Below are 60,948 nucleotides of genomic sequence, written 5' to 3'. Positions count from 1 at the left end.
ATAGTGAGTGGAAGAGCTCCCCTGGTGGCTCAGGCGGTAATGAATTTGCCTGCAGTGCAGGAGATGACAGTTCGATCCCTGAGTCAGGAAGATCCCTTGCAGAAGGGAATGGCTACCCACTCCAGTATTCTTGCCTTAAGAGTTCCATGGACTGAGGAGCTTGGCAGGCTACAGTTCATGGGTTGCAACGAGTTGGCCACAACTGAGCAACACACACACAGTGAGTGGAAAAAATGTGGTTGCAAAGAGCTGGACACAGTTGAGTAACACACACACACACACACACACACACACATACATACACACACACACGAATGTTCCCCTAAGCAGACACCTTCAGCCCTGATGGGTTGCAAAATGTTGAACACACACAGAAAGTAGAAAGAATGTGGTTGCAAAGAGTTGGACATGATTGAGCAACACACACAGACACACACACATATGGGCCTGGACACTTTCAGACACACACACATGTTCCCCTGAGGAGGACAGACAGACAGACAGAAACACTCATGTGCGCATGCCTGGACAACTGATTTTGTCTCACTTGTTGAAGTCCACAGTTGTGTTCAATGAGGAGGTGGTGTGACTGACCGCCTAGCTCTGAGCTGTTATCTTCTCTTTATATGCAAGTTGGGCTCCCATTAAGAAAGAGAGCAGATAGAATACTCCATACTAATTGAGAATTCCAGTTACCATATTTAATTAATTCGCTGTTCTTTTTTAATTCAAATAAAAGGCTTACTTTTCAGATTTAATGAGAAAAATTAGCATTGTTATGCCTGTCCCTCCCAAGGAAACCCCACAAGGAAGTGGACACTTTCTGCTGAGGATATGCCATGAGAATTAAGCACAGACAAAACTTGGATTTTAGTGAGTCTTTACTGTAACTCCAACTCTTTAATAGTAAACAAAGATGTAAGTATAAGACATCAAAACATGTTATGTATCAGTAGTTCTGAGTCATAGTGGTCACACTGGTGGAGCTGAGGTCACTCACATTTTAAGGAAATATAATCTACCCTGTTTCAGTGGAATTCATGCTCTGGCAGTTGAAAGGCAGACATGAGGCTTATTTTGTGCAGAGTGTATTCACTTAGCTGAAAGCAGCTTTCTTCTCTTACCTTTACTTGGCATTTTTAAAAACTGTTCACTTTCTTTTTATGTTAAAAGTGCTATGTGAACTGAAGGGGTTCTTTCATTGCCGAAATAAATTTACTATGTATGTCACACATTTGGGGGTCAACGTTGCTGGTTAAATTCCCTCAGAATTAGCAATTCATAGAAAATTAGTTGTTGAGATGCTAGCACACCTGCATACCAGAAGGACCATTTAGAGCTCACAGTATAGGGCTCTGTGGTATAAAGTGCCTATGAGCAGCTTCTTGTCATACACGGAGGCCACAGAACTTCCCTGGAGAACAGATCCATTGTTGGCATAAACTGTAGTCACTGTAGGCTTCTCAGATAAAATATTCTGGATGCGGAGAACCTATTCAGGAGATATGAAGGATTAATATAAACCACCATCCACCCATATCACTCAGTCATCAATAATCTTGCACAAAGACACAGTGATTAAGAGGACATGCTGTTGCAAATAGCAGTTAGCAATTTTTTTTAATGTTTAAATTACTTTGTTAAAACCTCAAAGAAAGTACTTTCTTAAGCCATCTAGTGACTGCATGCCAACCCCAGATTGAGTGTTATTACAGTAATTGAGCATTAATAGAAAAACTTCCACACTAATGTGCCTACTTTAGCATGAACAAAAGTCGTGTCATGCAGTGAGCTGACAATAAGTCAGGTATTTAAAAAATTGCCAGTATACCACACGAGGAGGGCACATCTTTAGAAAAAAGATCTTTTGACTAGCTTCTGCCATCATTTAATACATCAAAAGATTACCTTTCTAAAAGTATTTGAACAATGTGAAATTCTGCCAATTATTGGCTTAAAGCAATTACGAAGCCAACCGCCACGTATTTATTGTATTATTGGTTTAAAAGGACTAAACGGACCATCCCTGGGACAGTTTATTGTATTATTAGTTCAAAAGGGTTTGAATAATTAAGGTTTAAAAAATAAAACTTATAAAAACCTCTGACGAGGGAGGATTCTTCGGGTCATACACGAAGAGCTTCTGGCCGTTGGGGTGACAGCCTACCAAGACGTCCCCCGAGGAAGGGTCAATAGATAAATTATCCACCAGGGTATCCAACTTGAGTACCTTCCAAACGAAAAAACGTCAGCATCTAAATGTCATGAGAAACCTCGATTAGATAATTTAGGGCTAACCTTTCTTGCCCCTATGCATGTGGGTAAATTATACCCATCTCCTGCTTCCACCCTTTAACACCAATATTGCATAAAATAAATTTAATACACTGGTTTAGAGTCATTTTCATTCTTCCTAGAATTAAGAAAGTTAGGGCAATAATCAATCTCTCTAAAAAATGAACTCCTTTCCCCCTTTAGAAGATGCACAATGATCGGTTAGCTCAAGAAACTCAAATAAGAAATTCTTCATCAATCTAAAATATGTGTTGTCAAGCAGGAAGAAAATAATAATGGTGTGGAACCCAATTTCCACCTTTATCTATTATTGAAAGAACTGACAACTTGCATAAATCTTCATTTCGGAATTCATCTATTAGTCTTTTCAACTGTGAAAATTTCTTACTGGAATTCATCGGGTGCCATCAGTACCTCATGGAGTGGGCTCTAACTCTGATGCAAATAGCCCTCCCAACATACTGCTGCATGAAATCAGTCAGTTCTTGTGACTTTGGGAAACAAGAGACTTGGTCAATTACAGACAGGTAGAAGTGAAAAAAACAGAATAGCAACACTGGCTATTCTGTTTTAAGAGAGGTATTTTTATAATATAGTATGACTATGTAATTTCAAGATTAATGTCAACTTTAGATATAGAAAGAAATATTTTACCTTCAACTGAGTTAAATTCATATTAGGGTGCTTTTCCAAAACATGAATTTCATGAGCCAATATATCAGCAACATAGATGTACCTTTGCAGGAAGGACACACTGGTTAGAGCTCCAAGCCAAGATAAAACTTCATTAACACAGTGGGAATAATAAGTCTTAATAACCTGCCAAGAAGTTAATCAATGATGGGCCCTCAAGGAAAGCCTGATAAAGGTTAATTTTTATCTAAAAGTAAGCTTTCAAAATCAATTCAGTGCTGCTACAACAGTCATGGAATTGTTAAATTATTTTTCAAAAGATTGGTAAGGAAAAATAATATAGGGTAGCATTTAAAATATCAAGTTTGTGGGGTGGAAGGTGGGAAGAAGGTTCAAGAGGGAGAAAACGTGTATACCTACGGCTGATTGATGTTGATGTATGGCAGAAACCAACACAACATTGTAAAGCAATTATCCTCCAATTAAAAATAAATAAATTTTAAAAATGTATAAAGTCTGTGATATTTGCCACTGAAGGGCAATAAAACAAATAAAAAAAAAAAGCTTTTATATTCCACCATATAATTTGATATTTCAAGGCATCATATACATGTAGAAATATTTGGTATAAAACAGAAGACATATTTATTAACATATTGAGAAATTCAAGCATTAGAGATACATATCTATGAGGGTGAGTTAATGGACTGCTTTACCATAATCTTCCTCGATGAATTGACTGTTCCATGGCAACTGTTCTACTGAGCAATTATAATGGGTAAAACCATGAACTCAGTATTGTGACAGATATAAACATGAAGACAACAGCTGTTTTTCCTGAAAAGTTTACAGTGTGTTGTGGTGATCAGATGGCCTGTACACATTAAACAAATAATACAGCATGGTGGTACCATAAGACATATTTTGCATCTAGGGACTGAAGAAATATCTAACTCCTGAAAAAACAGAAGGGCTTACAAAGAAAGGGGCATCTGCAGTGGACATGGACCGAACGACTGGATTTGAGGCTATGAGGACAAAGCATCTTTTAGGCAAAAGAAAACACGTGCGCAAAGACACAGGGGCAAGAATGAAAGAGGCAGGTTTGCAAAACACCGAGCTCCTGTGTAAGGCATAGTAAAGTATGAAAACAGTAGAAAGGAGAGGTTGGAGCTAGCCTGTTAAAGTCTAGCCCTTTAGCCTGCCTTGATCTGATAAGCAATTGGGGTCCGCTGAATTTCTGGAGTGTGATGGTCTGTTCTGTGCAGCAATCACTAAGCATGTGGTTTGTGCCTGGCTGGGCTCAGTGTGAGGAGTCAAAGGTGAAGCGGACAGAGGTCCCTCTTCCGGAGGTCTGGGAAGAGCAGTGGGACACAGAAGGACAAAATTGGCAATGGTACAAAAAAAAAAAATGGAAGTGGACTGAGAACAAATAGGAAGAAAGTGAGAGTGAGAGCCCGAGCCAAGCAGTGCCAGTGGAAAGGAAGAGGGGCTGAGGAGCCACACACAGAACCCCTGTGCCCTGCTCAACGGCTGGGTAGGAATGGTCAGAGGAGAGGTAGAGCTGCACCCCCTATTGTTATTATTATTTTCAGCGTGAGTGACTGGAAAGTTTGATTCTCATAATTGAAAGATGAGAGTCGGGGAGAAAAACAGACTTGGTGGGAGAGGTAGGATTGGGTCAGTTACAGACAATTTAAAAGACTCTACATCCATTTTCTGTAATCAACAATAAAGAAGAAATTGTCATGAAAATAAAGACATGTAGTTGTCAAGGATGGCAGATTTATTTCATGTTATATGTGTAGTAGTTTAAATTGTTCAATGCGCTAACCTAGTAAAAGGGGAAAATATCCTTTCTATAAACTAGAGCTGGACATATAAAAATGAAAGAATTTGGGGGGGTGGATTTGGCACTATAAAAGTGAACATTTAAAAGGATCACTCTTTGAGTGAGTAGTTCTATTTTGAGGAGTTTGTTCTACAGAAACACTTGTACAAATGTGCAGAGGGAAGGGGCTCATAGCTCCAGATTTAGCCAATACCCAGTAGGCATTTGAACCTCAGTCTATATGACTCCAAAATCTGAAGATTTAACCATTATGCTGTCATTCTCCCTTGGGGGGAGGTTCTTCCTTAAAAATATATGGGTAAGTTTCAGTGGTAAAAGAAAAATAAAAAATGTATTTTGTACAGAAAAGAAAATCGTATATATCCATAGAGAATTGGCTAGTTTACAGTCATCCTTATAATGGAATAAAACAATAAAAGCCAATAAAACAATAATATATTTATTTAAAAGAAAAACATCTACCTTATATTTAAATATGTATATATAAATATGAACCCATTTTATAAAAATTTACATTTATAAAATTAAATTCTATGATGATATAGTTGCTGTCATTGTTAGCTTCTAAGTCCTATTTGACTCTTTTTTGCCACCCCATGGACTATAGCCCACCAGGCCCCTCTGTCCATGGGATTTCCCTGGCAAGAATATTGGAGTGGGTTGCCATTTCCTTCTCCAAAGGATCTTCCCAACCCCAGGATCAAACCCATGTCTCTTGCTTGGGAGGCATATTCTTTACCACTGAGCCAATGGGGAAGCCCATAATGATATAGACCAAATTTAAATACTGTATATAAATATATATTTATATATTATATATAAATATATAGTACATATGTTTATATAAAACATTATATATATATATATATTTAATAATAAATTATAAGCTCTCCTTTGTGCTCAGTCATGTCCAGCTCTTTGCAACCCCAGACTATAGCCTGCCAGGCTCCTCTGTCCATGAAATTTTTCAGGCAAGAATACTGGAGTGGTTTGCCATTTCCTACTCCAGAGGATCTTCCTGACCCAGAGATCAAGCCTGCATCTCTTGTGTCTCCTGCATTGACAGGTGGGTTCTTTACCACTGTGCCACCTGGGAAGCCCAGTAACCTTGGAAGGCCAATAATATATTACATATATGTATTATAATATTATAGTATTATAGTAATAGTTATCACATATATTTATCATAGACCAAAAATAACAGGTAAGCTATTTCTGCCTTAAAAAAAAAAAAGAGCAAAGTAAAGAATTTCACCCAGCACCACGGCTAAAGAGAAATGAAAATACTTCTATAAGAGCTCATACTTTTTATCAGGTGAAATATTGATCCCATTTGCTGAATCGAATCCTTCTGCTACCACTTTAACTTCATTTGGACTGTAGTAAACAACATTTGTCCAGTGTAAGTTCAAGTATGTTTCCAAATACTTTAAGAAAGGATCAGAGAAATAGTGGTCATTGGTAGCATAGAAATGTTCTGGTCCAACAGCTATGATATCATTCACACTGGAAGAGAAAAATAACATGTGAGAGAAAATGAAAAGCCAGTTGGTCTCCATATTAAAGATTAAGTATCCAGAAGGTTTACACAATATGTGCCTTAAACTTTTGGTAAGAGGTTCCCTAGGAAAAGCTCAGCTAAGATCACATGGGTATAGTCATATGTAACCTACTATAATATCATTTGCAGGAGAACAATTTTGTATGGTACCAAGTAATCTGAAGACAGATCATTTAGCAATTATGGCAGGATTATTATCAAAGAATAAAGAACTTTGTGCCAACAGAGTGTGTTTTTTTTTTGACAGCAAGAAATGTAAGGTTTAAGAACACTGTGGAAGGGCACAGCTATCCACAGTACAAGCTTGATGGAGCCTCACGGGCTGGTGAGCTGGCTGGGCTGTCAATAGCATTTACCTAGCTTCCATTTTCTCAGCTGCTGGATTTTCTTGAGTTCCTTTGCTTAGTTATTAGTCAAACTAAGGTTGACTGTTCAATTTCTACCTGACTCGCAAAGCCGACCTGCCGAGAATGAACAGGCACTCAATAAACACTTCCAGATAGACGGATGATGAAATTGCCATAGTGCGGTGCTTCAGGTGAGAGATTTATATGCTGAAAACAATTACATTTTTAAAACCAGTTAGGTAAGGGTGTTATTAAATTTAAATTCCAATTACCCTATGCAAAAATTTCTGAAAAAGCGGCTTTCCCCTTTGTTAAAGAAAAAACAGAGCTACAGGGAAGGTGGGTCCCCTCTTTCTGAAAGAGCTCCCTAAAGCAAAGGCTGCCTGGAGGGCACTTAAGCTCCTATTTCTTAGGAAGTGAATTTTTGGAAGAACTGTTGGCAGCGACACACTTAAGTTCTAGACAGAGAAGTAGACATTAAAAATATTCATCAACCAGCTGTGTTCTTGAAGTAGTGATGCACTTCCAATTCTGTAGGGCCAGGAGCCCATGGCTACCTTGTGAAAACATTTCATGTTAGTTCCATACTAAGCATACAAACTCCATATAAAGCAGGCTACTCTTCCTTGGCAGGACAGGTATTATTATTATTTGTGTGATGAGTCATCTGAAATGGAAGGTGACAGAAGGAACAATGGTGAGGTTTGTCTTCTACTCTCCAGACGGCTCTGAAAAGCAAATCCCCTGTGGGCCAGCATTTCCTCATTTCTCAAGCGAGTCTGCATAGAACACTGACGTCAACTTTCCCTGCTCTGCAAGGAAACTACTGCTGTTTAGTCGCTCAGTCACGGCTGGCTCTTGCGACCTCATGGGCTGTAGCCTGCCAGGCTCTGTCCGTGGGATTTCCCAGGTGAGAATAGTGGAGTGGGTTGGCATTCCCTTCAGAGGATCTTCCTGACACAGGGATGGAACCAGCGTCTCCTGCATCTCAGGCAAATTCTTTGCCGCTGAGCCACCAGGGAAGCCCATTCTTCAAATTAAGGGACAATTAATCTCTACAGTATAGACTAAAACAGAAAACTCTGAAACCATACAATTCCTGCGTCTTTTATTTAGTAGATTATATGAATATAAATTCAGTTAGTGGTTGTCATGGTAGAAATTCTGAGCAAGTTTTTCTGGGACCTAAAAAAGTCTCATGAACCTGTTATATTTCCCAGTTTGAAAGGATGTGCATTTGCTCTTTCTTGGGGGTTAAAAATCTGTGTACAATTTAATCACTTCAATACTGACTTGAGTTTGGATAATGTAATTTTGCCATGGCTAAAATACTGGTTTCATTCAAAATTTTACATTCATGTAAATATTAATGAAAAGTAAAGTTGCAAGGAAACTATACATACACATATACATATAAATATATGTATTTGTTTATGTGTGTGTGTGTATGTATGTATGTATGTATTTCAACTCTTACAAAAGATGAAAGGACCATGATATGGAATATCTGAAAAAGGCAGCAATAAATCTGAGAATGAACAAAAGGACTAATTACCTTGGAAGAAGCTCATGTTTGATTGTTTTTAGATGCAAAAGAGAATTTTCTTCCTCTTCAAATTTAAAAATTTCTACTGTATTCTTGAATTCTGGGTGGTTTACAACAAAGAGATAAACGGTGTCATCTAAAAAATGAGAGAACAGAGTTCATTTACAAGATATAACCACAGGACCTCTGGGTAGACACTGACATTTAAATACCACAGGCAAGGAAAGGCTGAATGTATAAGCTGTTAGAGGACCTAACAGATCATTCTTCTTCCCTATCTTTCCCATCACTGTCTGTCTAGTCTTATTTCTGATCATTGGTCTCCTGACCTTTAAGAAAGAGTGTTTCTCACTCCATATACAGAATCCATGGATAATCTGTTTATAGTTTAACTTAGAAATATAGCTCTTTTTCAATGCAATGAAAATAGATATATGAAAAGGTTATGAAATCTAAACATTCTTTCAGGTATAATTAATAACTATTAGAAATTTCAAAATGTAGTATAACTTACTGCCAGCTGAAGAGGGAATGTTGGACTTATTTGTATGAAGGATATAGAAACAATTCATGAGTTAATTGTTCTCTTATACAGATATGATCCAAATCTATTTTCCAGTTATTTGCAAACCATTGTTTTTGTTTTTTTTTTTAATGTTGGTAGCTCATCAGTTCTTACCACTGTCTATGAAAGTGCTGATACCATGTGGATTAAATGAAGCCAAATTAAATCCACGGCTGACTCTTAATTCCAGTGCCCTTGGGTTTTCTTCATTTAGATCCATCATTAGTATTCCTCCAGGCTTATCTGGTGCAAAACTGTGGAGGCCTGGACATTTTAGACCCTTTTGAAAACAGAGCAAAAGTTAAATATAAAGGCTTAAGTATTTTTATGGACTAAAGTAGCAACTATACTGTTTGGCTTTCAGCCTTCCACCCCCCAATTATTATTTTCTTATTGTTTCATCTCTGCTTTCTTTGTGTTTCTAGCTTTATGCCAGCACCTTTAGCCAAAGTATCACTTATTTATAGTTGCTGCTGCTGCTGCTGCTAAGTCGCTTCAGTCGTGTCCGACTCTGTGCGACCCCATAGACGGCAGCCCACCAGGCTCCCCCATCCCTGGGAGTCTCCAGGCAAGAACACTGGAGTGGGTTTCCATTTCCTTCTCCAATGAGTGAAAGTGAAGTCACTCAGTTGTGTCTGACTCTAGCCACCCCATGGACTGATATTTCTGAGTTGAGACAGAGATGAGGGGTTTAGTCTCCTCAGAGGGTAACCAGAAGGTTGGTGGACATGAGATAACTCAGAGTTGAGGGAGGGAATAAACTGCTCTCTGACACATATCCATCCTCTCCCCGTTGGAACTTTGTCAGTGCATGGCAGGTACTCAGGCTGTCCTTTCCCCACTGATTCTAAATGTTGCTTTTATCATGTACTAGATCCTTGTTTACATATTGGTCTATTTGGGGACTTGTGCCCTATTTCTGTGCTAATATGCAACTTTTTAATTACTACAGCTTTATTCATTACATATATATTAGTATATACTATATATGTATTTATACATACTATATATTTATCCCACACCACATTGCTTTACCTTTACAAAACAATCTTAAATATATCTGCTCATTTATTTTTATGTATAAATTTCAGAAATCAAGTTGCTATTCAAATGAAATCTTATTAATAGTAGCTGTAGTAGTAGTATTACTGCTACTACATTTCGATTTGGTTTTTCCTAGCGCATGGGAAAGTCATTGAGTTTTATATGTTCGTTTTGAATCCAACCATTTCACTGAACTTCCTATTAGGTCTAAGAGTCTGTCAGTTTAATCTCCTGGACTGTTTAGAAAAACAAGTAATCACGCTTGAAGTTAATGGCAGTTTTGTCCTTCTTCCTACATCGTATTTCTTTTTCTTGTTTTCTTGGGTTATTAAAAACATTAGTAGATTACTGATGGTTACAGCATTTTAGGGCAGTTTCTTCCTTTTCTAAACGTTAATGGGAAGGCAGTGAATGTTTCACCACTAAGAATGATGTTTGCTGTAGGTTTCTGGGAAGTTTCCTTCTACTTCTAGTTTTTTTTTTTTTTGAGGGTTTAATCAGGAATGAGAATTGAATTTTATTTAATGCTTGTTCAGCACTCACTGAAATAATTGAGGTCTTTTCTCTTTTAAAATTTTAAAGTCATACTTTATGCAAATTTAAAAGAATATCTTTCCAAGTTTCAACACTTTGCGACCCCATGGACTGCAGCCTACCGTGCTCCTCCATCCATGGGATTTTCCAGGCAAGAGTACTGGAGTGGGGTGCCATTTCCTTCTCCAGAGGATCCTCCCAACCCATGTATCAAACCTGGGTCTTCTGCATTGTTGGCAGATGTTTTACCATCTGAGCCACCAGCGAAGTCCAAAAACCTACCCCCAAACCTTACTTTATGCTTAAATTGTATTTAATACACATTTTCTCCAATTAAAAAATATCTATCAAATAATACAACTTCAAGATCCAGCAAACAGAATAAACTGGATTATGCCATTGTTTCACGGCACTGACAGTTCAGTGGTTAATAATCTCTCTTCTTTATCAACGTACCATAAACAATAGAGTGTCGATGCGCAGGAAGCTCTGCCAGGGATGTAATAACTCTTCATGTGCGCTTAGTTGCCCAGTCATGTCCAAGTCTTTGTGACCCTATAGACTGTAGCCTGCCAGTCTCTTCTGTCCACGGGGATTCTCCAGGCAAGAATACTGGAGTGGGTTGCCACACCCTCTTCCAGAGGATCTTCCCAACCCAGGGAAGGAACCCAGGTCTCCCGCATTGCAGGCGGATTCTTTACCCTCTGAGCCACCAGGGAAGCCCAGTAATACTGGAAAGAGTAGCCTAACCCTTCTTCAGGGGATCTTTTCAACCCAGGAATTTAGCCAAGGTCTCCTGCATTGCAGGTAGATTCTACCAGTTGAGCTACCAGGGAAGCCCCAGTAACACTCCATAATTATCTTAATTTAAGATATCATTTAAACCTGTTTTTATCTCTTTTTAAAATTTTATTTCCACTTGTGATAAAATATACATAACATAAAATTTACCATTATCACTATTTTTAAGTGTACAGTTCAGCAGTTTCAAGTACATTTACACTGTCATTTAAATCTCTATTCTATTCTATGTCATCCAAGTCCTCATTAAATGTGGTGTTAGTTTTGAGGTTGCCCCTAATTGTTGAATGGGATGGGTTAATGGGCTACAGTGCTTGGAAGAATAAACAAATGCCATGATGTAGGAGTTATTCATTTAGAAAGGAGCAACATACTAGGAAATATTAGAGACAATGCTGAGTAAATTTTTAAAATCAGTAAAATGAAAGTAAATCATTTTAAATCAGTAAAAAGTCATATAACCAAGGAAGGATAAAAGAAAATCATGCAGAAGAAATTCTGTTGACTTGACTACAAGATCATTGTGACTATATTAGATTTCTCAACTAAAAATGGCTGTCGATTTACGTATTTGAAGACCTTGCTTCTCCTAATTCAGATTTATTTTTATGGGTATAAAATCTTGAAATAGATGACTTCTGGATTACCCAAGAACAGCTTCTTTGGGGAAAAAAAAGGGGGGGGGGGACAAGCAACTGCTTTCTCCTTTACTCTAGATATTTGTGTCTTTGGTTATGTACAATGCTGACGAGGAATTTCAGCGCTTTTCCCTAAGACTGTAAGCCACATGTGCAAGCACATGCTTCTACACAAACCCAGAGTCCTCCCAGAAACATCATTTTACTCATTGTGAGTGGTAATTAACTACAATTTTTCTTTTAAAGTTGTAGTTTGAAAATTTAATATAAATATCCAAGCTTCTGCCAAAACTTACAGTATTTCTTTTCTTCCTCCATGGTAAACAAGCAGCTGCTCACAGGCTTTCACATAAGAACCATCAAGAACCCGAAGAGTGCTCTAACCCTCATTCTCATCTAAGCTGCGTTCTCTCACCTTTCTCATAAGTCTGACAGCTATTTTGTTAGTGTCGCTACTGTCTTCTAAGCATCTCCAAGTTTTTCACATCTTTCCCTGAGTCTCAGAGTCTGAAAATAATGGCTGCTGAGAGGGAACAGAATACCTACAGGCTGCCTTCAAAGTTGGATACGTTTTTCTTTATTTAAAAGATATTTATTTATTTGGATGCACTGGATCTTAGTTGCAGCCTGCAAACTCTTAGTTGTGGTACGAAGATCTAGTTCCCGGGATCAAAGCCGGGCCCCCTGCATTGGGAGCAAGGAGTCTTAGCCACTAGACCACCAGGGAAGTCCCAAAGTTGGATTCTTCTTTCTCAAGAAAAATGGAACCCATGAAGATGCTGAGGTCCATCACGTTGGCCCATTCTAGGGAGGAGAGAGAGGCAGAACTTCCTCTTTGGCCCACACATACGGTTTTCCAATTAGAATGCATATTGGTATAACCTAGCATCACTCTGGCCAATCCATTTGAAAGTCTTTAAAATACATGCCTGAAAAGATTGTTACTTTTCAGGTTATAAAAATTAAGGCAAAAGTGAAGGGTAAACTCAGTCAATGACTTTCCAGTGATGATATAGACCTTTCAGCAGTGAAAAGAAAGAAAAAGCACTGGCTTTTTCTTTGGGAGTTAATATATTGTTCAAAAATAAATAACAGCAAGAATGCTAGCTTTAAATTGAATGTTGAATGGAAAGAAAGGTATATGCTGCATTTAAAATAGCATAATGTATTATCAATGTCCACAGTCATGCTCCAGATATCATTTTTAATAACAAACACAGATTGCACTGGAATATTTTAGTGCAAGGCAGTGGGGACATAAAGAGTAATAAGTCAAGGGGCAAAGACGTTTTCATCCCTATATTTAGAGAAGCGGGAGGTAAATTTCCAAGATCCTGTTTGACCTGTCTTTTGTTTTCAGAATATAATTTTGAAAGTGAGGAACTTTAAAAACAAGTGACTGCTTTGCAGGCCTCATCAAACTTTCTTGTATTTCTTCCACTGAGACGGAGAAGGAAGATACTCACCACACTAAAGAAAGCCAGACCGTTGGGAAGTATGTCAATATCTTCAGCGCCGGCTTCTGTTAAGTTCAAGAAATAGATAGATGTCATGTTCAAATTCTGTGATTTGTTAGGTAGAGCTTTGTTTACTTTATCAGTGTCTATCTTTCAGCACGGTTCTGATTTTTTCTTCCAAGGAACCACTCGCTTTAATAAACGTCAGTCCAAATCTTTTCCTGCAGTGAACTTCTGACTTCAAATGTTAGATATTTTATGTTTATTCAAATCAAAGTCAAGTAATCACTACATTTCTAGCTATGAGACCAAAAAAGTTGACATCTGCCTACTCTTATGATAAACAGCCAGATGTCTATACAAAAGTAATTGCCATCAGGGGACTATTACTTTCAGAATGAAGGACTCATCATCATTTAACCATGCAAATATCTTGTCCCTTTCTCGGCTCATTCAGTCTGAAGCAAGCACAGACATTTCTCTCATTACCAGAGATAAAACACCTGGGATTATATAGTCCCTCTTTAAAAAACAATGTCTGTTCGATCTCATAAGCAAAGAGCTTTCTGTTTAATCTTTAAATTTAGGTTTTAGATTAAAAAAAAAAAACTGGCAAAAGAAAATTAATGAAAAATACCATGCACCTAAAGCCAGTTGAAGCTTCAACGCAGTCTCTGAGACAGACTACAATTACTATTGATTGTTTATTGATTGTCTGCAGTACACTCCACACAGCACAGCAAATAATTAGACATAAGACCTTCCCAGTGGTCTCACTGTGTAAATTCCATGGACAGATAATAGACCCAAACACAGAAAAGAAGAAAAATGGCTTAGATTAAGGCAAATCATGACGCATTCTTTGAGTCCACAAAATTCAGTCTTCCCCTTTAAGCCCTCTCCAGAGTATGTCTCCAAGACTATTTCTAGGTTGTCAAAAACAAACAGCACCTATCCAGCTATTTGGGTTTTGCTTCCTGAGTTTGCATTTAGCTGCACTGCCTCTAGTGTTGCTTGTTCCATCACAGTGGAGAAAAGCAAAAAAAAAGAAAAAGTCAAGAACTTCACTTCATAAAGATGACCCATATGCTTATTGTCTCAGAAAGTGGAGAGCTATGTCTAAGCACAGTGTGCTGGAGGAGTTCTTAACCTTGGGTCTGTGGAGCCACAAATGGGTTTTAAAGACTCTATGAGCCCTCTGAAATTCTGCAATGCAAAATGTCCTGTACATGTACAGCTATCTTCTGTGAAAAAGGTTCTATGCTTTCAGCAGATTCAAAACTGGGTCTGTGATAACCACCAAAAGTTCCATGGTGCTTCTCAACTGGTAAAGAGCAAAGACCAAGGAACCCTTTACCACATATACACACAAAAACACAAACATAGGAACACACATGTGCACACAGAATTCTAGCCCAAGTGCTGCTTTCTAGATCCATTTCGTAGGAGCTCAATTAATTAAAATTTGTTGTTCTTGAAAAATTATTTAAGACAATTTCAATGTGTACATGCCTACACACATAGCAAAGAAAAGATATGTACAAAAAAAACTAACCATGTTTTTTTGGGTGGTGGGATTTTGGGTTGAGTGATTTTCCTTTTACTCTTTAAACTTTTCTTTGTTTTAAAAATTTCTACAAAACATATTCTTTCAATAATCAAGAAGAGAGCAGCGTTTTTAAAAGATATGTTCACTTCGACCCATTGCAACTTCTGTTTCATCCTGTTGCCTAATTTCAAGGGGGAAAAGTCATATCTGTAGCTTCTTTAGAATATTTTCCAGATCTACTCCCCCATCTTCCCTTCTGTAGCCAATACAACAGTAGGCCTTTATCATCTCATAACACCCTTTCAGTATGATTATTGTAAAAGTAGTCAAAGCTGGAGATGTTTTTCCTCCTCTGATTCAATAACAGAAACAGTAGTAGCATTGGTAGTAACAGTTATAACTATCAACATATATTGTGTTCACCAAGTACCAGGCTCCTTATAAGTACTTTACACATGTTAATTCATATAATTTTCCTAACTCTAAGAAGTGATAATATTATCTCTTATTTTAGAGTAGAGAATATTGAGCCTTTGAAAGGTTAAGATCACAAACTGGGAAGCTGGGATTCAAGACTTTTGTTCTCACTTAAAAGTACATAGAAACAAATACAACCTAACATTTAATGAAATTTCTCTGTCAGAACCATTCCTTGATTCCTTTTTGAGAACACTTGACTTTGTAAATCCAGCTGTGGTCGATTCTATACATTGGCTTTTTCCTTAAAATGTTTTCTTCCATGCCTTTCACCAAGATCTTTATCAATTCATATGTTGTACTTTTCTTTCAAACCTCTTTCAAACCATCTTTCTCTAGAAAGTCTTGTAACTTAGCACATCTGATTTTGATCCCTTCTTATTTTTTTAGCAATTCTCTGTGTCAGAGATGGCTAACCCCTCCCCAGGATCCATACTTCCCTTATTCCTGTTCAGCTACTGGTACATGGCAACATGTGTGTGCTTCCTCGTTCGAATTGGACCCTATGTGACCCCAGGGATTGTAGCCTGCCAGGCTCCTCTGTCCGTGGGATTTCCCAGGCAAGGATACTGGAGTAGGTTACCATTCCCTTCTCCAGGGGATCTTCCTGACCAAGGAATCAAACCCAATTCTCCTGCATTACAGGCAGATATTTTACCGATTGAGCCATCAGAGAAGTCTCTCTTGCTGATAAAGGTGGCTGTTTGTCTGAGTTCAGGTTAATGAGACATTAAAGTACAAGGTGTATGCAATACTGGGTAAAATAGAGTAAAAATGTCTAGGTAAATTTTCTTTCTACCCCTTCTTGCTGGGAAATGGCAACAACTGGAGTTCTAGTCTTGGACCAAGATGATACGTTGAAGATAGCTGTGTTGCTTCATCAGCCTTTGTCTCAGAATGACCACATGAAATACAGTCATCTAATAACTCTAGGCCATTTGCTTGTCTTTGGACTGTCACATAAAAGAAAATCAATTTCTTTCTTCTGTAAGTTACTTACTGTAACTTTATAATAGCTGATCAGCCCTTCATACCCAACAGAGTATCCAAAATGTAATGTAGCCTATTATTTTCCACTTTTTTGGTTTATTAATCAGATATATGTGTTAATGACTCTGGGAGAAGATACTATATTGAAAAAAAATTGCTAAAGTAATTTAACCTCTCTGAGCCTTAGATCCTTATCTGTTATAGAAAGAAAAACAAAAAATATATCCGTATCTCACACAGTGAGATTTTCTGCTTCCCTTTTCATAGGTAAATTGCAAAGTACTTGATGATAAGAGCTACAAACTTTAATGCTTAAAAAACAAAAAAATCTCTCAAGCAGCAGTTATAAAAACCTTGACTACCAAGTGTATAAAATGATTTATTAACTCGAGAAATAATCCATTCAAAATTTTTAGTACAGGACTCTGAATGCCAGCATTTTCAAAGACATTTTAAAATGTTTTAAACTTCAAATAGAATTCAATAGCTCTTTAAGCATATTTTTTATTATTTAGATATAGATATTATGCCAAATCTTAGTTTCTGTTAGATACACTAGAAAGGAATAAAGAAACAAAAAATGGAATAAGTAGTGACCTTACTTTCTGACCTCCCTGAAGGCACATATCCTGTATGATGTGTGGTGGTGATTGCTGTCATGTCTGACTCTTTTGTGACCTTATCGGCTGTAGCCCACCAAGCTCCTCTGTCCGTGGATTTCCCAGGCAAGAATACTGGAGTGGGTTGCCATTTCCTTCTCCAGCGGCAGTGGTTATTTATTTATTAAAACAGACATGAGATGATACGATATGTATAAAGCACCTAAGAGCTTATTTCCAGTCATGATGAATGTAGCCTTGATGTGTGTAAGTGTGTGTTGTGTGCGTATCTTGATGTGGATGGGGAGGGGTGGGGCAGGGGATATGGTCGTACCTCCTGGAGGTAGTAGCTGGCCTCAAGTGCGTGGCTGCTACTGTTCCCAAAGTGGAAACTAAAAAACAGAACCCCTGTATTCCTGCTGCCTACCATGAGAAGTTGCTTTTGCCCATATGGGAAAGTATACCCTACTAATCCTTTGTAGTCAAAGACCAATGAATAAGCAACTATTGTTAAAAACATATCACCACAAGCTATTATTAACCATTATGCATCCCTGACATAGCACTCAACAAATGTTCACATAGTGTATGCTAACCAGAGAGCAAAAGTAAAGAAGAAAGGGAAAAAAAAGAAAAATACAATTCTAATTAGATCTAAAAATGTATCCCAAATGTGCTTCTAATCATTCAACGTCTTCGCTCCACTGCCTTTTGAAGTGCCTCAGAGACATTAAATGCTTCACAAGAGGGGCCACAGGTGACATATTTCCTCATTCTTCCCAACTGCAGACAGCAGCTCGCACACATCACGACATAAAGGTCACAAACACAGTCGGACGCCTGTTCAGAATACAAATGTTGTTGGACTTGTTTTTCTCCGAGGAGCTCTCTGTCCCAGTGAGCTGCAGCAGCAATGCACTTGGCAGTCTGTCCTGTAGTGTCATCTGCCCTGAGACTTGAATCCACAGAAGGTGGGCTTCACAGATGCAAGGCTATTTAATAATTTTACAATTATTAACTCGGTAGCAAAAGTAACCTCCAGGATCGCTAACTCAACCTCCCAACCTGAACAGGTCTCTCTCAGCTGCCATCTGGCTTCTGCTGAGTGACCAGTTCCAAAGAGCTCTTCCTGCTTGCAGCCAGAAAGAAGGATGCATTTGCTGAGTTTCTCAGGACTTCAGACAACCTGAATTTTAGGACAGTCTGCATTATCCAGCATAGGCCTTTTCAATCCAACAGTTGGGTATTTGACACCGAGTTTGTATCTTCCTGCTCAGTGTTTGGGCAAAAAACAAAAAGGGGAAACCCCAAGAGAAAGACGTCAAGGAGTCTAGTGAAGGGAGACAGGACTAGGAAAAAATACAGAAGTAGCAATGGGAAAAGGAGACAAGAGCACAGAGGAAACAGATGTATAGAGAAGGAGAGGGAGCAGAACCAGAAAGAAACTCTCAAGTAGAAAAGGCTGCTCTGAGAACTAACAGGTTCCATGAATTGGCTTCCTGGTGGTTCAGCAGTAAAGAATCTGTCTGCAATGCAAGAGACAAGAGTTCGATCCCTGGGTCGGGGAGATTCCCAGAGGAAAACATGGCAACCCACTCCAGTATTCTTGCCTGGAGAATCCCACGGACAGAGAAGCCAGGTGAGAGCCTGAGGTCCATTGGGTCTCAAAGAGTTGGACACGACTAAAATGATTGAGCATGGCATGGCATGAAATTGAGGCCTTCTTTGTATGATCCAGAAAAGTTCCACTACTTTGACAGAAGTGCATTATGAATCCTGTCTGGAGTGAATGTGGTTGTAAATATGAGGTCCTGAGTTTATTCGTGTTCCAACTCGAGGGCAATTTAGCAAACACTTATCAACACTTTAAATATATGTGCTAACTGAACAATAATCTCACTATTGAAAACTATCCTTCATGTAAAAAAGATGCAAGAGCTATATACATGATGATGTTCACTGATGTGCTTGTAGTTGCAAAAAACCGCAACCATTCCAATGTGCATTAAGGAACTGGTTAAATCATAATGGTACATGCAAATATTAAAAAGAATGAGGTAGGTCTATTACAAGTGCTAATGTGGAAATCTCTTCATGTTCAGAATGAAGCAAGTTGCAGAATACAATTTTATACTAAGAGGTCATTTGTGAAAAAAGAGATATAAATGTATATGCATATATTTGTTTGGATTTGCACTGGAAATACCAGAAAGGATAAAATAGAAACTCTGTGTCTGAGGTTATTTTTGTGGGAGATGGAAATTTTTTAAAAATTTAATCATTTACTTTTTATTGAAGTATAGTTGGTTTACAGTGTTGTGTTAGTTTTATGTATATAGCATAGTGATTCAGTTGTATGTGCATATATATATTCTTTTCCATTACAGGTTATTACAAAATGCTGAGTATAGTTCCCTGTGCTACACAATACACAACCTTGTTGTTGTCGTTCAGTCGCTAAGTTGTATCTGATTCTCTGCACCCCCATGGATTGCAGCACACCAGGGTTCCCTGTGTTTCACTTATTGCTTATCTATTTTATATATGGTAGTGTGTATATATTAATCCCAAACTCCTAATTTATCCCAACCTCCCCTTTTCCCTTTGATAACCAAAAGTTTGTTTTCTATGTCTGGGGATCTATTTCTTTTTTAAAAAATAAAAAATTTATTTATTCATTCTTTCTTTACTTTTGGTTGTGCTAGGTCTTCACTGCTGTGCACAAGCCTTTTATAGTTGTGGTGAGCGGGGCGGACTCCTGTGGTGCCCAGGCTTCTCATTGTGGTGGCTTCTTTTGTTATGGCGCGTGGACTCTAGGCACGCAGGCTTCAGTAGCTGTAGCTCAGGAGCTTTAGAACGTGGTCTCAGTACTTGTGGCACACCAGCTTAGCTGCTCTGTGGCATGTGGAATCTTTCTGGACCAGAGATCGAACCCGTATACACTGCATTGACAGGTGGCTTATTATCCACTGTACCACCATGGAAGTCCCTGTCTCTGGATCTGTTTCTGTTTTACACATAAGTTTATTTGTGTAATTTTTTAGATTCCACATATAAGTGGTATCATATGATATTTGTCTTTGTCTGGCTTACTTCACTTAGTATGATAATCTCTCTTCCACCCATGTTGCTGCAAATGGCATTTTTCATTCTTTTTTATAGCTGAGTAATATTTGTGGGAAGTGGAGATTTTGTTAGGAGATTTTTATTTTCTATAACTTCTCTTCCTTCTGGCTTACTTTCACCAACTCACTCCTGGGCTAATGTTACATAGAATTCAGTTGCCACACATGACAAAGAATGCAGACCTGACAAAAATGGTTCAGCAAAGTCACGAAACAAGCAAGAAATCTAACAACACACATAGGGTTGAACAAATCATTAATAAATCACAGTGAGAGTAAGAGAGAAGAAATACAGGGTACATGAGATCAAAAGAGATGAAAAGGTTTTGCTGATCTAATGTGATTTTTCCTCTGATAAACAGTAATTATGTGCCAAAATACTCTTAGTGAATTTTTTAGTGTTAGTGGCCAAACAATGTGAGCTGTGTAACAAGCATTTTCTCAGACTCACCGATTCCTTTAATCAGGTGGCAATTAGGAAGGTCTACAGATTCCACTTCTCTGGAGGCTTTAAGTCGATTCCTGTTTAAAAAAGAAAAAAATCTATCTGTTTATGTATCCTTGATTTGTAGCAGAAAGGGTTTAAAGAGGCTTACAGCAATACAAAAAAAAAAAAAAAAAACACAGCACAAATCTAAAACGGATAAAGGAGAAGATGGAAAACAAGGGTAGGAACATAAAATAGCACCAGAACCAAAGTTAAAATAAAAATGCATATCACAGAGTTCTCTATGTGAACATGGGCCATAAATTGGGCCACTGTGCTCTTCCCTCAGGATGTGACCATTTCATGTGGCAGATTTTCACATGGAAGTACTGTCTCTCATACCATTTACATAAACTGATTTTCTAACTATACCCAGAAAAAGAACTATGCATTTCAGCTTCTATGATTATGTTCATGTCATTTCCCTTTTAAAATTTAAATGTGTCTAACTGAAGTCTATTTATAAAATAAAACCTTCCTTATGAAAAAAAAAAAAAATGAAGCCAATAATCCAGCAAATACAGCTCGCAATGCACGTTCCTATGCAAATATAAACATGACACCAAGTCCCACTTCTCATAGCTCTTTTGTTGTGGGAAGAGCCTCAGATGTAGAACCAGAAGACCCAGGGGAGCTGAAAACTGCTCAGACCCTCTGCAGAATGACACAGTGACTGAAAGCAGGCCGAGAGAAAATGGCACTGTTCAGAGCCTGGCTCACAGGGGATGCCACGTAAATACTTATTAAGAGGTTGAGGAGCACCAACTACTCTAGCAAAACTACTTGCTGTTGTCATTTTGTAAAAACAGAAGTGAAGAACTAACGAGAAAATGTTGAACTTCGATAAAGCATCTTCACTCTAGCTTCCCGCCCTGGAGCAGCAGCCCGCCAAGCAAGGTGGACAAGCACATCTGGGCTCTGCTGCTTGAAGGCTTCCCCTCTTCTCACCGCCTCACCTTCTTTGTGTTCTCTACGTACACAAATAGCGACAATCGTGCTGACGGAGCAGTCTGCATTTTTCAAAGTGGTTCACGCATACTGCACTTCTAAGAGCCAGAATGACCGTGTGTCACCTGTCTCTCTTCCATTCATATCCTTGCCTCTTCGGACTTCTAGACGCTGAATATGGGGAAGGCTACTGTTTTCTCGGCAAAATGGAAGAAACCTCAGCCTGGATAACTCAAAATTACCAAAACGGAGTGGCAACTATGTATCTTGGCAGTTCACAAATACGTGTATATATATAATATGAAAGTTTCTAATTAAAATGTTAATCACTATGTATTTGGAATCATATAACTAAAATAGTAGTAAATTTCTTAAAACAACATAGCGATAAAGCAATGAAATAAAAAGAAATGAATAAAATAAATATATAAAATATATGGACATAATAGAAAATTAAAAATAAAATAACCAACAAAAATTTTAAATTAAGCAGTTAAAAAAAAAAAAAGATCTCAAATCTATGAGCCCCAGGAGTGACTTAAAGGGAAAACAAGTATTTTTTAAAATTAATTTTTATTGCAAAACAAGTATATTTAGCCTAACATAAGCAGTAGCAGTTAATACTGGTGATGAGGATGCTGCTGCTGATACTCATGGGTGATAAAAGGTAATCAGTAATAAGAAGGGCTAACATGTATCGAAAGTGCTAGTAGTGAAAGAGGTAGATCATGTTTCTGTCATAGCGATAAGCCTGCATAACCTCTGGCAGGTCAGTTTAGGTCTATAGGCCTTATGTGGGGTCTCAGTTCCACAACCAGGGATCGGACCCACATTCCCTGCATTGCAAGGCAAATTCTTAATCACTGGACCGCCGGGGAAGTCCCAACATCAGGGTTCTTAATTTCATGGAGTCCATGGGTAAACTTCAGGGGTCTATGAACTCAGATGGGGGGAAAAACACATCTTTAGTTAAACCTCCGACTGAAAGTGAGCGTTTCTTCTGATGATGAGTATAGGCAACAACCACTGAGCTTTCTACTGGTAGTACCTGTGACTGTCACTAACAGAAACTGCAGACGTTGTATCATAACATTTCAGTTGGAGATATCTCAAAATACCATTTATACTCATCTCAGCTTCACAGTACCTACTGTTAGGTACTCAACGACCTCTAGATATATTTAAGGCTTAATATATCCTACATTAGATTTTTCAAATAGTTTGACAGTAGAATTTAAGTAAGTTAGTATTAACTTAGTATTTAAGATGGCTTTGTAATCCTGTGTATTTTATTTTATGCATTTAGAAACATGATGCTGAGAAGAAGTCAAGGCTTCACCAGACTGCCAAAGGGATCTGCAGCACAAAAATCTAAGAACCTCTGCTCCAACATCATCATCACAGGTGACAGTTATTGAGCATTTACTATGTGTCTGACATTGTCCTAGCATTTTGCAAGAATTAACTCATTGATTTTTTTACAGCCCCTATATGGAGCATAAAATATGATTACCCCCATCCTACAGATTAGGACACTGAGGCACAGAAAGGTGAATAAAAAGCCAACCAGTCAGGTAAATAGTGGAAAATTCAGGCTATCTGGCTATAAGTCATGAACCCTTAACCAACAGTCATTAGCATGAAAGGACTCTCTATTTCTTTCACTCAGGAAAGGGCATTACCTTCCAAATGGAATGAGACGGGGGTGGTTAGTGATTATCTTGCTTCATTTTGTGGTAAGAGTAAAGATGCACCAGGTTGGTGTGTCAACAGGGGACACAGTCTTCTTACCAGGTTTGTTCCTTATCACGCTGCCTTTGAATTTACAAACCACTGGTGGGGCTTTATCTTTTAAGTGCAGACTTAAATTCAAACAGGGGCTTTATCTTTCACATACAGACTTGTAAAACCCCTTGGAATTTACTCCCTCATCCCCTGTAATGCTCTTACTTAACTCAGAGTTTGTGCTCAGGCTTGTAAAGCTGAGGAAAATTTGCTCCAATGGCAGACAAGAGAGGAGGCTGCAGGGAACCGGGGCAAACTGTATCTGGAATCAGAAGACCTGGCTTGGGGTACAGGTTTGGCACTGACTATTGAACTACCTAGTTAGCTTCTCCAAACTTCAGTTTTATCAGATATACTATAGGAAATATATAATATAAAGACAGATATGAAGACTGGGAGAAGGCAGGAAGGTCAAAGGCCTTTGTTTCCAAATGTCAGTAAATGTTTGTTTTAGTTTAATGCAAAGAACTGCTGACACTTTCAACACAAAGACTAGCACACAGGGCTTCCCTGGTGACTCAGTGGTAAAGAACCCGCCAGCCAATGCAGGAGACATGGGTTGGATCCCTGATCCAGGAAGTTCCCACATGTTGTGGGGCAAAGCTTGCACCACAACTACTGAGCCTGTGCTCGAAAGGCCAGGAACCGTAACAACTGAGCCCACGTCCTACAACTTATTGAAGCCCACACACCTAGAGCGCATGCTCTGCATTAAGAGAAGTAACCACAATGAAAAGCCTGTGCACCGCAACTAGAGAGTAGCCCCCACTCCCTGCAACTAGAGGAAAACCCGTGGAGCAATGAAGACCCAGCACAGCCATTTAAGACCAGCACACGGTAGTCACACAATAAATAAGGAGGATGATGGCTAAAAAACAGGCTGCCCCTTCAGAAGTGTTCATTGGATAGCTTCTTGGTGGACTTGTCATAAAAGATGTCAGGCAACAAGCCGAAAGTTCAGGTGCTTATTTCTGGATTTCCTGCTCAGGCACAGGTCTCTTATGCACTTAAGTCTTATGATTCATTCAAGGCTGTGTACTTTGGAATAGGGAGCACAGGCCTGGAGACATTTGTGTATTTCTGTTTTCCCCTTTATTGTTCAACTAGGGCGGAGAAGGCAATGGCAACCCACTCCAGTACTCTTGCCTGGAAAATCCCATGGATGGAGGAGCCTGGTAGGCTGCAGTCCATGGGGTCACTAAGAGTCAGACACGACTGAGCGACTTCACTTTGACTTTTCACTTTTATGCATTGGAGAAGGAAATGGCAACCCACTCCAGTGTTCTTGCCTGGAGCATCCCAGGGATGGGGGAGCCTGTTGGGCTGCCATCTATGGGGTTGCACAGAGTTGGACACGACTGAAGCGACTTAGCAGCAGCAGCAGGGAGGAGTGGAAAAGTTGGGTATGATATGCCATCCTCCCCTGGGAACATTAGCCAGTTACAGTTCAGAAGGAAATAGACAACTCTGATTCCATTTATCTATCCATGACACACTTATACTAAAATATTATTCATTGCTTATCTGAAATCCAAGTTGAAATTTAAGTGGGCACCTTGGGGGAGAGAAATAACCTTGAGTGCCAAAGTACCATCTCTGAAAATAGAATAATGAAATAGAAGGCACCGGATGAGAGCAAAAAAACAAACCGAAAATCTGTTTCTTGAAGAGCCTTTCTTTTTGTGGAGGTGGGAACATGCTGCTTTTCAAAATACTCTAAGGGACTGAAACGAGAAATGCTATGCATTTAAGCACTCCACCAAACTTCGTAAACAGTAGGTACTTGATTCTGCACTTATAGGGTTGCCAGATAAAATGTGAGATGCTCAGTTAAATTTGAATTTCAGATAGATAATGAATACTATTTTAGTATAATTACATCCCAAATATTGCATGGGGTATGTTTATACTAAAAAAAAGATTTGTTGTTTATCTGACATTCCAGTTTGACTAGGTGTCTTGCATTTTTCTTTGCTAGATCTGTCCATCCATCATTCCCCTTACCTTCTCACATCAGCCAATATGAGGCTTCAGTTGTCCAATGAGGTTACAACCCTGTGACGTCACTGCTAAATAAAGTTTATTATAGTCAAGCCTTTATAAAGAAGAGACACATTAAATTTTAAATGACCCATCAGGTACAGTCTGTAAAAATAAGATTTATCTACTTTTTCTTAGGTTTGCAACCATATTTATCATTCAGTTCAGTTCAGTTCAGTTCAGTTGCTCAGTCGTGTCCGACTCTTTGTGACCCCATGAATCGCAGCATGCCAGGCCTCCCTGTCCATCACCAACTCCCACAGTTCACTCAAACTCACATCCATTGAGTCGGTGATGCCATCCAGCCATCTCATCCTCTGTTGTCCCCTTCTCCTCCTGCCCCCAATCCCTCTCAGCATCAGAGTCTTTTCCAGTGAGTCAACTCTTCGCATGAGGTAGCCAAAGTACTGGAGTTTCAGCTTTAGCACCATTCCTTCCAAAGAACACCCAGGACCAATTCAAAGGGACTTAAATTTAAAGCCTTATGATTATTAAGAAGAAAAAATTATAAACTAAGAAAACTTCAATTAATAGAAACACTGGTGGTTTGAACTATAGGGATAACCTAATAAGCTTGTGAATTTTAATGGTCTTGTCTTTGAAACTGGGAGCTGGATAGATCATACAAAATCATCCAACTCAATAACCTTCTGCAGAACAGGACAGTCATTTATATAACATGAAAATTAAGCTCAGTGTGTCCATTTCTTACCAGTGAACGTTCCTCCTCCAACTCTGACCCTTCCTGTCGCACAGACACTGTTCTCCTGGTGTTTCTCTAGAGCAGATGAAGCTACAGCCAAGCCAGTTGAGCTGGAAACTATAGCATCACCTTTGACCTACCCCTCATCCCTGAGGCTTCCAGAGTTTGGGCCAGACACTGCAATACTTTAACTAGTTTCTCCAGGTCTTTTTACTCTCCATTCTGGTACTTGTCAACTCTAACTTCATATGAGAATTATCAGGAGAATTTTTAAAAATAAAAAGTACTCATGCCTGGGCCCCACTCAGAGCAACAGGATTGGAACTGCTGGGGGTGCAGTCCAGACAGCAGGCCTCCTGAAGATCCTAAGGCACAGCCAGGACTGAGAATCACTGCTCTACTCCAATCCAGCCTCCAGGTCGGCTCTACACAGTCCAGCTGATTATGCTTAGAAAGTTTAAACAGGTTCCTGTTTAAAAAATAAAGCACACACAGCAAACACCGACAGTTCCCTTTTGCCCATCAAAGCAGGCCCCAATTTCTCAGCATACCTTTAATAAGCATCTCCAGACCTATCCTTCACCTATCCCTACTGTTATCATCCCTTAACTTTAAGCTCCCCTCAGATCCAAACTTCCCCACATCAGCTCCTTTGTTCATGCTCCAGCCTCCATCTGGGACTGCCTCCTTCCTCCCCACTTGGGTTTCACCCATCCTTCCAGGACAATGTCAAATGTCTCTTCCTCCTGAGCTTCAACTTCAGGAGTTGTCATTTTTCCTCCTTAAGCCTATAGGGGTTGGTTTGTACCTGTCCTGAACATCCTGATCGTCCCTGTAGCTCAGATGGTAAAGAATCTGCTGCAATGCAGGACACCTGGCTTCGATCCCTGGGTCAGGAAGATCTTCTGGAGAAGGGAACGGCAGTCCACTCCAGTATTCTTGCCTGGAGAATCCCATGGATAGGGGAGCCTAGCGGGCTACAGTTCGTGGGGTTGCAAAGAGTCGCACACGAGCCTAACACTGCTACACTGAACATCCTAGTTTATCCGTCTGTCTTATTTCTCTCCTTCCCTTTAATAGGGTAAGAACGGTGCCTTGCTCTATTACAGGAGCCTAAGAGAGCACAGCATACAGAACAGATGCTCAGCATTTCTGGAATTCTTTCGCGTGAGGCTTATATAATTTGAATTGATAATTTGGAGACTGTGACATCTGCCTGCCGCGTTTTTTTTTAATAATAAGTAAAATGTGAGAAGGACTAGGCGTGTCCTGTTTGGCATTCTGGCTTCACGGTTCCTGGACGAGGAGATAAATAAGGAAGTGATGTAAGAACAGTAGCTGAATATTTCAAGTATTTTTGATCTACCGCGCCAAGATTAGAGAGCGGAAGAAGCTTCTCCAACGCGGCAGGGGAGGGATGGAGAACAACTTTGTTAGAGACAGAGGCTGGTTTGGGCACCAAAGAGAAGCAGGATCCGTGACCTGAAATAAATCTTTATAATTAAAGTTTCAGTGCATGAGTAATAGTGTTGTTTTCAAGTTAAAGCACGAGGTTTGCCCTTGAGTAAATTGCACGGCACTCGCACAGCTCGTCAACCTAGGTAGCAAAGAACTTTGTGAGCAGCAAAAGCTTGTAAACTCTCCAGGAAGTCTCGCGATCCAGCCCAAACTGTGTGGGGTTTTGCGAGCGGCTGGGGGTGGGGTGGTGGCGCTCGGCGGGCCAGGGAGCAGAGCCGGCAGAGAGCGTCCCCGGCCCCGGGCCCCAGCACGAGGGTCCCCGCGCCCCCGCAGCCCCGGCATCCCGACCCTGCGGACCAGGGAGGGCCCCCAGCCCCTACCTGAGCGCCAGGAGCCTCTCGCCCAGCAGCGCCAGCGCGATCCCCAGCAAGCTCAGCGCCAGCAGCCGCCCCATGGCTCGGGAGCCGCGCCGCCTCGCTCCGCCGGACCGGGGAGCGCTGTGGGCGGTGCCGCGGTACCGCCGGGCCACGCGGGCTGCGCTCCGCCCCGAGCCACCCTGCTGGCGAGAAGCCGGGGCTCCGCCCTCGACCCGGCCCCTGGCCTTTGACACCACAAACCGACCTCCTCAGACACCTTCCCTGGGACCAGGAGCCCACCCCGCCCCAGCCGCCCCAGGTTAGATGACACTTGGAATTCCTTCACTTCCTTTCACTGACAGCCCCGCAGGAATCTCAAGCAGCTCTCAAGCTTTGCTTAGTTCCCACTTCCCAGACATTCCTTCCGTCCTAGTCCTGGAACTTAGCTCCTAGAAACTTACGAGGGACAGTTTTAAAGAGTGTGTGTGTGTGGTGGCGGGGGGTGGGGGGTGGGTCGGGGGAGGAGGGTGGTATTTTTATTATTACTACAGGAAAAGATACTGGGTCATGTCTTGTAAATATATATTGGAATCACTATTTTTAATAACAGTATATAGATGGGAGGAGGGAAACATCAATTTTCTAAGTAATGCTTCATCCAGACTATGCTGTGCTCAGTCCGGTCACTCAGTCGTATTCGACTCTTTGCGAACACATGGACTGTATGTAGCCCGCCAGGCTCCTCTGTCCATGGAATTCTCCAGGCAAGAATACTGGAGTGGGTTGCCATGCCCTCCTCCAGGGGAATCTTCCAAACCAGGAATCAAAGCCAGGTCTCCAGAATTGTAGGCTGATTCTTTACCATCCAATCTACCAGGGAACAAGTGAGTATGGCTGAAATAAGCTTCTGATGGTTGCTGGTTAATTGTCACCCTACATTATGTAGGCAGAAATGGTCACAATTGCAAATTTTCAACAGACATAGGTCTTATTAACAACGAGTAAATAAAAGCAGATGCCAGTTTCTCACCTGTAATACACCCCAGGGGGAAAAAAAAAAAAAAAGATCCCGCATTTCCTGTAGGGCTTACCTAGTAGCTCAGCTGGTAAAGAATCCGCCTGCAATGCAGGAGAGCCTGGTTCGATTCCTGGGTCTGGAAGATCCGCTGCAGAAGGGACAGGTTACCCACTCCGGTATTCTTGGGCTTCCCTGGTGGCTCAGCAGGTAAAGAATCCACCTGCAATGACGGAGACCTGGGTTTGATCCCTGGAGAAGGGGACAGCTACCCACTGCAGTATTCTGGCCTGGTTGCAAAGAGCAACTTTCACTTTCACTTTTCAGTTTCTGTATGTGAGTGTTTCTGATTCCGTCTGAGAGATATTAAGTTGTGTTGCATGGTAGATAGAGAGTTACATAGTTGTCCTTTGAAAGCCCAGGAGGGTTACCTTTTGTGTGTGTGTCATGGACTTCTCTGGCCGTAGTGAAACTATAGCTACTTTCCTAGAAAAACGTTTATAAGTGCATACAATGAAAGTACTAGTTGCAAAGGAGGTCAATTACATTCAAAAGAAATCATCAAAGTGTTCTTTCAGAAGTTTGTGCTACAGTAGTATAGCAGTGTAATGTGTGCTGCATTGTTAACACATTAAATAGCAAGGTGTAGCACTGTTCTTTCAAGTAGTAATGAGCATAAATGTTGTTTCAAGAAATCTGTAGCACTATAATGAAATACTGATCATAACTCTTATTTCCATTAGTAACAAAGTCACAAGTATTGCTAATGCTTCTGGAACTTGTTTCCTACTTTCGTAATTGAAAGCAATCCTTAATTCCATTAGAAACCAAGATACTTTCCCCTCATTCAAGATCACAAACCCTCCGTAATTCTATATATGGACCATCTGGATTAAGAATTGTGCCGTAGTTACCCTATGACTGGGTGGGATCTCTTCTTTAGGGAGGTTTTTTTTTTTTTAATTGTCTGTTTGAACACAAATACCCTGATACTGTGCTTTTTTGTTTTTTTGTTTTTTTACTTTTTGGCTGTGCTGAGTCTTCCCTGCTGCACAGGCTTTTGTCTGGTTGTGCGAGAGGGGGCTCCTCTCCAGTTGCCATATGCAGGCTTCTCATTGTGATGGTTTCTCTTGTTGTGGAGTATGGGCTCTGGGGCATATGGCTTCAGTAGTTATGGCACATGGGCTTAATAGTTGTGGCTCATGGGCTTAGTTGCTCTGCAGCACGTGGGATCTTCCCAGATCAGAGATCCAACCTGTGTCTCCCTCATTGGCAGGTAGATTCTTTACCACTGAGCCACCAGTGAAGCCCTAGGGAGGTTTTTAATGACAGTCTTTGGAGAAGAGAAGAATCTCATATGTGACATCAGAGTTTAGAATGAAGACCTAAAGGAGAAGGCCTGGGCCTATGGCCAGGGCTTCTGTGTTAGTTTGGAGAGCATTATGCCAATGATTCTGGATAGTGACCAGTACATAAAAGTGTGCCTGTACATCTAATTGGACATATAATTGTTGTGTGCTGTTTCCCTTTGCTATGCCCTGGCATTTTTTAAACTCATGTTCTTAATATAAATAATTCAGCCTGGTTACGGCTGAACTTAAAAGGTCAAGGGTCTGATTTCTTCAAGATATACTCAGGGTGGTGAGACACAGCTCTTGTGCCAACCTGCTCTTCTTGCCCATGGCAGACATCACTAATTGAGCCTTCCATTGTTTCTCACTAAGCCTAGGCTTGTCTTCACATCTTTTCAAACAACAGCAGAAGAGAAATAAAGGTCCCTGAGGACAGAGTTCCATTCAGGATGAAGCCTGCTCCCCATCGTGTGCACCACAATGCCCTGGTGTTTAGGATGGAGGCATTTGTGGTAAAGAACCAGGCTTTCAAATCCAGCAAGACATACCTTACCTGTCTCAGAGAATCTTGGGGAACCCTCAGTTTAATTTTATTAACTCAACCAGTGAGTTCCCTCAAACTTGGTCTCCTAATTCCTCATGACTCTGTGTGAAGAGCCCAATGGCTCCATTCTGTGAAGGGAGAATTAGGGATTGGGATGGACATGTACACACTGCTATATTCAAAATGGATAAACAGCAAAAACCTACTGTACAGCACAGGGAACTCTGCTCAATGTTATGTGGCAGCCTGGATGGAAGGCAATTTTGGGAGAGAATGGATACATGTGTGTATTTATATATATGGCTGAGTCACTTAGCTGTCCACCGGAAACTATCACAACATTGTTAATCAGTTATACTCCAAAACAAAACAAAAAAGTTAAAAAAGTACCACCACCCCCAATCCCTATCCCTGCTATGCCAGGGCTGAGAATTATCTTTTCTCATAATCGGGTTAGAATTCCAACTAATTTCTCATAGTTGGAAATTAGAAGCCTAATTTCTTCATCGCAAGAGAATGGAGAAGACTGGTCATTAAGTTCTATAGAACATACGAGGGATTACATTTTAGAGTATAGCTTAGCAGTCTTTTGAGATAAGTGGAATTTGTAGGCTACGCCAAGCTAACCCCTGGCTTATGTTTTTTCATGGGAAAATTTGTTTTCTGACTCCCAAATAACCACGTTACCCAATACAAAGCAGGCTTGTTTGGAACTTGTTTGTATGCTGGCAATTCCTCACACTTGGTTGGAAGTATTTCTCAAATAATGACATATAACTAGTTTGTAATTATAAATTAATGGTTGTTAAGCAAAATTACAGAAATAATAATAGTTTTTTTCAATGCTTCTCAAACTATGTGTGCTGAAGGACAGGTTTTCTTTGCCTTTGTAAAGTACAGTGAAAGTGAATTACTAGAAAATGAAATGAAAATTCAGACGTACAAAATAGGAGCCCAAATCTTTTATAATTTGATTCAGCAGATGTAAAATTACTTTGTCAAATTTGTGTAACAGTTCTAAATGCTTATTCTCAAGTTTTCATACTTATCTTACCATGGACCAGAAATAAAGCATTCACAGACCAAAAATGGTCCTTGGAACACAAGTGGACAGCCTTTCGTGATCGTATTTTAACACTTTAAAGTTCTTTGCAGTATATTATCACGTGTAAAATCCCCAGTAATTTATGAAATAGGCTTCTTGTAATTATTGTCATTTTGTATATGATGGGACATTCGTCCCTCCATATCCTTTTTATTTTCTTACTCTCTTTTCCTTTTTTTTTTTTTTAAGGAGTCATATTTTTAGTTTTTTAAACATAGAAATACATGGAAGAGGTGTTATAAAAGATAGTTATTATCAGTAAAAGAAAGATTTGCTTTGTAGATGCTTCATACTAGTGCTCCTTGGAGGGTAGAGTTCCCTACCAACTTACGGCAGTGTGCAAATTCAAAGAAAAACTGAATGAGTTTTTCCATTGTGTCAGTGTATCTCTAGAACATATGAATAAACAATCTTGAGATAATGTTGGAAGTTAATCAGATGGTCCACTTGACCCAAGTCATTTTCTGAGAATTTCAGTATATTAAAGAGTGAAGAAATGCCATATAACAAAAATAGAAAATTGTTATATATTTTTAAAATATTTATAATCAACAAATTAACATTCTTCAGATACTAGATTGAATATGAACTTGCTATTTGTAGAGGTCAAAAACACACGGATGTAAAGTAAATTTTATGTGCTAGTCACAAAATAGTTATGCATTTTGCTGAAAAAAAAAAAAAAGTTTATTTCTGGTTTATTACAGAAGGAATGGCCCAGTAAAACGAATGAGCTTTTTAAATTTTAGGTAAGAACAAGAAGGAGGAAGTGGAACTTGTGTTAAATCATTCTAATATTCTAGCATGTGTGGAAAGAGAGCAGAGATACTGGATAACTTTACATTTTCTTAAGGTAAGATGCTGAAAGAAAAACGGCAGTGTGTAAGTTCAAAGAAAAAAATGAATGAGTTTTTTCATTGTGCCAGTGTATCTCTAGGAGATACAAATAAACAATTTTGAGATAATGTTGGAAGTTAATCAAATGGTCCCTTTGACCCAAGTCTATTTCTGCAGAGGGCTGACAGATTTGCTGCCTGTCTTCCAGGAGCTGTGGGACCATGTGGGACCTCTCCAGAGGTCTTGGGGGTAGAAAATGTTGGGAGAGGGAGAGGTTGGGGAGACCAGACACAAAACTCCCAACTCCTTCAGAGGCTGATTTGGTATGGCTTGAACTGTGTAGAAAAACTAAAGATATGTTCCCTCCATTCTAGGAAATACACACATGTTTCGCATTGTCTAATAGCAATAATGTTTCTAATTTTCATAAATAAACTATATGTGCAATCTCTTTCAGAGTAACTATCAGAGTAATCTCTTTCAGAGTAACTTACTTATTGAACATTTCCTATTCTAACACACTTTTCAGACATGACCTCATTTAATTCCCATAGCAACCATTTGAATTAGTTGGTTATTGTCTCCAATTTATAAGTGATGAAACTGAGGCCAGTGGTTAAACATCTTGCCCAGAGTTACACACCTCGAAAATGGTGGAACCAGAATCCAATATAAGAAAATATATATTAAGACCTAATTTCAAAAAAAAACCTTCATTTCAACCCTTGATATATTTTTTAATTGTTAAATTAAGAGACTTTTATTCCTTTGCTATTTATCTAAGAGTAGAGATGAATCAGCTACAACAGGAGTTGTAGAAAATGATTTCATATCAACTCTCATGAAGGAGAGTCTTTAAAATTGAGTTGCCTTTTATACTTTTCCTCTGCCTGCTTGGATTACTTCACAGTTATTGAGTATATTCTGCATCTCCAACCAGTTACTGGGAACTCAAGGGAGGCATACGTTCCTGCCTTGGTGGAGGTCATAGTTTAGTGGGAGAGGGAGGCGCATGAACAAACATGGGCAGTGTTATCTGTCAAGGGCTAAGAACTTTGAATTTTACCCTGTATGTGCTGCAGAGCTACTAAAGCCTTTTAAGAAGGGAGAATCAATGTTTCACAAAGGTCACTGGCTGTGGGAGGGTGAGTTGGGTGGAGTCTACTTCCCAAGTCTCCTCAGAAGAAGATGTGAACAAGGCTGAGGCAGTGGGGAGGGAGGGCAGGGAGTGGATTTAAGGAATTTCAGAGATCGAATGGATGGAAATAGGTGGCTGATAAGATGTGGGGAAAAGGAGGAGTTGAAGAAGAGGGTTGTTTAAATGGGCAAATGGGGATATACTGTGGGATAAATGGGAGAGGAACAGATTGGGGTAGCATGGACAGGGGATTGATGAGCACCGTTGATGTGCTCCAAGCCCAGGAGAAAACTGCAGACAGGTTTTTTATGCTCAGGAGCAAGGTCTTGTCTGGACATGGAGACGTGGGGTGCATTAACAGAGCTGTGTAGAGGATCTTCAGGAAGGGTTGACATTGCCCCTGAAGTGAGGTGACATATATACAAGTCCTGAGAGGCTGAGAAGCAAGTTAGAAAGTGGGAGTTGGGATGGAGAATGAGGAATTGAACTGAGCTCTAGGGATTACCTTAAACTAGAGAGAGCAGATACTGCAATAGAGATGACCATTTTTTGTTTGTTCATTTTTCTCCTAAATCTGAATATGGCCTTGAGGTTTTTTATACTACAGGGTTCCAGGCAGTCATTCCCTGACCATAGAGAATGAAACCTGTTTGCTATCGGACTGGGAACGATGTGAATGGTGGAAGTGGTTGGAAAGAAATCTCCAGAGTTAATCCATGCTTGGCATAAAACAGGCCCTTTCCTAGCCCTTGGCAAGAGTGCTCTGGAGCAGCTCACTGCCTTGCCTCCAGTATCTATTTGATCTCATTAGGCCCTTTAGCCCTGTGTTATGTGGTCACCTTGAGAAGCTCAGGCTTCCTAGTCAACCTTCATCCACCAGACTCTTCCCATATGTCTGGGTACTTTCTCCCAGCTCTCTATCCTCCCCTGCCTACACCTTCTAAAACACTTCTGTTATGTCCTCTGAAACCCATAGTCAATCATTAACAAAATCCCCTATATCCTCAAACATCTTCTCGAAATACCCTTTTCAGCTTTCTATGTTATTTGTGCATGAGTACATGCTCAGTCACTGTAGTTGTGTCCGACTCTGTGCAACCCTAGGGAGTGTAGCCCTCCAGGCTCCTCTGTCCATGGGATTCTCCAGGCAAGAACGTTGAGGTGGGCTGCCTTGTCCTCCTCCAGGGGATCTTCCCAACTCAAGAACTGAACCCTGGTCTCTTATGTCTCCTGCACTGGCAGGCAGGTTCTTTACCACTCGCACCACATGGTCTCCAACTTCAGGATACTTTCCTTCCTGTCCTAGATGGCTCTGCTCCTGCTCCCTTTTATACCATACTGCCAAAATGCTTGGCGATTTTAACATCCTTGTGGGGAACCTTTCCAGACTCACCTTTTCAGTTCCATGACTACTTTCCCTCCAGTGACCTTGTCTCTACCTTACTTGTCTGCCTACTCCTGTGGTTGTACGTTTAAGATGTTGCCATCAGCAGTAATCACAATACTTCTACAATCTCCGTTCTAAGAGGTCATTTTCCAGCCACCATCCCTTATCTTTAAGCTCACTCCCTCTGGTTCTCCACTTTTTGAAAAATTCTTTGACCTTGTTTGATGTCTAAACTCCTTTTTAAGCGGGCTGCCTTTCACCCCCACCCCCACACCCCGTTTAATTCCACTTTGCAGAGTGCTGATTCTTTATGGTGTGTGTTTTCACTGAAATAGCATATATGTAAATCCAGCGCAGTAGACTGTAAGTGTATATGTTTTTCCTAAATTCTGAGGGTGCCCACATACTCGAATCTAGTAAGAACCAGTGAAAAACGATTTTGATAATTTCTTCTAGTCAGTGAGTTTTCTGAAAAATGCATGACTTCTTCCTTTGAGTACCCTTTCCTGCCATTTATTCTTTGTTCTGGTGAACAGCTTTGTCACGCAGGCTGACAAAAGAGGAGTGTGAGTGATAGAACTTTGCCTGCCACAGGACACAAAGGGAGACTATCACGGTGGATTTCGGTGTTAGACGGCAGACTCAAAGCCCATTCACGGAGACATCTGAGGAACAGAAGTAAAGATTAGCAGATAATGAGATTCTGGGGATAGTCCTTGACATTGCCATGGATGTCATGAACCTGACTGCAGCCTGGAGGATGGGTCAGGGTTTTAACAAGTGGAAGTTGAAAGCCCCCAACGCTCGGGTCGGAGAAGGGACAGTGATGGGCAGTGGGAGAGGTCAAGGACGTTGTCCATAGTGGAGTGATGTGATAAAGACCAGGAGACTGCTTGTTTCCAGGGACCTCATCTCCTTGGCTAACAAACTGTGTGTGTGCAGCACAGACATGCAGGAGGAACTTAGATTTTATTTGATATGTTTTATTTTAGGAGAATAGACGTGAGAGTCTTAAGGAATGACTTCTGGAGACCTATTTCATTTTCTGCCTTTCATTTATTTTTTCCTGCAAGCAGTGTTTTATTATTATTATCATTATTTCTTTTTAAGCCTGTGCACTTTCTTTTCATTACTTTATATTTCACAGGTGCTCTGGAGCTTGAATTTGCCTGGCTGCCTTGGGGGAAGATGAACTCACATTTGGTGTGGGAGTTAGGGGTAGGGCTCTTTCTTATTTCAAACACAGATAGTGGCTATCATCTATGTTTACTTAATATTTTATGACTTGAAAAAATAAGGACTATTTACATGAAATATGATTAAATTGCAGAGATGGAGGTGGGATGTTAAATTAAGTCCTCAGTATTCTTTGTAACCTTATATTTCATTTCCAATAACCCTGCCTGCATTCCACAAATTTAACTTGTGGATTTTCTAAGTGAGAAGACATTGAAGTTACTTGAGTATCTTAAAAATAGAAAATGAAGCCAGTTCTAGCAATGTGAGGCACTGCACAGAGGTCCATAAGTCATGAGAGATCATGGGAATTTGTCCAGGCAGGCCGCTGGAATGATGGAAAATTCCTGGTGGAGGAAACTGGACAGAACTGAGCAGTGGGGCACACACAGGAGGAAGGAAGGAAAGAAAGAAGACAGTGGGCCCAAGGGGCGGCAGCCACTGCTGGACTGCAAGCTGGCCACGGGCCAAGTGAGCTGCCAGCTGAACTCCGCCAAGTCCAGGGTGTCTCTGGAGCCTACCTGTGCCTGGGAGTTGGCCCTATCACCTTCCCCAACCCCCGCCTCTGCCAGGGGCTACAGAAAAGTTCACCAAGTCTGTCTCCTAAAACTTTCATTAGCAACCTCTTCCCACCAAGCAGGGAAACGCAGAAGGCACCACTGTTCACCTGGGCGTTCCTGCAAGAGTTCAGTTCTGCCCAGGAGTGGAGCAGCCTGGCTGATCACTAGGAACTTTCCCTCTTCTGAGACCTAACATGTAGGAGCAAAGAAAGGTTGAATCAGGTCACTCAGCTTCTGGCTCTGGTTTCTAGGTTAGAGTGGAACTGTCTACTCTGCTTAGCAAGTTTTTACACATAATTTCAGGAGTTTTGTAATCATGTCAGATACTACCAGAACCTTAGCCAGGAAAAACAATATGCTTTGCTGACCTATTTCTTAAGAAGAACAATAATAAATAAAATTTAAAACCCTATAATTTTACAACTTAATAAACTTTTTCTAAGTATAAGTTTTTTAATGGATAGCTGCAATGTTAATTAAAAACCTGTATATATAAGCTCCAGTAATGTCGCTTTATTTTGTGTATTTGTTCTCCAAGACAGGATCACAGATGATAATTTTAAAAGACCATTGACCCAAGGACACTCTACTTCAGTACTAGGACCCTCCCAGTTTTGCTGTAGAATGAAACCTTTATGCTGAGGATTTTAGCTTTCCCTCTGTTCTGCCTTCCCTTCTAGACCATGACTCAAAAGCCTGTCATTTCACACCCAACCTGGCTGCAGGTCCTTTTCTAGCAAACAAAGAAGAGCCTTAGTACTCAAGAGGAATCTACCTTTAGCTCTTTGAAAATAACAAGTTTTTTCTCCAGGCTACACTTGGAAAATATAGTCTGGAATGCCAGTAACTCCCCACTCCAGAATCTTTTTACATGCTTTCCTACTTTGATCAATATTCCCTAAACTGTTCATAGGATATTTCACCCCTTGCCATGGTAATACTGACAAAGCCAATAAAACTCTCAACAGTAGTACCAAAATTACATTCTGAGTCTTGTTCATATTTTTTTAGTCTTACGCATTATAAAAAGTCCCTCAAGTAGGAAGGTGATTGTAAATGGTAGAGTTAGGAGCATGGCTCTGTGTTAGTATGAAGAGAGCAAGGTTAACTCATGATACAAATTGGTTCTGAGACAATATAGACAGTCTGTCAGTGCTCAGATGTGTCCAACTCTTTGCGACCCTATAGACTGTAGCCCACCAGGCTCCTCTGACCATGGGATTTCGCAGGCAAGAATACTGAGGTCGGTTGCTATTTCCTTCTGCAGGGGACCTTCCCAACACAGGGATCAAACCTGTGTTTCCTGCATCTTCTCCATTGTAGGTGGATACTGTACTGCTGATCCACCAGGGAAGCCTGAGTCAGAAGTATGTTGACCCCTTCTTATTGAACTCAAATGGGGTAGACATGATTTGAAGAAGGATTTTCTTTATGTTACTTACACAAATAACAGAGGAATGCTTTCACACTGCAAAATGTTCAGAGTTACTGATAAAATCTTAACTTTTCCAAGGGAGAACACTTTTCATTCAGTTCAGTTCAGTCACTCAGTCGTGTCTGACTCTTTGTGACCCCATGAACTGCAGCTCACCAGGCTTCCCTGTCCATCACCAACTCCCAGAGTCCACCCAAACCCATGTCCATTGAGTCTGTGATGCCATCCAACCATCTCATCCTCTGGCATCCCCTTCTCCTCCTGCCCTCAATCTTTCCCAGCATCAGGGTCTTTTCAAATGAGTCAGAATCAGGTGGCCAAAGTATTGGAGTTTCAGCTTCAACATCAGTCCTTCCAGTGAACACCCAGGACTGATCTCCTTTAGGATGGACTGGTGGGATCTCCCTGAAGTCCAAGGGACTCTCAAGAGTCTTCTCCAACACCACAGTTCAAAAGCATCAATTCTTTGGTGCTCAGCTTTCTTTATAGTCCAAATCTCACATCCATACATGACTACTAGAAAAACCACAGCCTTGACTAGATGGACCGGTGTTGGCAAAGTAATGTCTCTGCTTTTTAATATGCTATCTAGGTTGGTCATAACTTTCCTTCCAAGGTGTAAGTGTCTTTTAACTTCATGGCTGCAATCACCATCGGCAATGATTTTGGAGCCCAAAAAAATAAAGTCAGCCACTGTTTCCACTGCTTCCCCATGTATTTGCCATCAAGTGATGGGATCAGATGCCATGATCTTGGTTTTCTGAATGTTGAGCTTTAAGCTAACTTTTTCACTCTCCTCTTTCACTTTCATCAAGAGGCTCTTTAGTTCTTCACTTTCTGCCAGGAGGGTGGTGTCATCTGCATATCTGAGGGTTTTGATATTTCTTCTTGCAATCTTGATTCCAGCTTGTGCTTCCTCCAGCCCAGCATTACTTATGATGTACTCTGCATATAAGTTAAAGAAGCAGAGTGACAATATACAGCCTTGACATACTCCTTTTCCTATTTGGAACCAGTCTGTTGTTCCATGTCCAGTTCTAACTGTTGCTTCCTGACCTGCATAGAGATCTCTCAAGAGGCAGGTCAGGTGGTCTGGTATTCCCATCTCTTTCAGAAGTTTCCACAGTTTATTGTGATCCACACAGTCAAAGGCTTTGGCATAGTCAATAAAGCAGAAATAGATGTATTTCTGGAAATGTCTTGCTTTTTGGATGATCCAGCGGATGTTGGCAATTTGATCTCTGGTTCCTCTGCCTTTTCTAAAACCAGCTTGAACATCTGGAAGTTCATAGTTCACGTATTGCTGAAGCCTGGCTTGGAGAATTTTCAGGATTACTTTACTAGCGTGTGAGATGAGTGCAATTGTGTGGTAGTTTGAGCATTCTTTGGCACTGCCTTTCTTTGGGATTGGAATGAAAACTGACCTTTTCCAGTCCTGTGGCCACTGCTGAACCAAACTTGCTGGCATATTGAATGCAGCAATTACAGCATCATCTTTTAGGATTTGAAATAGGTCAACTGGAATTCCATCACCTCCACTAGCTTTGTTTGTAGTGATGCTTTCTAAGGCCCACTTGACTTCACATTCCAGGATGTCTGGCTCTAGGTGAGTGATCACACCATAGTGATTATCTGGGTCATGAAGATCCTTTTTGTACAGTTCTTCTGTGTATTCTTGCCACCTCTTCTTAATATCTTCTGCTTCTGTTAGGTTCCTACCATTTCTGTCCTTTATTGAGCCCATCTTTTTTTTTTTTACATTTTTATTTTATTTAATTTTACAATATTGTATTCGTTTTGCCATATATCAAAATGAATCTGCCACAGGTGTACATGTGTCCCCATCCTGAACCCTCCTCCCTCCTCCCTCCCCATTCCATTCCTCTAGGTCGTCCCAGTGCACCAGCCCTAAGCATCCAGTATCGTGCATCGAACCTGGACTGGCGACTCATTTCATATATGATATTATACTTATTTCAATGCCATTCTCCCAAATCATCCCACCCTCTCCCTCTCCCACAGAGTCCAAAAGACTGTTCTATACATCAGTGTCTCTTTTGCTGTCTAGTATACAGGGTTATGGTTACCATCTTTCTAAATTCCATATATATGTGTTAGTATACTGTATTGGTGTTTTTCTTTCTGGCTTACTTCACTCTGTATAATAGGCTCCAGTTTCATCCACCTCATTAGAACTGATTCAAATGTATTCTTTTTAATGGCTGAGTAATACTCCATTGTGTATATGTACCAAAGCTTTCTTATCCATTCATCTGCTGATGGACATCTAGGTTGCTTCCATGTCCTGGCTATTATAAACAGTGCTGCGATGAACATTGGGGTACACGTGTCTCTTTCCCTTCTGGTTTCCTCAGTGTGTATGCCCAGCAGTGGGATTGCTGGATCATAAGGCAGTTCTATTTCCAGTTTTTTAAGGAGTCTCCACACTGTTCTCCATAGTGGCTGTACTAGTTTGCATTCCCACCAACAGTGTAAGAGGGTTCCCTTTTCTCCACACCCTCTCCAGCATTTATTGCTTGTAGACTTTTGGATTGCAGCCATTCTGACTGGTGTGAAATGGTACCTCATAGTGGTTTTGATTTGCATTTCTCTGATAATGAGTGATGTTGAGCATCTTTTCATGTGTTTGTTAGCCATCTGTATGTCTTCTTTGGAGAAATGTCTATTTAGTTCTTTGGCCCACTTTTTGACTGGGTCATTTATTTTTCTGGAGTTGAGCTGTAGGAGTTGCTTGTATATTTTTGAGATTAGTTGTTTGTCAGTTGCTTCATTTGCTATTATTTTCTCCCATTCTGAAGGCTGTCTTTTCACCTTGCTTATAGTTTCCTTTGTTGTGCAGAAGCTTTTAAGTTTAATTAGGTCCCATTTGTTTATTTTTGCTTTTATTTCCAATATTCTGGGAGGTGGGTCATAAAGGATCCTGCTGTGATGTATGTCGGAGAGTGTTTTGCCTATGTTCTTCTCTATGAGTTTTATAGTTTCTGGTCTTATGTTTAGATCTTTAATCCATTTTGAGTTTATTTTTGTGTATGGTGTTAGAAAGTGCTCTAGTTTCATTCTTTTACAAGTGGTTGACCAGTTTTCCCAGCACCACTTGTTAAAGACATTATCTTTAATCCATTGTATATTTTTGCCTCCTTTGTCAAAGATAAGGTGTCCATATGTGCGTGGATTTATCTCTGGGCTTTCTGTTTGTTCCATTGATCTATATTTCTGTTTTTGTGCCAGTACCATACTGTCTTGATGACTGTGGCTTTGTAGTAGAGCCTGAAGTCAGGCAGGTTGATTCCTCCAGTTCCATTCTTCTTTCTCAAGATTGCTTTGGCTATTTGAGGTTTTTTGTATTTCCATACAAATTGTGAAATTATTTGTTCTAGCTCTGTGAAGAATACCGTTGGTAGCTCGATAGGGATTGCATTGAATCTATAAATTGCTTTGAGTAGTATACTTATTTTCACTATGTTGATTCTTCCAATCATGAACATGGTATATTTCTCCATCTATTAGTGTCCTCTTTGATTTCTTTCACCAGTGTTTTATAGTTTTCTATATATAGGTCTTTAGTTTCTATATATAGGTCTTTTAGTTTTAGAATATATCTTAGGTAGATATATTCCTAAGTATTTTATTCTTTTCATTGCAATGGTGAATGGAATTGTTTCCTTAATTTCTCTTTCTATTTTCTCATTATTAGTGTATAGGAATGCAAGGATTTCTGTGTGTTGATTTTATATCCTGCAACTTTACTATATTCATTGATTAGTTCTAGTAATTTTCTGGTGGAGTCTTTAGGGTTTTCTATGTAGAGGATCATGTCATCTGCAAACAGTGAGAGTTTTACTTCTTCTTTTCCAATTTGGATTCCTTTTATTTCTTTTTCTGCTCTGATTGCTGTGGCCAAAACTTCCAAAACTATGTTGAATAGTAATGGTGAAAGTGGGCACCCTTGTCTTGTTCCTGACTTTAGAGGAAATGCTTTCAATTTTTCACCATTGAGGATAATGTTTGCTGTGGGTTTGTCATATATAGCTTTTATTATGTTGAGGTATGTTCCTTCTGTTCCTGGTTTCTGGAGAGTTTTTATCATAAATGGATATTGAATTTTGTCAAAGGCTTTCTCTGCATCTATTGAGATAATCATATGGTTTTTATTTTTCAATTTGTTAATGTGGTGTATTACATTGATTGATTTGCGGATATTTAAGAATCCTTGCGTCCCTTGGATAAAGCCCACTTGGTCATGGTGTATGATCTTTTTAATGTGTTGTTGGATTCTGATTGCTAAAATTTTGTTAAGGATTTTTACATCTATGTTTATCAGTGATATTGGCGTGTAGTTTTCTTTTTTTGTGGCATCTTTGTCAGGTTTTGGTATTAGGGTGATGGTGGTCTCATAGAATGAGTTTGGAAGTTTACCTTCCTCTGCAATTTTCTGGAAGAGTTTGAGTAGGATAGGTGTTAGCTCTTCTCTAAATTTTTGGTAGAATTCAGCTGTGAAGCCATCTGGACCTGGGCTTTTGTTTGCTGGAAGATTTCTGATTACAGTTTCAATTTCCGTGCTTGTGATGGGTCTGTTAAGATTTTCTATTTCTTCCTGGTCCAGTTTTGGAAAGTTGTACTTTTCTAAGAATTTGTCCATTTCTTCCACGTTGTCCATTTTATTGCCATATAATTGCTGATAGTAGTCTCTTATGATCCTTTGTATTTCTGTGTTGTCTGTTGTGATCTCTCCATTTTCATTTCTAATTTTATTGATTTGATTTTTCTCCCTTTGTTTCTTGATGAGTCTGGCTACTGGTTTGTCAATTTTATTTATCCTTTCAAAGAACCAGCTTTTGGCTTTGTTGATTTTTGCTATGGTCTCTTTTGTTTCCTTTGCATTTATTTCTGCACTAATTTTTAAGATTTCTTTCCTTCTACTAACCCTGGGGTTCTTCATTTCTTCCTTTTCTAGTTGCTTTAGGTGTAGAGTTAGATTATTTATTTGACTTTTTTCTTATTTCTTGAGGTATGCCTGTATTGCTATGAACTTTCCCCTTAGGACTGCTTTTACAGTGTCCCACAGGTTTTGGGTTGTTGTGTTTTCATTTTCATTCATTTCTATGCAAATTTTGATTTCTTCTGTAATTTGTTGGTTATTCAGCAGCATGTTGTTCAGCCTCCATATGTTGGAATTTTTAATAGTTTTTCTCCTGTAATTGAGATCTAATCTTACTGCATTGTGGTCAGAAAAGATGCTTGGAATGATTTCAATTTTTCTGAATTTACCAAGGCTAGATTTATGGCCCAGGATGTGATCTATCCTGGAGAAGGTTCCATGTGCGCTTGAGAGGAAGGTGAAATTCATTGTTTTGGGATGAAATGTCCTATAGATATCAATTAGGTCTAACTGGTCTATTGTATCATTTAAAGTTTGTGTTTCCTTGTTAATTTTCTATTTAGTTGATCTATCCATAGGTGTCAGTGGGGTATTAAAGTCTCCCACTATTATTATGTTATTGTTAATTTCTCCTTTCATACTTGTTAGTATTTGTCTTACATATTGCAGTGCTCCTATGTTGGGTGCATATATATTTATAATTGTTATATCTCCTTCTTGGATTGATCCTTTGATCGTTATGTAGTGACCTTCTTTGTCTCTTTTCACAGCCTTTGTTTTAAAGTCTATTTTATCTGATGTGAGTATTGCTACTCCTGCTTTCTTTTGGTCCCTATTTGCATGGAAAATCTTTTTCAGCCCTTCACTTTCAGTCTGTATGTGTCCCCTGTTTTGAGGTGGGTCTCTTGTAGACAACATATGTAGGGGTCTTGTTTTTGTATCCATTCAGCCAGTCTTTGTCTTTTGGTTGGGGCATTCAACCCATTTACGTTTAAGGTAATTATTGATAAGTATGATCCCACTGCCATTTACTTTATTGTTTTTGGTTTGAATTTATACACCGTTTTTGTGTTTCCTGTCTAGAGAATATCCTTTAGTATTTGTTGGAGAGCTGGTTTGGTGGTTCTGAATTCTCTCAGCTTTTGCTTGTCTGAGAAGCTTTTGATTTCTCCTTCATATTTGAATGAGATCCTTGCTGGGTACAATAATCTGGACTGTAGGTTATTTTCTTTCATCACTTTAAGTATGTCTTGCCATTCCCTCCTGGCTTGGAGAGTTTCTATTGAAAGATCAGCTGTTATCCTTATGGGAATTCCCTTGTGTGTTGTTTGTTGTTTTTCCCTTGCTGCTTTTAATATTTGTTCTTTGTGTTTGATCTTTGTTAATTTGATTAATATGTGTCTTGGGGTGTTTTGCCTTAGGTTTATCCTGTTTGGGACTCTCTGGGTTTCTTGGACTTGAGTGATTATTTCCTTCCCCATTTTAGGGAAGTTTTCAACTATTATCTCTTCAAGTATTTTCTCGGGGTCTTTCTTTTTGTCTTCTTCTTCTGGGACCCCTATGATCCGAATGTTGTAATGTTTAATATTGTCCTGGAGGTCTCTGAGATTGTCCTCATTTCTTTTAATTCGTTTTTCTTTTTTCCTCTCTGATTCATTTATTTCTACCATTCTATCTTCTAATTCACTAATCCTATCTTCTGCCTCTGTTATTCTACTATTTGTTGCCTCCAGAGTGTTTTCGATCTCATTTATTTCATTATTCATTATATATTAGCTCTTTTTTTATTTCTTCTAGGTCCTTGTTAAACCTTTCTTGCATCTTCTCAGTCCTTGTCTCCAGGCTATTTATCTGTGATTCCATTTTGATTTCAAGATTTTGGATCAATTTCACTATCATTATTTGGAATTCTTTATCAGGTAGATTCCCTATCTCTTCCTCTTTTGTTTGGTTTGGTGGGCATTTATCCTTTTCCTTTACCTGCTGGGTATTCCTCTGTCTCTTCATCCTGTTTAAATTGCTGAGTTTGGGATGTCCTTTCTGTATTCTGGCAGTTTGTGGAGTTCTCTTTATTGTGGTGTTTCCTCACTGTGTGTGGGTTTGTACAGGTGGCTTGTCAAGGTTTCTTGGTTAGGGAAGCTTGTGTTGATGTTCTGGTGGGTGGAACTGGATTTCTTCTCTCTGGAGTGTAATGAAGTGTCCAGTAATGAGTTATGAGATGTCTATGGTTTTGGGGTGACTTTGGGCAGCCTGTATATTGGAGCTCAGGGCTGTGTTCCTGTGTTGCTGGAGAATTTGCTTGGTATGTCTTGCCCTGGAAGTTGTTGGCCCTTGTGTGGTGTTTGGTTTCAGTGTAGGTATGGAGGCATTTGAAGAGCTCCTGTCAATTAATGTTCCCTGGAGTCAGGGTTTGGACTTAAGCCTCCTGCTTCCAGTTATCAATCTTATTTTTACAGTAGTCTCAAAACTTCTCCATCTATACAGAACCATTGATAAAACATCTAGGTTAAAGACGAAAAGTTTCTCCACTGTGAGGGTCACCCAGAGAGGTTCACAGCGTTACCTGAGAAAAGAAGAGGGAGGAGGGAGTTAGAGGTGACCCGAATGAGATGAGGTGGAATCAGTAGAGAGAGCAGGCTAACCAGTAATCAATTCCTTATGTGCACTCCACAACTGGACCGCTCATAGATGTTCACGGAGTTATACAGAGAAGAGCAGAGGGAGGAAGGAGACAGAGGTGGCCAGGAGGATAAAAGGAGGGAATGAAAATGAGAGAGACAGATCCAGCCAGTAATCAATTCCCTAAGTGTTCTTTACCATTTGGAACACACGGAAATTCACAGAGTTGGGTAGAGTATAGAAGGGTTAGGGAGGAGACACAGGCGACCTGGTGGAAAAAAAGGAGAGTCCAAAGGGGGAGAGAGCAGTCAAGCCAGTAATCTCCCTCCCTAGTAAAAAATGGGTACTGAAGATTGGGTTCTTAAAGGTACAAAATTGGTAACAAATACCTAAAAGCAAAAATTAAAAATCTAGAGTAGAGTTTGGAATTTCAAAAATACAATGTTAAAGAAAAGAAGAAGGAAAAGAAAGAGAGAAAAAGAAAAAAAAGCCACAAAAATTATAAAGAAAATATAGGTACAAAATCCATAACAAATACCAAAAAGCAAAAGTTAAAAAATCTAGAGTAGAGTTTGGAATTTCAAAAATACAATGTTAAAGATAAGAAGAAGAGAAAGAAAGAGAAAAACAAAAACAAAAACAAACAAAGTCACCAAAGTTATAAAGAAGATATAGGTACAAAATTGATAACAAATAACAAAAAGCATAAATTAAAAATCTAGAGTAGAGTTTGGAATTTCAGGAATACAATGTTTAAGCAAAGATGAAGAGAAAGAGAGAAAAAAAGTCACAAAAGTTATAAGAAAAAAAATATAGGTACAAAATTGATAACAAATACCAAAAAGCTAAAATTAAAGATCTAGAACAGAGTTTGGAATTTCAAAAATACAATGTTAAAGAAAAGAAGAAGAAGAAAAAAAAAAAAAAAAACAAGGTCACAAAAGTTATAAAAATATATATATATGAAGTTTGCTTTTTTAAAAAAAATGGTCTTTTTCTCTTTTTTTTACAAAGTAATAGTAGGTTATAAAAGTGAAAATTAAAGGAGTAATAGAGGACTTAAAATTTTTTTTAAAAATTAGAAAAAAATGAAAGAAAGAATGATCATAAAAATAGTAAAAATATATATAGGACTTTCTCTGATATTGTTGTGGGTATTGTGGGTTCAGTTCGTTTTCAGCTAGTTCCTTGTTCCGGCTTATATTTCTCAAGATCTATAGGCCCCTTCCTATGTAGTCGGTACTAACCACAGGGTTTTAATCTATTGCCTGTCGTTTCCAAGGCGGTTCCCTCTGTTATAGCTTCTTCTGTTTGCTGGTCTCTTCAGTGTCTGATTTCCACCCTGATACAAAGGGGGCGGTGGTGGACACTTTTTTTTTTTTTTTTTTTTTAAGGATCACTTGTTCAGTCGTGCTGTGGGGAGGGAGGGACGCCAAAACTGGCGTGTGCTCGCAGTGCCTCAGCCACACTGGGCCTGTCCCTGCTCACGGCACGTGTAGCCTCCCTGCCCACACTGTTCAGGCTCTAGGTTGCTCCGCCAGGAACCATCCATGGCCAGCCCTGGGCTGCCTGCACCTCCCAGGTCTAAGCCGCTCAGGTTCAGGCACTCGGGTAGTCCTCAGAGGCACAGACTCGGTTGGGCCTGCGTTTTGTGCCCTTCCCAGGTCCGAGCAGCTCAGACAAGAAAGACAAGACATATACTTGTCTTTCAATGACGAGGTGTTTGGCGAGCGAGGTTGCTGTGACTTATCGCCTCCCTGCCGCTCGGTTATCTAGGTGTACAACCAGCGCACCTTCTCAGGCAGATGTTGACTGTCCAGAACCCCAAGAAGTTTTGGTTAGCAAAGAAGCCTGCTTACAGTTTTGTAGATAATGTCTCTCTGGGGCTGAGCTTGCCCACTTCCGGCTCTGGCTGCCTGTCACCAGAGGGGGATGGTCTGCAGCTGGCTATCTCTGTTCAGTCCTTTGTTCCATGCACGGGCCTGGTGGTGTCTTAGGTTAGGGCTGGCTTTTCACGTGGTAGATATCCCACAGTCTGGTTTGCTAGCCCAAATTATTTCGCTCAGGTAGCGCTCGGGGTATTCAAGCCAGATCCTTACTCTAAGTGATGCAGCCCGCGCCCCGCCTCCCTGCCCAGCCCCCGCTTGCTAATGGTGGATGCAGGCGTCTGCGCTGCTTCTCTGCTGGGGGAGTTACCGTAGGGCTCGTAATCTGTGGGTTTTAATTGTTTATTTATTTTTCCTCCCTGTTATGTTGCCCTCTGTGCTTCCAAGACTCGGCACAGACTCGGCAGTGAGAATGTTTCCTGGTGTTTGGAAACCTCTCTTTTTAAGACTCCCTTCCCGGGATGGAGCTCCGTCTCTCCCTCTTTTGTCTCTTTTTTTTGTCTTTTATGTTTTTTCCTACCTCTTTTCGAGGACAATGGGTTGCTTTTCTGGGTGCCTGATGTCCTCTGCCGGCATTCAGAAGTTGTTTTGTGGAATTTACTCGGTGTTTAAATGTTCTTTTGATGAATTTGTGGGGGAGAAAGTGTTCTCCCCGTCCTATTCCTCCACCATCTTAGCTCCTCCCCCTATTGAGCCCATCTTTGCTTGAAATGTTCCCTTGGTATCTCTAATTATCTTGAAAAGATATCTAGTCTTTCCAATTCTGTTGTTTTCCTCTACTTCTTTGCATTGGTTGCTGAGGAAGCCTTCCTTATCTCTCCTTGCTATTCTTTGGAACTCTGCATTCAAATGGGTATATCTTTCCTTTTCTTCTTTGCTTTTCACTTACCTTCTTTTCACAGCTATTTGTAAGGCCTCCTCAGACAGCCATTTTGCTTTTTTGCATTTCTTTTTCTTGGGGATGGTCTTAATTCCTGTCTTCTATACAATGTCACGAACCTCAGTCCATAGTTCATGTCTGTCAGATCTAGTCCCTTAAATTTATTTCTCACTTCTACTGTATAGTCATAAGGGATTTGATTTAGGTCATACCTGAATGGTGTAGTGGTTTTCTCCACTTTCTTCAATTTCAGTCTGAATTTGGCAATAAGGGGTTCATGATCTGAGCCACAGTCAGCTCCCGGTCTTGTTTTTGCTGACTCTATAGAGCTGTTTAACACTTTTCATAGTTTTGTATATATTCTTTTTTAAATTATTCTCTTATATATGAACCTGTAGAAACGTGGTATTGTATATGTGCTCATGAAACGATATTGTCAACTAGTCTTCTTTGGTGTCTTGAGGATGATACTTTTTTGCTATAGAAAACGCTCTTCAGAGGTGATCGTCAGTTTTAAAAATGGATAATTTATTAAAGTTACAGATTATGAAATCTATATCTTATGTTTGAAGAGGAGCTTACAGGTCTTATTATTCTATTCACAGCAGATTTCAACATCTTGTAAGAGCTCTTTAACTAATATTAGGACCAATTCATAAAATTAGATTTTTACACTTCTATTATCTAAACTGTATTCATGAAACTAAAATATTCTGTTTTCCTTAAAGTTCTACATTGTATGTTTTACCAATCAAAAGTTTCCTGAGTAGTTAAATAGCTCACGACTCCCCTGGTGGTTCAGATGGTAAAGAATCCGCCTGTAATGCGGGAGACCTGGGTTCGATCCCTAGGTTGGGAGAACCCCTGGAGAAGGGAATAGCTACCCACTCCAGTATTCTGGCCTGGAGAATCCCCACCGGCAGCGGTGCCTGGCAGACTTTTGTCCATGGGATCACAAAGAATCAGACTTTCACTTTTTTAATTGCTCATATAGCAAATAAATTATATTTATAAATAGATGATTCTTAAATTCTCTTAATGTTCCATTAATATTTATGAAGCTCAGATGTTAAATTAAAACCATGAGCCTAAACAAAATTGTATAATACATTTTAAATTAGAATCATAAGAGATTGCTATTCTAATAAGCTATTATTCTGTTAGACCAAATTTTAAATATCACAGGTATTTGGTGTTGTTGTTCAGTCACTAAGTCGTGTTCAGTTCTTTGCAACCCCATGGACTGCAACATCCCTGGCTTCCCTGTCTTTTACTATTTCCCAGAGTTTCCTCAGATTCATGTCCATTGAGTCAGTGGTGCTATGTAATCATCTCATCCTCTGCTACCTCTTTCTCCTTTTGCCCTCAGTCATTCCCAGCATCAGGGTCTTTTCCAGTGAGGTAGCTCTCCACATCAGGTGGCCACAGTACTGGAGCTTCAGCTTCAGCATCAGTCCTTTCAGTGAATATTCAGGACTGATTTCCTTTAGGATGGACAGGTATGTAGAATATAAAAACATGCAAAATTCTGAACACTAAATTATTGAAAACACAGATTTAACCTGACATTTATATATTTAACTTCAGATTTTCTTAGGGGTGAAAGATGCTTCCCTACTAAAGGAAACTTATGTTATTTCACATGATCTTAGGAATTACTTTCTTATATAATTTTGGGGGTGCTTTCTTTTCTTGATAGGGTTTGTAACAAACAGAATTATAGACGTATATAATTGAATCACTGCAGCCATGAGGATATGCGCTAGTCATTACTTGTAGGAGACATTAAAAGCTAATAACTCCAAAACTTCAAGAGTAAGCTGACCACAGACACAGCGTACATGCCTGGATTTGAGTCCTACCATTACTGGATTAGCCAGGTTCTCCAGAGAAACAGAGCCAGTAGGCTATGCATAGATATATGGAGAGAAATTTATTCTAGGGAATTGACCCATGCGATTTTGGAGGCTTGGTGAGTGAAAAATCTACAGAGAGCAGGCTGGAGACCCAGGAGAGAGGTGCAGTTTGAGTGCAAAGGCAGACTGCAGACACAATTCCTTCTTACCCAGGGGATGTCGGTCTTTGTTTCAGTAAGGCCTTCAAATTAATAGGAAGAGGCCCACCCAGATTACAGAGGCCATTCTTGTTTACTCAAAGTCCACCACGTTAGTTTCATTTCAAAAGCATCTTCACAGAAATAATGCTGTTTGCAGTGATGTGAATGGGCCTAGAAATTGTCACACTGAGTAAAGTAAGCCAGACAGAGAAAGAAAAATATCATATGGTATCACTTTATATGTGGAATCTAAAAAAACGGTACAGATGAACTTATGTACAAAACAAATAGTCACAGATGTAGAAAAAACTTACAGTTACCAAGGGAAGGGATAAATTGAGAGGTTGGGGTTAACTAATAAGGACCTACTGTATAGCACAGGAACTCTACTCAGTGCTCTGTAATGACCTATATGGGAACAGAATCTAAAAAAGAGTGAATATATGCACATGTATAACTGATTCACTTTGCTGTACAACATAAACTCACACAACATTGTACATCAGTTATACTCCAGTAGAAATTAAAAAGGTGGAGAGGACCAAAAACACCTTCACAAAAACATCCAGAATAATGTTCAACCAAATTTACAGCTGGCACTGTAGGCCAGCCAGAGTGACACAAAATTAGCTTTATAGTCACTCATCATTTAAATCAGATTAGACCGAAATCCTGCACAGGTGTCAACATCACTTGATTAAAACTTGCGTTTCTAAGGTTAAAATGAGGGAGCATAGTTCCATTTAACTCTAAAGATCTTTGAGCTTGCATGAATCCTACCTGAATTCTTCTGATATACTATCAATATGGCTTATCATTAAGTCCCATAAAACTTTTATCGATGTGTAAGTTTTATTTCGGAACTTGACGTCACTTACGTTTATTTTCCATGTTACTAGTTCTCACAGGAGTACTTCATTCTTCGATGCATAATATTCTTTGCATAATGTACCTTAGTATATTTAACTGATTCTGATTGATTGATATTCATTTTGCTATCACAAATAATTACGCAATAAATATCTTACATTTGATTTCTTGTGCATAAGTATAAATGTTACTATAAGTTAAATGCTGAGAAATAGATTTGCTGAGTCTTAGAGTATGCATATATTCAATTTTAATTGATTACTACACTCCCTAATTGTCCTCCATAGGGGCTATACTTTGTAACACAACAGCAGTATGAAAATACCTTTCTAATCCTTACCAATCAATTGATATTATAAGACATTTTATTTTTGCCTATTATAAAAAAAGGGGATTTTGTTTTCCTTTTTATTTGTATTCTTTCGAATCTTTCTGAGGCCAAGTATCTTTTTGGAAATTCATTTGTCATTGTAATTCTTCTGCAACTTGGCTTTCTTATGTTTATGAAATGAGTCTATTTCTGGAATCTTTATTTTTAAAAAATTGATCTGATTTTCATATTATGCCAATAATGTTATTTAAATCACTGTAGATTCATAATACAATTGAATATTGTGTTGTAGTTTGTGTTTAGTCTCTAAGCCATGTCCAACTCTTTGGGACCCCATGGACTCTGGCCTGCCAGGCTACTCTTCCATGGAATTTCCAGGCAAGAATACTGGAGTGGGTTGCCATTCCCTTCTCCATGGGATCTTCCCGACCCAGGAATCAAACCTGTGTTTCCTGCCTTGTGGACAGATTCTTTACCACTAAGCCACCAGAGAAGACAGATTCTTAAACTTCTTAAATTTCTTAAAGAATTTAATTTCTTAAAATTCTTCAATTTCTCAGAATTCTTAAATTCTTTTAACCTTTCTTAAAAATATATGATTTTTTTTCCCATTAAGATTGTACACATTAATACTTGGATTTTTTCCTAGGTAATTTATAGTTCCTGTGGTATCATAAATGTTGTATTGTTTTCCTAGGACTGCCATAAAAAATAACCATAAACTCAGTGGCTTAAGCAACAGCAATTTATTCTCTTATTGTTCTGGAGGCTAAAAGTTCAAATCAAGCTGTAGGCAGGGCCACACAGCCTCCAAAGGTCTAAAAGAAGATTCTTTCTTGCTTCTTCCAGTTGCTGCTGTCCCCTGGCAGTCCTTGCTTTGTGGCATCGTAACTTGCATCTCTGCCTGCATCTTCATGTGTCTTCTTTTTGTCTCAAAAATCTTCCTCTCATTTTTCTTATGAAGACATCAGTCATTGAATTTAGGACTCATTCCTTTTTTGTTGTTGTTTTTAACTTGGGAATGATTTTATTTACTTAATTTATTTTTATTTTTAGAAACTTTTTATTTTGTATTAAGGTATAGCCCATTAACAATGTTGTGATAGTTTCAGGTGGACAGCAAAGGGACTCAGCCACACATATACATGTATCCATTATGCTCCCAACTCCCCTCCCATCCAGACTGCCACATAACATTGAGCAAGTTCCATGTGCTATACAGTAGGTCCTTGTTGGTTATCCATTTTAAATATAGCAGTGTGTGCATCTCCATCCAAAACTCCCAAACCCATTCTAAATCCAAGATGATTTTGTCTCAAGCTGTTGTATAGGTTCACTTGCTAAGTTGTTTCCAACTCCTTGTGAATCCATGGACTGAAGCATGGCCAGCCTTCCCTATCTTTCACAATCTCCCAGAGTTTGTTCAGATTCATGTCCATTGAGTCTGTGATGCTATCTAACCATCTCATCCTCTGACACCCTCTACTCCTTTTGCCTTCAGTTTCCCACCATCAGGGTCTTTTCCAATGAGTCAGCTCTTTGCATCAGGTGGTCAAAGTATTGGAGCTTCAGCATCTGTCCTTCCAATGAAAATTCAGGGTTGATTTCCTTTAATATTGACTGGTTTTATCTCCTTGCAGTCTGAGGGACTCTCAAGAGTCTTCTCCAGCACCACGGTTCGAAGGTATCAATTCTTCGGCACTCAGCCTTCTTTATGGTCCAACTCTCACATCCATACATGACTACTGGAAAAACCATAGCTTTGACTATACAGACCTTTGTTGGCAAAGTGATGTCTTTGCTTTTTAATACATTGTGTAGGTTTGTCATAACTTTCCTTCCAAGGAGCAAGTGTCTTTTAATTTCATGGCTGCAGTCACCATCCACAGTGATTTTGGAGCCCAAGAAAATAAAATGTCACTACTTTCACTTTTTCCCCATCTATTTTCTGTGAAGTGATGGGACCATCACAGATGCCATGATCTTCATTTTTTTAATGTCGAGTTTTAAGCCAGCTTTTTCACTCTCCTCTTTTACCTTCATCAAGAGGCTCTTTAGTTCCTCTTCGCTTTCTGCCATTAGAGTGGTATCACCTGCCTATCTAAGGTTGTTGATATTTCTCCTGGCAGAATTGATTCTGGCTTGTCTTTCATCCAGCCCAGCATTTTGAATGATGTAATCTGCATGTACGTTAAATAAACAGAGTGACAATATACAGCCTTGATGTACTCCTTTTCCAATTTTGAACCAGCCAGTTTTTCCACATGAGGTTCTTTTTTTTTTTTTTTTTTTCACTTAATTTTTTATTTATTTATTTTTTTTTATTTTTAAACTTTACATAATTGTATTAGTTTTGCCAAATATCAAAATGAATCCGCCACAGGTATACATGTGTTCCCCATCCCGAACCCTCCTCCCTCCTCCCTCCCCATACCATCCCTCTGGGCCGTCCCAGTGCACCAGCCCCAAGCATCCAGCATCGTGCATCGAATCTGGACTGGCAACTCGTTTCCTACATGATATTTTACATGTTTCATTGCCATTCTCCCAAATCTTCCCACCCTCTCCCTCTCCCACAGAGTCCATAAGACTGTTCTATACATCAGTGTCTCTTTTGCTGTCTCGTACACCGGGTTATTGTTACCATCTTTCTAAATTCCATATATATGCGTTAGTATACTGTATTTATGTTTTTCCTTCTGGCTTACTTCATTCTGTATAATAGGCTCCAGTTTCATCCACCTCATTAGAACTGATTCAAATGTATTCTTTTTAATGGCTGAATAATACTCCATTGTGTATATGTACCACAGCTTTCTTATCCATTCATCTGCTGATGGACATCTAGGTTGCTTCCATGTCTTGGCTATTATAAACAGTGCTGCGATGAACATTGGGGTACACGTGTCTCTTTCCCTTCTGGTTTTTCCACATGAGGTTCTAACCGTTATATCTTGACTTGCACATAGGAGGCAGGTAAGGTATTCCCATCCTTTTCAGAATTTTCCACAGTTTGCTGTGATCCACACGTTCAAAGGCTGTAGCATAGCCAACAAAGCAGAAGTAGATGTTTTTCTGTAATTCTCTTGCTCTGTCTATGATCCAATGAATGTTGGCTGTTTGATCTCTGGTTCCTCTGCCTTTTCTAAACCCAGCTTGTACATCTGGAAGTTCTTGGCTCACATACTGCTGAAGCCTAGCTTGAAGGATTTTGAGCATAACCTACTAGCATGCAAAATGAGCACAACTGTATGGTAGTCTGAGCATTCTTTGGCATTGCCCTTCTTTTGGGTTGGAATGAAAACTGACTTTTTCCAGTCCGGCAGCCACTGCTGAGTGTTCCAAATTTGCTGACATATTGAGTGCAGCACTTTAACAACATCATCTTTTAAGATTTTAAATACCTCAATTGGAATTCCATAACCTTGAATAGCCTTGTTTAGTAATGCTTCCTAAGGCCCACTTGACTTTAGACTCCAAGATGTCAGGCTGTAAATGATGACCATACCTTCATGATTATCTGGGTCATTAAGAACTTTTTTGTATAGTTCTTCTGTGTATTTTCACCACCTCTTTTTAATATCTTCTGCTTCTGTTAGATCCTTACTGTTTCTGTCCTTTATCATGCCCATCCTTGCATGAAATATTCCCTTGATATAGCCAATTTTCTTAAAGAGATCTCTAGTCTCTATGATTCTGTTGTTTTCCTCTACTTCTATGGGCTGTTCATTTAAGAAGACCTTATCTCTCATTATTCTTTGAAAGTCTGCATTCAGTTGGATACATCTTTCCCTTTTTCCCTTGTTTTTTGCTTCTCTTCTTTCTTCAGCTATGTGTAAAGCCTCCTCAGACAACTATTTTGCCTTGTTGCGTTTCTTTTTCTTTGGGATGGTTTTGCATTGGAGAATGAGCCCCCAGAAGTCAGAAAGTGTCCAATATGCTACTGGAGAAGAGCAGAGGGCAATAACTAGGAGCTCCAGAAAGAATGAAGTGGCTGGGCCAAAGCAGAAATGATGCTCAGTTATGGATGTGTCTGGTAGTGAAAGTAAAGTCCAGTGCTATAAAGGACATTGTTGCATAGGAATCTGAAATGTTAGGTCCATGAATCAAGGTAAATTGATCATGGTCAAGCTGGAGATGGCAAGAGTGAACATCGACATATTAGGAATCGGTGAACTAAAATGGACAGGAATTTGCAAATTTAATTCAGATAAGTATTATATCTATTACTGTGGGCCAGAATCCCTTAGAAGAAATGGAATAGCCCTCATAGTCAACAAAAGAGTCTGAAATGCAGTATTTGGGTGCAATCTCAAAAAACAACAGAATGATTTCATTTCCAAGGCAAACTATTCAGCATCACAGTTATCAAAGTTTATGCCCCAAGCAGTGATGCCAAAGAAGCTGAAGTTGAACAGATTTATGAAGACCTACAAGACCTTCTAGAACTAATACAAAAAAAGAAAAAGATGTCCTTTTAATCATAGGGGACTTAAATGCAAAAGTAGGAAGTTAAGAGATACCTGGAGTAACAGGCAAGTTTGGCCTTGGAGTACAAAATGAAGCAGGGCAAAGGCTAACAGAGTTTTGTCTAGAGAACACCCTAGTGCCGAGGTCCAGCCCCGGCTGATCTAGGGTATTCGAAGGGGAGACGGCATCGGCAGCTTATTCAAATATTCATCAAAGATATAAAGAGTAATAGAATGAGGATAGCTCAGTAGGAAAATTCAGTGGAGAAAAGAGGCTGAGTAGCTTGGTTTATGTGGAAAATCAGTATAACCTGTGACACCAGGTTAGCTCTGACCACGGAGGCTGCAGGCGCCCTCTCGAATAGCGGAAGGTGCCCCACCTTAGACACCTTCTCGAGTGGGTCTTAGAAGCCCAGGCAAATAAATGGTCGCAGAGGACCTCCGCGCTCCAGATGGAGACTCAGCTGGAAATTGAGAAAAAGAATGACATGGGGAGACCAAGCTTTGGTGAGCAAGGCCCGTAGCTTTATTTTCAACAGGGCTTTTTATACCCTAAGTTACACATAGAGGATAATAGGGGATGCAAAGTCAGCAGTCTTTGATCCTTATCAAAAACCAGGGTTTCTTTCCTGCAAATTTATCGTATACAAATGGTTTAGGTGATTTACATCATCTTCTGGCCAGAAGGCCTATTAACATTTTATGACTCTTGACAAGGTTTGTCAACCGTAAGACTCATTTTCTCTAAGAGTAATTATTTTAAGGTTTGGTGCCATCCTCCAAAGGTGTTAGATAAAGTTGCATTCCTGTAGGGCAGAGGTGCAGTGGGTTTACAACAAAGGAAAGAATTTATTACCTTAAGGGTCTAAAGTTGCTAACACCAAGGCCACTACTTATTTTTTCTACATACCAACTGTATTAATTAATACACATTCAAGGATACAATACAGGGGATGTGGAAACGTGGCAGCAAGCATTGGCTCATCAATGAAATCTTTTACTAGTTTTATTCTGACAATTTCTAACTCTCTGAGAGGCTCTAAGCTATTTGAATATCTTAAGCTTCCCGTGCCTCTTGAGGCTGGGAGACTGCAAACAATTGTATGCATAGCTATAGGAGTCCGGGTAAACTTGTCAGGCGAGTTAGAGAGCTATCTGAGGGGTTTAGATTAAACACTCCTAATGCCCAGGAACTTATTAATTGGAGCTGTAAGTTAACTCTTTGTCAGAGAGAATGAGATGGTGGTGGGGGACAGCCCCCAGTAACGTCAGAGGTGAGAGCACAAAGCAATAAAGTAAGCAGACCCTGGGTTTTTGGGGGTAGATGCTTGAGAATATTGAGGGGGACTCCTGAGGCTCGATCCTGCCTTTGCGTATGCCGAGCCTCCTTCCTCAAGACCTTTGCCATGAGTGGAGTGCCTCTCGCCGGCTCCTGGCACCCTAGTCATAGCAAATACCATTTTCCAATGACACAAGAGACAACTCTACACATGACCATCACCAAATGGTCAGTACTGAAATTATATTGATCATATTCTTTGAAACCGCAGATGGAAGAAATCTATATACAGTCAGAAAAAAACAAGACCTGCAGCTGACTGTGGCTCAGATCATGAGCTCCTTATTGCAAAATTCAGGCTTAAATTGAAGTAAGTAGGGAAAACCACTAGGTCATTCAGTTATGACCCAAATCAGATCCTTTATTATTATACAGTAGAGGTGAAAAATAGATTCAAGGAATTTAGGTCTGGTAGACAGAGTGCCTGAAGAACTATGCACAGAGGTTCATATTATTATACAGGAGTCAGTGACCAGAACCCTTCCAAAGAAAAAGAAATGTAAGAAAACAAAGTGGCTGTCTGACGAGGCTTTACATATAGCTGAGGAAAGGAGCAGTGAAGAGAAAGGGAAGATACATCCAATTTATCTCAAGATCCTTAACTAATTAGATCTGCAAAGACTGTTTCCATACAGTCATATTCTGAGGTTTTAAGTGGATATGAATTTTAAGGCAGATACTATTCAACCACTACAAATAGGAACTTATTTTTTTCCAATGTATTTTTTCATTGGTTACTGAGGGAATAGAGGAAAGATATTGATTTATTGCATGTAGATCATATGTGTAGGATCTCTTGCTGAAAATCCATGAAAATATTTTGCCAGTTTCTTCTTGGAGTCACTCTAATTTTCTGAGTGACCAATATTATTGATTGCAGTAAGTTCTATTTTAAATCTTTCTTTCAACCATTTATACTCTGTTTTCTCTATCTCTTTCCTTGTTTAGGACTTGTAATAAAGTCTTGAATACTTTTAATTTATTCAAATCTTCTTTTACGTCTTTTAGTAACGTTTTATAATTTCTCCACAAGGGTCTTACACATCTTAAAAATCAATTTTATGTCTAAATGCTTTATGATTTTGGTACATATGTGAAAAAGGCCTTTTAAAAATAGTGTTTTCTACTTTGTTTTTAGTGATATATAGAAATATTTTTAAAATTGATCTTACATTTTATGCTGTACTGAATTTTCTTTGTGTTTCTAAGAACTTATTGTTTTATTTCTCTGGATTTACTAGTAGAAAATAACACTTTAGGCAAATAAAAAGAGTATTTTCCCTCCCTTACCAGTATTTATATTTTATTCCTTTTGGAGGGGGGTATTATCTAAGCCCTCCAAGATGCACTGAATATGAGTTTAAAATGAAGAAATGACTTTATCTAAGATGTTTCTAAAATTCTGTCATTAAATATGGTTTAGGTTTTTGATAGATACTTTCCTACACATTTAAGAAGCTTAGAAGTCACTTCATCTTAAAAAGTAAAAATATGAACAAACTGAAAAACTACAAACTCTATTTAGATCCATCAGAGAAATGTAGTCACCAGGCATATTGCTGCCCCCACAAACTGAATAGACAGACTGGTGGATACAGAAAATTTCAACTTACTGGAGCAGAAACCCATGAAGAGAAACCTCTCTGGGAATGAGTGCCATGGTAGGAAAATCTGAACTATAATCATTGAAAACTTGCTAGATGCTTAGTATGGACAAGTCTGAAAGTTAAAAGTTCCAGGGAAATCCAGTCATGGGGCCAGCTCCACACTTGTGAATTTTATCACTACGAGCGTCCCCAGGTCCTCACAGTGAATATCAGAGAAAACTCCCCCTGTGCTTCTAGCAGACAGGGGGAAAAGAACCTTTGTGAAACATGCCATTGCCTTCTATTCTTCTTAACAAAGGCTGCCCCCAGGATAAACTATTTTACCAGAGTCTAACCAGGTGGAATTTCATCAGAGTGCAATGTACCTGGGGGCAGGGAGATACTCAATTCTAGCCCTGTGTCGGAGAAGGCAAGGGCACCCCACTCCAGTACTCCTGCCTGGAAAATCCCATGGACAGAGGAGCCTGGTAGGCTGCAGTCCATGGGGTCGCTGAGGGTTGGATGCGACTGAGCGACTTCACTTTCACTTTTCACTTTCATGCATTAGAGAAGGAAATGGCAACCCATTCCTGGAGAATCCCAGGGACGGGGGAGCCTGGTGGGCTGCCGTCTATGGGGTCACACAGAGTCGGACACAACTGAAGTGACTTAGCAGCCTCAGCAGCAGCCCTGTGTAGCCATCCCATCACAGTTAGGAGGGGGGAGAACTTAGAAGCACTGGTAAGGTTCACATTGCAGGGGCACAGGCTCTTCAAAAGACTGAGACCTAACCACAGGATCACAGAATACCTCCTCTCTTCCCACCTCACCACATGTCACTAAAGGCATACTTACACTTCTTCCTTTACCTCCGTATACCATGTCTGGCTATCAAGCAAAACATTGGAAGGCATACTAAAAGGCAAAAACACAGTTTAAAGAGACTGAATAAGCATCATAACCAGAGTCAGATATGGCAGGAATATTGGTATTTTCAGGCCAGAAAATTAAAACAACTATGACTAGTTTATTAAGGAATCTAATGGGACAGCTTGATTCCAGCTTGTGCCTCCTCCAGCCCAGCATTTCTCATGATGTACTCTGCATATAAGTTAAATAAGCGGGGTGACAATATACAGCCTTGACGTACTCCTTTTCCTATTTGGAACCAGTCTGTTTTTCCATATCCAGTTCTAACTGTTGCTTTCTGACCTGCATACAGGTTTGTCAAGAGGCAGGTCAGGTGGTCTGATATTCCCATCTTCTTGGAGGAAGCACAAGCTGGATTCAAGGTTGTCGGGAGAAATACCAATAACCTCAGATATGCAGATGACACCACCTTATGGCAGAAAGTGAAGAAGAACTAAAGAGCCTCTTGATGAAAGTGAAAAAGGAGAGTGAAAAAGTTGGCTTAAAGGTCAACATTCAGAAAACTAAGATCATGGCATCCAGCCCCATCACTTCATGGCAAATAGATGGGGAAACAGTGGAAACAGTGGCTGGCTTTATTTTGGGGGGGCTCCAAAATCACTGCAGATGGTGATTGCAGCCATGAAATTAAAAGACGCTTACACCTTGGAAGGAAAGTTATGACCAGCCTAGACAGCATATTA

At 39.7% G+C, this 60,948-nt stretch overlaps 1 protein-coding gene across 1 annotated transcript; it reads right to left on the bottom strand.

Annotated features, from left to right (window-relative positions):
- Positions 1 to 863: 863 nt before the first annotated feature.
- On the bottom strand, positions 864 to 27,960 carry PON2 (paraoxonase 2). Its single transcript, XM_027540123.1, has 9 exons — positions 27,815 to 27,960; positions 20,465 to 20,535; positions 13,283 to 13,338; positions 8,914 to 9,079; positions 8,244 to 8,370; positions 6,086 to 6,286; positions 2,950 to 3,031; positions 2,102 to 2,230; positions 864 to 1,492 (listed from the first exon to the last, which is right to left on the bottom strand). Exons 1-9 carry the CDS (start codon positions 27,886 to 27,888, stop codon positions 1,334 to 1,336), a joined length of 1,065 nt encoding a protein of 354 aa, XP_027395924.1. The 5' UTR covers positions 27,889 to 27,960; the 3' UTR covers positions 864 to 1,333.
- Between the last annotated feature and the right edge of the window lie 32,988 nt (positions 27,961 to 60,948).

This window comes from Bos indicus x Bos taurus, chromosome 4 (genome assembly GCF_003369695.1).
Source record: "Bos indicus x Bos taurus breed Angus x Brahman F1 hybrid chromosome 4, Bos_hybrid_MaternalHap_v2.0, whole genome shotgun sequence".
NCBI lineage: Eukaryota > Metazoa > Chordata > Mammalia > Artiodactyla > Bovidae > Bos > Bos indicus x Bos taurus.
This window is presented reverse-complemented; position numbering and strand designations above follow the sequence as displayed.

What these genes read in the sequence shown, in the direction of transcription:
- PON2 (XM_027540123.1), bottom strand. Translation starts at nt 27,888, where the DNA reads ATGGGGCGGCTGCTGGCGCTGAGCTTGCTGGGGATCGCGCTGGCGCTG. An exon ending in GTCTGGCTTTCTTTAGTGTG is followed by an intron (nt 9,080 to 13,282) that starts GTGAGTATCTTC and finishes TGTTTTCAAAAG; the next exon opens with GGTCTAAAATGTCCAGGCCT. An exon ending in AATATTTCACCTGATAAAAA is followed by an intron (nt 3,032 to 6,085) that starts GTATGAGCTCTT and finishes CTTCCTGCAAAG; the next exon opens with GTACATCTATGTTGCTGATA.